Consider the following 72,089-nt stretch of genomic DNA (forward strand, 5'->3'; position numbering starts at 1 on the left):
AGAAATTAATTGATATATGTCTTGTAGTACAGTGAGAACTTCATGTAAACACATTTTGAAGAATAGTCAGAACTTAAAAGATACACACCTTGTAGTGTAGTCAAAGCGTTATGTAAACACACCTTTTATATTGTCAGAAATTAATTTATATATGTCTTGTAGTACAGTCAGAACTTCATGTAAACACACCTTTAATATTGTCAGAAATTAATGGATATATATCTTGTAGTACAGTGAGAACTTCATGTAAACACACCTTTAATATTGTCAGAAATTAATTGATATATATCTTGTAATACAGTGAAAACTTCATGTAAACACACCTTTAATATTGTCAGAAATTAATGGATATATATCTTTTAGTACAGTGAGAACTTCATGTAATCACACTTTTAATATTGTCAGAAATTAATTGATATATGTCTTGTAGTACAGTGAGAATTTCATGTAAACACACCTTTAATATTGTCAGAAATTAATGGATATATATCTCGTAGTACAGTGAGAACTTCATTTAAACACACCTTTTATATTGTCAGAAATTAATTTATATATGTCTTGTAGTACAGTCAGAACTTCATGTAAACACACCTTTAATATTGTCAGAAATTAATGGATATATATCTTGTAGTACAGTGAGAACTTCATGTAAACACACCTTTAATATTGTCATAAATTAATATATATATATCTTGTAGTGCAGTGAGAACTTCATGTAAACACACCTTTAATATTGTCAGAAATTTATGGATATATATCTTGTAGTACAGTGAGAACTTTACGTAAACACACCTTGAAGAATAGTCAGAACTGAAAAGATACACACCTTGTAGTGTAGTCAAAGCGTTATGTAAACACACCTTTTATATTGTCAGAAATTAATTGATATATGTCTTGTAGTACAGTCATAACTTCATGTAAACACACCTTTAATATTGTCAGAAATTAATGGATATATGTCTTGTAGTATAGTCAGAACTTCATGTAAACACACCTTTAAGTATTGTCAGAAATTAATGGATGTAAATTTTATAGAATAATAATATTTGAGCTAACATATCTCAGTCACTCTTAGAAGCGACGAAAACTTTTAATCACTGCTTTTTTGTGTTCGAACTTGGAATTATTCCGACTTCTGATATTTTCTTAAGAAATATTACTGTAATGTGTATCACTGGATAACAACTGTTCGGTACGTGTGACAAACACCATGTTTTGTACAGTTGATAAACAGTTGTTTAACAGTTTTTTTTTTTTCATTTCTCCAACTGTATTGTTCAGATAATTTGTTCTTGAAAGACCATGAAGTTTTTCTTGCTCAAAAATATTTACCTTCTTCTTATCCTAGTGGAAATAAAAGTTATTGTTTTTAATATATATATATTTTATACTTCTAATAATTGTAACGCTGGACAAGTGAACTGCACGAAATTTGACAATACTACATGCTGGATATTTCAGTTCTGCAGGTAGCAGCACTGCAGCAGAAACCGAGAGATAACACAACTTTTGCAACAACATCACTGGGGTATAAAGGTGTGGTCTCAAGATGATTCACATGGGTATTGAAACGTTAAGTAAAAAAAACAAATAGTGTTTTAATACCCATACCAGTCGTCTTGAAAATACATTTTTACTTCAACTTAACAAAGGAATATTCTTTGTATTTATATCTAATGAGCTCTAAGTTAATGTGTATAACCTGTATGTTATTGTATAGCGATATATAACATGTAGTTTGATAGATAACGATACATAACTCTTAGATTATAACATAATGATATATAATCTGTTGTTCATTGAATAACAATATGTAACTTGTAGATTATTGTATAATGATATGTAGCCTGTAGTTAGTAAATAAGGAAATATAACCCGTAGTTTATTAAATAACGATATATAACCCGTAGTTTATTAAATAACGATATATAACTCGTAGTTTATTAGAAAAAGATATAAAACCTGTAAGTTATTAGACAACGATATATAACCTGTAAGTTATTAAACAGTTATACATAACCCGTAACTTATTACACAACCATATATAACCTGTAAGTTATTAGACAACGATATATAACCCGTAACTTATTACACAACCATATATAACCTGTAAGTTATGAGACAACGATATATATAATCTGTAAGTTATTAGACAACGATATATAACCTGTAAGTCATCAGACAACAATACATAACCTGCAAGTTATTAAACAACGATATATAACCCGTAACTTATTACACAACCATATATAACCTGTAAGTTATGAGACAACGATATATAACCTGTAAGTTATTAGATAATGATTTATAACCTGTAAGTTATTAGACAATGATATATATTACCACTGAAAATAGAAGCTTGTTTCTTTGTTTGTTTTTGAATTTCGCACAAAGCTACTCGAGGGCTATCTGTGCTAGCCGTCCCTGATTTAGCAGTTTAAGACTAGAGGGAAGGTAGCTAGTTATCACCACCCACCATTAACTGTTATATTCACGTTCAATATACTACAGTAGATGTTCCTAGAAGAGCAAAATGTTTCTACAGAACACAACAAAGGAAACATTGTTTGCAAATGTGAAACAAGGAGCCATGAACCCTGCTTTTGTTTCTTATCGATTTCCATTCCCACCACGACCCCTATTAATGAAACTCGTATCCTGGCGGCTATTTCTAGCCTAGTCCTCCATAAGAAGCACATGGTTCGGGTGTTGACTTGCAGGAATTTCCTGTGAAAATATGAAGCAGTCACTGCAGTTGATAAGTGAAATAAACCTTAGATTCCCATACAATTGTAATGAAAGTTTCTGCATATCTTGTAGTTATAGCTGAAAATTATAAACCTATCATTAGCTAATGCTTACACTGAGAATACAACAGTTGTTTATCAGAGTAATTCTGATATGAAAAATATACAGTTTAGATATGTTCACATCAACAATCGAAACACTCACGTAGAAACTCAGCAAATAATCTTCAAACATGTATCGTAACGTAACGGACAATTGACTATTTAATATTCACCGAAATCAACACCCACAGAAAAACTAAAACACACCAATCACATCTGTGGATATTGAGAAGATACAAAGTGACGTCACAAGATCATCTTTCTTGTTCATTACGTCAGAAACTGACTAGAAACAGTACGTCGTAAAAAACCGTGGGCACGTGTGTATAAAACGCTTCAGCAAGTGACATTAATTAGTGATCCAATTTTCCCCTGATTTGTATTTGTTGATAGGTGTCCTTCAAGGTCACAACGACGACGCATAATTTTGCGCTAGCCCTCCCTAATTTAGCAATGTTAGACTAGACCAGGCTGGTTTTACTATAAATCGAGCTGACCGTCGCTGGGCCGAGTAGCGGCAGGTAGCGGTGCCATACTGACCATCCACTAGTTTCCTGCTTAAGTAAAATATAACATAAATAACACAGCTAGTAGAAAACGGTACACTTGAAAATATATTATATTAACAACTCACCATTTCGTAACTTCGGAAAACTAGTACCTGAGTCTTTAAAAATAATGTACAGAACCGGTTTTATTTTAGTGATAAAAACACAAAAACGTATTAATAAATTAACGGAAAAAAATAAAATAACCTGACTCACAACATGTGATTTTCTCATGTTCCATACTGGCAACCGTCAACGAACACGTAACAAAAATACCACCATACTTGTGATTACAGAAAAGTGACGTCACTATGAAAACAACCAATTTTTTTTATTTATAAATCTCTCTCGTTCGTTACTCAAAAATCTAAGTTTATATCGTGAGTCTAAAACCATAATTAGTTCTCATTTCGTTCATTTCGGAGCTATGAGAAAAAAAATGTCTTTAATTCATAAGCTTACACTTCAAATTCTCAGAGCCAATCTATGATCCGTCATGTCGATGTTGAACTTTTAGTGTTTTGAACTACTGGACGTTAACTTAGATTCTAGGTTAGAGAAAATTTTGTTTACCATCGCGTTATTGACACCGTAAAGATTAAAATGTCATAACATTTGTTTATTTTTATAAGTTTTACATTTTCTACAAAGAAACACTTTTATGAGATATAATTTAAACTGTTTTGTCAAAATGTAATTTCAGGTTTTTCGTTAACACTAATTTATTTATTTTATTTTATTATAAAATTCAGGTAAAACCGGTTTCGTAAAACATTGTAAAAGTAACTTTCTTCTGTAGTTAGTTAAGTATGTTAAGTCAGGTGAACGTTTGTTTTATTAGGAGAATGAATGAACGTCCAATTAACAGCTGGTATTTGATTGTTCTTTACTGATAAATTTCACGTAAGTTGTATATTGAGGCCTGAGAATTAACATTATTAACAACTGTAGCTCTGTAACGTAAGTTTATTTCACTTTATTAATAACTTCAGTTGAACTATACTCACATGTAAATTATGTTAAGGAACTACAATTCTTTTTTAAATTCAAATCAAACCAGTTCAGTCCATCATCATATAAATGAAAGTTCTAGATTTTTAGAGGTCACTGAAAGCTGGAATGTCACATGAAGGTTGAATGACTGGACAATGTCACTTGTAGAGAAGTTTAATACACATGTTCCCGTAGTAACTTGATACATATTTTGTCTCCGTCAGTTCGAGAGTAACAGACGATAAAGATATATCAAAAATGTTGTTCTGTTATAATGTTACTATTTTTATATAAATCCATTGACGAAGTTTTCTATAGAGTTTTCGAGTCCCTATATCAAGATATTTGAGGTGGAAATGATTCATATCACAAAACTACCAAGGCAAATAACATCTTTAGAATACCCTAACTATAGATATTAACTATATCTAGGCTTTAACTTTTAAACTATAAATAAGAAATATGGAAAAATATGTTAGGTTTTATGTGTGGACTGGATTCTTTGCTGTAAGTGTCTGTGACTTGTTGGTGATAAATTTCAACCATAAATAATCAGCATACACTCCACTTGTTGTAAAATATATTATTAAAACGTGTCAAACATATATACATATGTTCGTTACACTGTTGGTAATCACGGTTGAATCCAGATATTTAAATAATTGTATTATTTTTTCCGTGATAATTCACACAGGCTCGTTTATTTACTTTACAACGGGATAAAGACCATGTCTCACCAGGTTTTGGTCAAAGAGATCTTGAAAGTTTCTTGTTTCAAATTGAGAACTTAGATACGTTAGAAACTTTAATATTAAACTGAGAAGGTAATTTGGTAATTATAACAATTATTTTCAAGATGAAAAATCATATATTGTTCCAAAGATTCTTTGTATGTTTGTTTTTGAATTTCGCGCGAAAGTACTCGAGGACTATCTTCGCTAGCCGTCCGTTAATTTAGCAGCGTCACAATAGAGGGAAGGCAGTTTGTTATCACTACTCACCGCAAACTCTTTAGGTATTCTTTCAACAACGAATAGTGGAATTGACCGTCACATAATAACGCTCCTATGGCTGAAAGAGCGAGCATATTTGATGCGACGGCTATTCGAACTCGCGACCCTCAGATTACGAGTCGAAAGTCTTAACCACCTGGCCGTGCAGAGTCTGTTCGAAACAATTCTGCACTATGTTCATAAAATGTACGTCTTATTAAAAAGAAACGGTTCTATTTCAATAAAACAATGTGAACCACATTTTTCAGTTGAACACAAGAAACAAACATTTTTCAAAAACTGAAGTCCCCAGTGGCACAGTGGTATGTCTTCAAACTTACACACTAAAAACCGCGTTTCGATACCCGTGGTGGGCAGAGCACAGATAGCTCTTGTGTAGCTTTGTGCTTAATTCAAAACAAACAAACAATTCTGACTCATGGTTATAATTTTGCCCGGCATGGCCAAGCGTGTTAAGGCGTGTGACTCGTAATCTGAGGGTCGCGGGTTCGTATCTCCGTCGCGCCAAACATGCTCGCCCTTTTAGCCGTGGGGGCGTTATAATGTGACGGTCAATCCCACTTTTCGTTGGTAAAAGAGTAGCCCAAGAGTTGGCCGTGGGTGGTGATGACTAGCTGCATCCCCTCTATTCTTACACTGCTAAATTAGGAACGGCTAACACAGATAGCCCTCGAGTATCTTTGCGCGAAATTCAAAAATAAAACAAAGAGTGATTAATTATTTTTTTGGGGGAAGAGGTCTCGTGCACCTGACCCTCCTGGGTATTTAAAAATTAACATACCCAAATACCCACACAGAAGAAACGAAATTACTTTGAAAAGTTTTCTGTTTGTTAAGCCTTTCTTGTCATTTCGATAATAACATAGATTACAGTTCATAGATTTTCATTGTGTTACTTACTATCTGTTTAAAAATAATATTAATTAATAATAATTACTGAAAAATGTATTATTAATTCTTTCTTTTTTCCTTTTATCTTCAATATAAATTCTCGAAAGTTAATATTTAATCTCAATAGATGGCAGGACCAAGTACATTAAATTATTTGGATTGGTTAATTCATATATCAAGGTACACAGTGGAATATCTTCAGTGTTTCCATCACCGATATCGAATCTAGAGTTTTAACTTGAAATTCTTTCAAACCTACTTCTGACCCAAGGTTGTTTGTTAACGCTGACTCTATTCTACACTGAAAATCATTCATCTTGTGCTTGTCTTCTCTGATGAACATTTACCCCACCAGTGGGTTATTTACTTTCAGAATAATTTCTTATGGAACGTAATTCTGATTAATTTGGTATTTCACTGGCTTTCTGTTAATTCTCCATATCCTTGATTAATATCTATTTTACTCGGAGATTAGTTTTATTTTAAACACTAAATGTCTGATTATAATTACAGTTTTCAAGCACTACTTATAAACTATGGTTTATTGGATAATTATATCAGGTTAATGTTTGAAATGTAGGCTTCCTGTGTGTATCATAACGAATGACGAGTCGATTAATAAGAATTCATGCCAGACTTGAAATTCGTTTTATTTGCCAGTATTAGGAATACAAAAGAATACATAATACATCATTCTGTGTTATTAATCAATCGAACACAAACATGCTTAGATATATTTGACGATAACATAAAGTATCGTCTTCTTGTCCACGATCTTCAGTTTTTCCCCAAATATTCATCTCTGTCACATTTCTGAAAAAAGAAAATTTATATATTACTGAGGTCTCAGTTTTAGTTATAGTTACCATTTTAGTTACAGATAGATAAATCTGGTCTCATTATTACTTGTGTGAGTTACTTCTTAGAGCCACGTAATTATTCATGGTCAAGAATACCAACCTGGTGGTACCTCACTTGGCATGTTCGACTTTTCACCCTTGAAACAGTTAACGTGACGGTCAACCCAACTATTTGGTTGCAGATGTTCCAGGGCTGTGTTCACAATGACTCATTTCTATCCCTTCTAAACAGGTCACAGCTGGCACAGATTTGAACGAAACTATAAAAACAAACAACACTTGTCTGACAAACGTGGTCAAACTAAATTTTGTTTTTTTCAATATTTCTATGGAAAGACTTTCTTAAGTGGTTAAAATTTTTTTCATGTTAAAATACAATAAGTATATGAATACTTTATTTATTTATAACAATACTTTAAGAATATTCTTAATACCAATGTTCTTAACATCAGTTTAAGAATATTAAATTTTTCCCGGTAATTTAAGGACTTATCAAATACTATAGATTTTTATTACTTTGTTTTACATTCTAGTTTATTATACGAAGAGTTTGTTTGTTTCGAATTTTGCGCAAAGCTACACGAGTACTATCTGCGAGTCGAATGCCTTAACCCATCGCTGTGCGAATATAGTGAATGTACTGAACATGTGTGACAAGTAACTCACATAACAGCAACATTTGAAAATCTCAAACTATCCTGGTTACTATATATTCTGTTAAATGTCTTTCTCTATAGAGACGTAAGGCCCAACATGATCCTGAAATATGAAATTATATATTGGTTAGGGTCGTTTCAATAATGGATGTTAGTATCTGTAAGCTCCAGAAATTGAGAAAATACATTTTAAAATGTTCAAATGTAATAAATATATGTTAAAAAGAAATTCATGTCGTATTCTCCAGGCACTAGATACTAATCGGTTTATGATTTATAAATGAATTCAATAAAAACTACAGTATCACAAAAACAATGTGTGGATTCCAACAAAACCTATGCTTTGTTTAATTGTTGATAAACGTAAGTGGTTATAATAGTAACTCAGTACGTGGTTCTAACAATACTGTATTATAAATACCATTTTTCTACTTGGCAATAAATACAATGTAATATATAGCGTACCGATAATGCGGTATTTTGTGTTAACAACATATGCTACTTAGTGTTAATAATAATACATTACTTGATATTAACAGTAAGGCACTACTTGACGTCGATAATAACACTTTATAACACAAATAACACTATGTAACACAAATTTTGTTCCTGGATAGTGCGTGTTATTTCTCAATTGCTTATGTTGTAAAAATACATAAAATGGCCATTATTCACTTCAAACTTTGCCTTTGTGACCTGTAAAACTGGATAAATTTGCACATTTTCATTTACATAAAATGTGAATGAAACAACATATGAATCAAGGTGTACTTGTACTAAAGTTATACAAAAATGAACAAAATGTTTATAAATGAGTAGTTTTCCAGATTTGTAATACATTTTAAAATATAATATCAGTATTCGACTTTGTTAAACCAAGATCTCTGATCAAGTCATTGAGGCCTCTTTGGTTGGGGTAGTGTGGGTTTCTCTCACCAGCTGCATCTCTGAAATTGTAATGTGGATCTTCAACGTCTACCTCCTCTTGTGATTTGCTGCTCTCTTCTGAGGATGGCTGATTTCTCTCTGACAGAGTGGATACAGGGAGCTCAGAGCAGTGTGGCACTGGGGTGATGGAAGGTCCGGATACATGATAACAGACGCATTCTTGCCAGCCCGACGTTTGAAAGGGTCCCCCATGCAGAAGTAGCAATTGCGTGAGTGGTCAGTGAGTTCACATCAAATTCTTGAAATAGCGAACTTTATAGCTCTCTCTTCCCCTCTGTACCATTTTGCAAAAGAGCAAAAAAAATTGTTATTATGAAAAATAAATGTATTTCATCCACAGCTAATGTATAAGAGGTTCATGCAAGTTATTTTATATGTGATATTTTTCTATACTATTGGACATTAAAAATAAATTAAAATATATTTAAATTTTAAAAGGTCTAAAATTTGTATTAGCTTAGTTATCACCATTAGATTCCATTTAGAAACATAGATCCGCAATCGCTTGCGGATTCTTCAACAACTATTTGAGTGAGTAGGTTGTTAGCCCAATGAACCGAGCCGTCCCTAATTTAGCACTGTAAGACTAGAGGGAAGGCAGATAGTCATCACCACCCATTGCCAACTCTTGGGCTACTCTTTTACCAACGAATCGTGGGTTTGACCGTCACTTTATAACGCCCCCACGGCTGGGAGGGCGAGCATGTTTGGCGCAACGCGGGCGCGAACCCGCGACCCTTGGATTACGAGTCGCACGCCTTACGCGCTGGGCCATGCCAGGCGTAAAATTTGTATCATATAAAATATTACTATTCAAGTAATCAAAACTTGTCCGTCTCACCTTCTAGAGTTTTGTTTTGCAGTGCCTGCGGATAAAATGAAGTCCCCAGGGGTTGTATTGATCCCCGATAAGCATGGCGAAATATGCCTTGTAGGCTTCACACATTTTAGCAGATGCTGTCACAGAGTACTTTTACGCTCTTGTCTTGATATATTGGTCACATACATAGCAGAATATGTCTGGAGAATGCTGGAAGCTTCTTGATGCTATCTCTGATCAAATCAGATAGGTCTATGTGTTCACTTAGGCAGCTAGAACTAAACTAAAGTGGTGAGCCCTGTATGTATATTACTATAGAAAGTTCTAGAAAATTCTAAAAAGTTCGAAAAAATTCTCTATCAGCTCCTCAGCACTGAATCTACTTGAAATGTTCTAGAAAATGGGTAAATTTGAAAATTTCATTACCCAGGTTACAAAGGCAAACTTTGAACAGAAAAATAGGTTTTTTTTTTCTATTTATTTTAGGCATAAGCAATTGGGAAATAACACTTTCTGCCCAGGAACAGCAAAAAGTAAAACTTTTGTTACATAGTGTAATGTATCTCGTCATGTAACAGGAAGAAGTGTAAAATAGTGATTTTACCTGCAAAAGGATTTCAGAACTTCAACAAAACTTAAGTTTGTCATTCATGGAAAAGATATTTTTAACATGTATGACAAACATGCGCATTTGGTATACAACAAGCACTAGAGGATATATGTAGCTATTTCTTGTGTAACTTTTGATCAAGTTTTGAAAAAGAACAAAAGGCCAACAAATAACTTGTGTTTTTTAGTTATAGGTATTTCATACCTTTGTGAATTAAATTTTATATTTACAATCACCATCTTTTTATCATCGTAAGCTGCGATTATAAACTAGTTTGTTTTTACATGTTCTGTTCAATGCGATAAAGTATATTTGAAATAAGTGAGATTCTAAATGTTATTGAAGAAACTAAGTTAAGCCTACTTTTTAAGATCCGAGATGATTCTCATTTCATCAGGTGAAAATATTTAACCACTAGTTACTTATCAAAAATATAAAGTCTGTTAGAAATAATTAAATAAATATAAATTCTTAGATATCTTAACTGGTAAATGATATCGTGTTTCGAACGATATGTTCACAACCTTCAAGCTCACAATACGAGCTCCGATACCTGCAAGAGTGTATCGTCTAATAATGACGGTAGTTTCATGTATTCGGTCGTTGTTATAACTTAAGGGAAATTTCGTTTATCTCAGTGTTTTACTGTATCCTAGTGGTCTGTGCGAGAAACCTCTAGGCTGTTGTTTTCCTTTCCTTTTAGTGACAGAAATAACTGTAGTGATAACAAGTTCATGGCTGTAAACCTGTTTACCAACAAAACTCTGTGTTTTATCAATGATCATAAAACTACTTGAAAAGTGGATAGCAAAGTTCCAGCTCTTCTAAACAGCATTTATTTATTTAATATAAGAACATGGCTAACTGTAACTTAAGGATACTATTTGTTTGTTTAGAATAAAACACGAAGCTTGTTTTGGAATTTCGCACAAAGCTACTCAAGGGCTCTCTGTGCTAGCCGTCCCTAATTTAGCAGTGTAAGACTAGAGGGAAGGCAGCTAGTCATCACCACCCACCGCCAACTCTTGGGCTACTCTTTTACCAACGAATAGTGGGATTGATCGTGACATTATAAAGCCCCCACGGCTGGGTGGGCGAGCATGTTTAGCGTGACGCGGATACGAACCCGCGTCCCTCAGATTACGAGTCGCACAGCACGCCTTAACGCGCTTGGCCATGCCGGGCCAACACGAAGCTACACAACGGGTTATATGTACCCTGCGGTGTGAATCCGCGGACATGCCGCTGTGCCACTAGGAGGCGATTTAAGGAAAACTGTATGTCAATATGTTATTACTTATTTTCGTTGTTACAGCGAACTTAAGAAAATTTTCTTAAACCTTCTATCAAGCAAGCTGACATATAAAGTTCTGTGGTTATGTAATATGGTTACAATAACTTTATTATAATAAGTATGATCTTTGAAGGATGATATCTTGAAGGAAATCGAACCATGTTTCTGAAAGTTTTGTTTTTCATGTGAATATTATAGGGACACTCTTTATAAATTGAATTCATATAAAGGATTGATTTGTTTTTCTTGTTTACCATATCTTATGTCGTGAGATTATAAAATATAGAAGTACATCAAAATATTAAGAGACGGTCACCATAATATTGTTGTGACTTATTTCTATAAAGATAGATAGAGTGATGTAACACAGTATTTAACACATTGTGTTAATGTGTAACAGATGAAACATATTTATATTTTTCAAGGAAACTCATAGAGAACAAATTATTTGTCAAGTAACGGTTATTTGACTGATAAAGAAAGGGTCAGTGTACGGGTCAAAATGAATAGAAAAGAATACAAGAAATCCACACTGGATATATGAAGGTGTTAAACTTGGTACTTATAATTCATGTATATTTTATGTATTGGTTATTTGTAATTATCAAATGTTGTCAATCTGTCGACCTGACAGAGGAAATTAACCCTGGATAAAATTGAAGAACATTGACCAAGTTGTAAGACGATAGATGACACTGTTATTTCTTTACGTGTCTAAACAATTACACCTTCAAGAAGTTAGACTGTGTATAGACATTGGTTGTTATAGTTATAAAGTTATATTTAAATGACAAATATATAAGTTCTAAATGGAAAAGAGGAAGTAATTACTTATAATTTCCTATTTCACCATCAAATACTGAGAATTTCATGAGTGTACATGTAGCTTTCTGTTATTGTATGTAAAGTGTACAAACATATGAATTTATTATACGAACTGTTAGGTTTAATGACAAACAAAATATGTTCATCATTGTTAAACTATGATATATGCAAAACTCTTGTTTCAATATAAATAAATGTAGACATTAAACCTTGTGTCAGTATTGTGTCCTTCTTTGTGAATGTTAGGTGAGATATAACTTAAAATATTATGTGAAAAATAAAATATGTTGTCAGGTTATAAAGTAAAACTAGTGAAAGTTCACTTATTCCATAATATTTAATAAACGTTTCCTTGATGACCCATGTTGAGACACATCGAATAATATATTTGCTTTAGTAATACAATATATATCTGGAACGCCACCTACCTTTGTGAAACATGAGATAAACATATGAAAAATATCTTATATAGAATGAACTATTTTGTCTTGCATATCAAAAATAACAGTCGAAAATCGCTGTAAAAATTACTTGATTTATCATAATAGAGCCAATAATTAAGTTTTAATAATTTCACGATATAATTGTTTTAAGATAATATAAATATAAATATATAGGAAATCCATGGAACTAATACATTAATGATAAGTGTCCTTTTCAGGACCATTTAACTGGTTAGGAGATTTAATACAGTTTTATACAAACTGTATTAATTATTGTCATGTTGAGAGATGATGATAATGACTCGGCATGGCCAAGCGCGTAAGGCGTGCGACTCGTAATCCGAGGGTCGCGGGTTCGCGCCCGCGTCGTGCTAAACATGTTTGCCCTCCTAGCCGTGGGGGCGTATAATGTCACGGTTAATCCCACTATTCGTTGGTAAAAGAGTAGCCCAAGAGTTGGCGGTGGGTGGTGATGACTAGCTGCCTTTCATCTAGTCTTACACTGCTAAATTAGGGACGGCTAGCACAGATAGCCCTCGAGTAGCTTTGTGCGAAATTCCAAAAAACAAACAAAGATGATGATAAATATTATGTTGTTACACTGGAACTATGATGTCATGGCTGTCCAGAAGCACGTGATCTACTTCGTTATCTATTGTCGTATGTTGACACGTAAGTTTATCTAACGGCTATAATCAATCCAGATTATTCTTCATTACTTATGACATTCGTCTTATTTCAATGTCTTCAGACAATAAAACAAACAGAGAAACGTGTTTGTTGTTAGTGTTAGTTCACTATAAACTTGTTGATGTTCTATTACAGTTACATATAAAACTACACACAAAGTATTTATCCACTAATACCTGTACTGGGATCACTTGAGTTTGCATTTAATTAATTATTTATTTTTACTCTATAATTTTGTTACCAAGAATAATTTGAAACATGCTCAGGTACTGATTGTTACTTTTATAACACAACCACATTTGAAAGTATGAAGAATATTTTATGATGCTTGTCTAATTATTAGAGTGAAGAACAAACGTTTCTATTTTGAACAGTGTTACAAACAAATACAAGATAAAACTATAACAAATGTATTATTTTTAATTGAATTAATTACATTAAATTCAGAAATAAGGAAGACAATGTAATTCATATGTCGACAAATGATACGTGGATAGGTTTAGTTTCTCCCAAAATGTTCCTAATAGAATAATTCTGAACGTTATTGTGGCACAACAAATTATTCACGATATTAAATGATATACCAGTAAAACAAAGATTAATTCAGAAATACAGATATTTATTGGTTTCCTTTATATATTTTTATTATAAGAATAGAGAGAAGTGAAGGTATTGAACACGTATATGTAGAAACACACATAACAACAATATTTGAAAATATAAAGTATCGTGGTTATCACAGAGTCCGTGAAGCGTCTTCGTCTAGGGACGTAAGGCCTAACGTGAACCTGAAACATGAAAGTAGATGTTGGTTAGGGTCGTTTCGTTCATGGTTGTCAGTGTTCATATGTAACAAATATATTTATAGAATCTTTATATGATATTATTTAGGTTTTAAATACTAAACAGTTCATATCTTTATAAATTAATTCAATAATACAATACAATAACAAACAAAATTATCTTAACTCAAAATTGTAAACAAACGAACGTTTTTTATTGTTTCACTCAATGAGTTTAACAGTAATGCACCATGTGTTCCTAATAATAATGTAATACTGGTGAAAAACATGTTCTTGATGTTAACTGTAATGCAATACTTTGTGTAACGATGATACATTACTTGGTATTGACAGTAGTGTACTGCACTCTTGGTCAAAATATGTTCATATATTCCAAACTGAGGTTGTTTTTCACATGCTACGAGCTGAGTAAATAACCAAGTAATAACAGCTAAGGTTGTGCATGAATGGACAAACATGTATTAATTGTTATTGTAGTTTGTAACTGTAACGTACAAAGTGTTACTTTGTGGTAAATTTATTATAATACAGTAATCCACCAGTTTGTATTAACAACTTGTACTAAGTATAATTAATAATAATGTACTATCTTTGTATTAACAATAATTTATTTTGTTTTAACCGTAATATACTACTTGATATCATCAGAACTTGGTGTTAACAATCACGTGTTTGTACACTGTTGAGTACGTGTAGTTTATTGTATTAATAAAATACTGTTCACTATTATGAACAATATTTCACGTATTCATCCTTCAACACAGATTATATTTTGATGAACTGTCTACCTTATAATATGAAAACTAATTTTCTATATTATTAATTTAGTCCTAATATAATTCGTGTTCTTCACTTCTAAACTTGGTTTCTAACTTGGTTTAGGAAAGTGATAGAATAATTAATAATAATAATTTTGTATAAATAATCTTAATTACATGATTATTACATTTGTTACTGATTTTCTGTGTATAATTTTAAATTTGAAATAATTAGGATCTTTATTGAAACTTAAATTGTAAGCCTACTTTAGAAACCTGAACAAGCATCCAAACAATCCTGTTCAGATTTGTACCGGTTTCCATTCCCTTTACAACCACCGTATATAAATGGTTCACATTGTTTGGTTCTTGTATTATAATTGTAACGTTTAAATTCTGCACGACATGGACCTGTTACTGGAGGTGATGTACAGTCCAGAAAGGGTCCTTTTGCTACAAAAAGAAAAAATTTATACCTTGATTGTATTTCTCACCACTAGAGGTATATCTAAAGATACTAGTGTTATTTTAATATAAAATATATTTATGTCTTAATGTGAAAAAAAAATATTGTACTGTTTATTGCCCAATAATTACTAGGGTATTTAAATTGTAATAAAAGAAGAAAACATTTCATTTGGGGCATAATGGTTAATCTGTCCCAACGAGATTCACTGTTCTTGGTTCCGAGACACCTTATAACCAAATACGTTTCGCATTTTTAGCTGTTTGTGCGTTATAAATGTTATAGTGAATCCCACTATTTAAGTAATAGCAACACCTTTAGGTGGTTTGCGTGCTCAAATTAAAAAACCCGGCAATGTCAGTAGTTTGCTGTTTAGTTCATTGTGCTCATAAGATGTCTCTTAGCACTCCAAACCAGAAAGTGGCTAAAAATGGAATATTGTAGACAGATAAAGTTACAATGTTTAGAAAACGTTATGTTTACAACAAAAGTATATATTTATTATGTATTTTATGGGTACAGATTTTATTGTTTTCGTTTGAGACTGAAGCATTTTAGTACCTTTTGTGATTACAAATAGAATTACCATAGCGTAATCTTTATAAGATATAATTTTAAAATACAGAAACTAATTAAAAGTAGAGAATTAGTCCGTTAGTATCATGTGAACATGTTAAAGTTACTGTCAAATATAACTTGATATTTCCAATAAACTTCACACTTAAACCTTAGAATTTATTTAATTTTATACTATTTTTTTTACCTTACATCTAACATTATATGTCTTTTTTATCAAATTATACATTAATTTATTTACCCTGATCTATCTAAACGTTAAGATGATATATATAGTACTACTTTCTGAAAGCATGTGTCGTCTTCACACTTGTTTGTTTGTTTTGAATTTCGCACAAAGCTACTTGAGGGCTATCTGCGCTAGCCGTCCCTAATTTAGCAGTGTAAGAAGGTAGCAGTGGAAGGTAGCTAGTCATCACCACCTATCGCCAATTTTCGGCTACTCTTCTACCAATGAATAGTGGGATTGACCGTCACATTATCACGCCCCCATGGCTGAAAGGGCGAGTATGTTTGGTGCTACCGAGATTCGAACCCGCGACCCTCAGATTACGAGTCGCACGCCTTAACTCACCTGGCCATGTCGAGCATAAGACAATAGTAGAGCAGAACAAAATAGTTCCTGTACATGAACAAGCTGATTACCATAAGACAATAGTAGAGCAGAACAAAATAGTTCCTGTACATGAACAAGCTGATTACCGTAAAACAATAGTAGAGCAGAACAAAATAGTTCCTGTACATGAACAAGTTGATTACCATAAGACAATAGTAGAGCAGAACAAAATAGTTCCTGCACATGAACAAGCTGATTACCATAAGACAATAGTAGAGCAGAACAAAATAGTTCCTGCACATGAACAAGCTGATTACCATAAGACAATAGTAGAGCAGAACAAAATAGTTCCTGTACATGAACAAGCTGATTACCATGAGACAATAGTAGAGCAGAACAAAATAGTTCCTGTACATGAACAAGCTGATTACCATAAGACAATAGTAGGGCAGAACAAAATAGTTCCTGTACATGAACAAAATGATTACCGTAAGACAATAGTAGGGCAGAACAAAATAGTTCCTGTACATGAACAAGCTGATTACCATAAGACAATAGTAGGGCAGAACAAAATAGTTCCTGTACATGAACAAGCTGATTACTTTCAATCTTTCTAATTTTTAAAGTATCTGCTTATTGAGTGAAAAGTAGTTATAGTTATAAATGAAAATGATCCGTACTTTAAAACAATTAACTTTTCAAAATGAAACTATACGTGATTGGTAGATATAAAAACCAGTGGATATGGGAGGAAGGATATTACGTAATTTCCGCAGAAAAAGAAGAGATTGGTTCGATTCGAATATTATCTAGATTAACTACTTTGATCTACAGTAAAGATTACGAACTAAAATCGTGACATGATAGAAAGATACATACACACACACAGATATATATATATATATATAAATATATATAATTAGCTTGTTTACATGTTTTCCTAAAGAATTGGAACCTGTCAAGGCCAGGTGCTTGAGACATTCGACTCGTAATATGTAGGTCGTGGGTTCGAATCCCTGTCACACCAAACATGCTCGCTCTGTATGCTGTTGCAACGTTATGATGTGACGGTCAATTCCACTATTCATTGATAAAAGAGTAGCCCAACTTTTGGCGGTTGGTGGTGCTGAGTAGCTGCCCTTCCTTTAGTCTTACGCTTTTAAATTGGCGACGGTCAGCGCAGATAGCCCTCCTGTAGCTTTGCGTGAAATTGAAAACAAATCAGTCCCAAAGAATTACCAAACTTACCTGCAGTAACTGCGACGTACAACAAAATCCCAACAACGAACAACAATACTTTTCGAGACATTTGGATTGTGGATACTTACCCGTGGTGACGTTAACTCTTATATAGGAAGTTTCTCTCCGCTAACAATGTGGTAATTTACCTCACTAGGGAAAAACCCTGCTGTAATCACACTCTGTTTCATGGTCAGACAATACAGAATCCGAAATAGTAAAATGTATTCTCAGTTTTTATTATTTTTAGTTTGTCTGTCTATCTGTTGTACATTTTTCTTTCTTTCTTTTTCTTCCCTTTCTTTAAATATTGAAAACATAAAACCTGAGTCGTGTTCAAAATGTTATCGTGCAGTAATCTGATTTCTGTTACAATTAAACAAAATGTAGTTATGGGAAGTGTTGTTAATCAGTTGTGTAAAATACATTTCAGGGGCATATGGGTAATAGGCAGAATTTCAAGAGTTGGATAAATTCGACTATATAAACGGTTCCTTATTTCTATATGGTTTGTTATGTTGTGAAAAGTTATTTTTTGTTGTCCTTTAGTCTGATGAAAGGTTGGATTACAGGTTTTCCCTTCCACAATTCTCAACATTTCTGTTTATATCGTTTGCAGGTTTCAAGAATTATAAGGTAAAATAATATTTTTACACTTACAATGTGCACAGAATAAATAGCCCATTGTGTAGCTCTGTTCTTGAGTACGAAAAAACAAATACATACTGGTGACCTGATGAGCTTACTGTGTGTCTCGTTTCTCAAGATATTTATATATTACGTTAGGTGGCCTTGACAAGATTCGAACGTGAACCAGAGAGGGAAAATGCTGACGCCAACAAATCCTGTTTAAACATTTGTTTACTTACAAGAAGAAAAGTCGTGATGAATCCAAGGTTAGTTAAGCCTTACCAGCAGAGACAGTTCTCGTGGAATAATTATAAAGTGATTTATTGTTGCAACTAGATTAGTGAACCAGTCAGTTAAGACTGTACAGGCCCGGCATGGCCAAGCGCGTTAAGGCGTGCGACTCGTAATCTGAGGGTCGCGGGTTCGCATCCCCGTCGCGTCAAACATGCTCGCCCTTTCAGCCGTGGGGGCGTTATAATTCTACGGTCAATCCCACTATTCGTTGATAAAAGAGTAGTCCAAGAGTTGGCGGTGGGTGGTGATGATTAGCTGGCTTCCATCTAGTCTTACACTGCTAAATTAGGGACGGCTAGCACAGATAGCTCTCGTGTAGCTTTGCGCGAGATTCAAAAACCAGCAAAACAAGACTGTACATAGAAATCAAATCGATATTCCGAAGTATGAATAAGTTGTTTAATTCTGTTTATTACAACTGTAGTAGTGATTTCTTTTGATTGAAAGAAAAGACTACACAATAATATATCAAGGCAATTCCCACCTTAGGTATCAGAATCCGGTTTCATAATTACATACCTAAGGAGTGATCACTGAGCCACTAGGTGGACAAAACAATAGTTCAATACCATGGAAATTTTATAGCATGAACCACTCCGTTAATTTTATACTATAAACAGTCGGTTAATTCTACACTACAAACCAGTTTCTTCAAAGTAAGATAAAAGGATCATTCGAGTGTTACTGTTACATGAAGGATTGCCCAAATATTCTCTGCACTATTACTTCATCTGTGTTACAGTAAATACAATCACGTGTTACAGTAAATACAATCACAGTCAATAGGTTCTTATGTTATTGTCCCCTAGACCAGATACGTACATTCTTGTCCTATGTATTATTAATATTTCGTCACAATATATTCCTATTTAACGTACAATACGACCATGTACCCACCCATCGTTTTTAGTGTAATCAAATGTCTTCTTATTGTTTTCGACAAACATCTAATCTGGAAGACTCGGATGTCAACTGTTAACCAGAAAATCACCTCCCGAATATATTCCCTGTCAGTTAACAGGAACATCCTGAGGACTAAATTCACCTCTAGTTTTATATACTTAAAGGATTTGCATTTAACCTCGTAACGCATGTAGTCACATAGCGTGTTTCTCTGCTGCTTCCAACTTCCTTCAACAAGAACAAATTCTGGACCGTCAAGCAATTAAACACGTTTCTGATGTCATACCACAGGAAGTAAATACAAGCATTACCTTCTATAGTAGAAATCTTCCATTCTATATTTGTTCAAAACTGGTTTGAAGAGCAGTCTCTTTAGGTATCTTCTAGAACAGGTCTGGACTTTTTATAATAATAGTCCTGTTTATCATGATTTGTATGGACTTAAATATCGCTTTCATTGACACATTTCAGTGAAACCACAGCTCTCGACGAAGAGATTACAGTCCAAAAAGAATCCGTGCCATCATTCAACGGAGTTCGTCCATACAGGACCCAGCTTAGTAACAGTGTATAAAAGTCCCACACGTTCATTCTGTATCCACCCTTATCAACTCACCCAATATAATCATCTTACTGAACCAACCCTGACGTGGCTAGTGGTTTGATTCGCTAGCCCTTATCACTCCACACTTCGTGAATGCACTAGAGGAATTATGATCAATTTTCAGTTCTGGATCAGGCAAGAGTATCTACCTTATTGGCAGTGGGTACTACTGACTAGCTGCCTTCCCTGTAGTTTACTGACTAAGATCTAAGGACCGCAATATTCTCAGACCTATCTCTTTACTTCTAACAATTATTAGTTTCTAAGTTATCTACAGTTCTTACACTGTTTTAAAATACAATGGAAACCTCCTTACACACCAGAGTTTCATTATTGTGTAGAAATATTTCTGTGAACAATGTTAAGAACTTAAGTGGATATACATCTTCTAGTACAGTCAGAACTTAGTGGATATACATCTTCTAGTACAGTCAGAACTTAGTGGATATACATATTCTAGTACAGTCAAAACTTAGTGGATATACATCTTCTAGTACAGTCAGAACTTAGTGGATATACATCTTCTAGTACAGTCAAAACTTAGTGGATATACATCTTCTAGTACAGTCAGAACTTAGTGGATATACATCTTCTAGTACAGTCAGAACTTAGTGGATATACATATTCTAGTACAGTCAAAACTTAGTGGATATACATCTTCTAGTACAGTCAGAACTTAGTGGATATACATCTTCTAGTACAGTCAAAACTTAGTGGATATACATCTTCTAGTACAGTCAAAACTTAGTGGATATACATCTTCTAGTACAGTCAAAACTTAGTGGATATACATCTTCTAGTACAGTCAGAACTTAGTGGATATACATCTTCTAGTACAGTCAGGACTTAGTGGATATACATCTTCTAGTACAGTCAGAACTTAGTTGATATACATCTTCTAGTACAGTCAAAACTTAGTGGATATACATCTTCTAGTACAGTCAGAACTTAGTGGATATACATCTTCTAGTACAGTCAAAACTTAGTGGATATACATCTTCTAGTACAGTCAGAACTTAGTGGATATACATCTTCTAGTACAGTCAGATATTAGTGGATATACTCTTTGTATTATAGTCAGGACGTAGTAAATACAGAAAGTATATTATAATCAGAACATTGTAGGTACACACCTTGTAATATAGTCAGAACTTAATGGATACATAAGTTGTAGTATAGTCAGAACTTAATGGATACATATCTTGTAGTATAGTCAGAACTTAGTAGATACATAACTTGTAGTATAGTTAGAACTCAGTAGGTACACACCTTGTAGTATAGTCAGAACTTAATGGATACATAACTTGTAGTATAGTCAGAACTTAGTGGATACATAAATTGTAGTATAGTCAGAACGTAGTGGATACATAAGTTGTAGTATAGTCAGAACTTAGTTGATACATAACTTGTAGTATAGTCAGAACTTAGTGGATACATAAGTTGTAGTATAGTCAGAACTTAGTGGATACATAAGTTGTAGTATAGTCAGAACTTAGTGGATACATAAGTTGTAGTATAGTCAGAACTTAGTGGATACATAAGTTGTAGTATAGTCAGAACTTAGTGGATACATAAGTTGTAGTATAGTAAGAACTTAGTGGATACATAACTTGTAGTATAGTCAGAACTTAGTGGATACACACCTTGTAGTATAGTCAGAACTTAGTGAAAACATAAGTTGTAGTACAGTCAGAACTTAGTGGATACATAAGTTGTAGTACAGTCAGAACTTAATGGATACATAAGTTGTAGTACAGTCAGAACGTAATGGATACATAAGTTGTAGTACAGTCAGAAAATAATGGAACATAAGTTGTAGTAAAGTCAGAATTTCAGGTATTTTGAAACTTTAACAGTGACGCACAAAACCACTGTTTGCTAGTTTTAGTAAAGTAGGTAGTGAAAACTGCACATTGTTTTGTTAATTATAGTAAAGTAGGTAGTAAAAACTGCACACTGATTTGTTAGTTATAGTAAAGTAGGTAGTGAAAACTGCACACTGATTTGTTAGTTATAGTAAAGTAGGTAGTGAAAACTGCACACTGTTTTGTTAGTTATGGTAAAGTAGGTAGTGAAAACTGCACACTGATTTGTTAGTAAGAGTAAAGTAGGTAGTGAAAACTGCACACTGATTTGTTAGTTATAGTAAAGTAGGTAGTGAAAACTGCACACTGTTTTGTTAGTTATGATAAAATAGGTAGTGAAAACTGCACACTGATTTGTTAGTTATAGTAAAGTAGGTAGTGAAAACTGCACACTGATTTGTTAGTTATAGTAAAATAGGTAGTGAAAACTGCGCACTGATTTGTTAGTTATTGTAAAGTAGGTAGTGAAAACTGCAAACTGTTTTGTTAGTTATGGTAAAGTAGGTAGTGAAAACTGCACACTGTTTTGTTAGTTATGGTAAAGTAGGTAGTGAAAACTGCAAACTAGTTTCCCTCACTTTAATCAGAAGATGAAAACAAGAGATGGTTACGTTTTCAGATTACAGGCCTCTATAATACGATATTATGTCCAGGTAAGATATGTTTTCAACTCTTGATAAACTATTGTTCAACAATGCTTTGTTTTTCCCTCTCTTGAACCACATTGTTCAGATAATTGTTGGGTAAGACTAACAAGTTTTCTTGGAACAAAAGTATTAACTTTCTTTTTTCTTTGGAAAAATACAAATTTTCAACATACACGTGTAATAATTGTGACGTCTGACAAGCACATGTGGGATATTTGAGTTTTGTAGATGGCAGCACAGAAGCAGAAACCATGGGATGTCGCAACCTTTCGAAAAGTTTGTTTTGTTTGTTTGTTTGTTTGGGAATTTCGCACAAAGCTACTCGAGGGCTATCTGTGCTAGCCGTCCCTAATTTAGCAGTGTAAGACTAGAGGGAAGGCAGCTAGTCATCACCACCCACCGCCAACTCTTGGGCTACTCTTTTACCAACGAATAGTGGGATTGACCGTCACATTATACACCCCCACGGCTGAGAGGGCGAGCATATTTAGCGCGACTCGGGCGCGAACCCGCGACCCTCGGATTACGAGTCGCACGCCTTACGCGCTAGGCCATGCCGGGCCCTTTCGAAAAGGAACACTGAAGTATATGAGTGTGAGATATACTGACCTTCAGTGTTGTCCACTAAGTTTGAACCCTAGTAGCATGTTTGTCAAGAGTTATCAAAAACAACACACTTGCTACCCAGTAGATTACAGTAATTGGAGATGTGTATTGTAGTTCACAGAATACAATTCAGAATGTGGTACACACGGTTATGTGAACATATTCAACATACCATTTGCAGTACCAAGTCTCTGTTATATGTTGTATATAGCCTTTCTATTTATGTTCAAGAGCATTGTATCAACACATTAACCGTTAATATTATATGTTATCTAGCTGTGTGTAAAAAGTTAATTTTCCAGGTTTACTTGCTACAAAATATTCTAGGCTCTTAATGTACCACAAACATGTTTAAGGGTCTCTGTCTCCATGAACAAGGTACAAGCCGTTATTGTGATATTAATCAAATATTAGTTTTGTTAAGTAGGTAGGTTTACAGTTTGTAACATTCCTGACGTACTGTAGATTATACGATAATAATTTATAACCTGTAGTTTACCGGAAAATGACATATAAACAGTAGGTTATTGGATAATGACATAGATTTTTTTTAGAAAACAATATATAAATTGTAGTTTATTTTATAACAACATGTAACCCACAGGTTATTGCATAATGTTGTATAACCTACAAATTATTGGACCGTTATATAACCTGCAGGTTATTTAATAATGATGTATAACGTGAAATATATCTGATAATAACATGTAACCTGTAATTTATTGGATAATGACATATAACTTGTAGTTTATCGGATAAAAATATATAAATTGTGGTTTCATAGATAACAATGTGTAACATTTAGGTTACTAAATGTGGATGTATAACAATTTTATAACCTGTTATATCCAAAAAGATATATAATCTGTAGCTTACTGGATAACAAAATATAATATGTAGCTTACTGGATAACAAATATAATCTGTAGCTTACTGGATAACAAATATAATGAGTAGCTTACTGGATAACAAATATAATGTGTAGCTTACTGGATAACAAATATAATGTGTAGCTTACTGGATAACAAATATAATCTGTAGATTACTGGATAACAAATATAATCTGTAGCTTAATGGATAACAACTATAATGTGTAGCTTACCGAGTAACAAATATAATCTGTAGCTTACTGGATAACAAATATAACGTGTAGCTTACTGGATAACAAATATAACGTGTAGCTTACTGAGTAACAAATATAATGTGTAGCTTACTAGGTAACAAATATAATCTGTAGCATACTGGATAACAAATATAATCTGTAGCTTACTGGATAACAAGTATAATGTGTAGCTTACTGAGTAACAAATATAATGTGTAGCTTACTGAGTAACAAATATAATGCGTAGCTTACTGGATAACAAAATATAATGTGTAGCTTACTGGATAACAAATATAATCTGTAGCTTACTGAGTAACAAATATGTAGCTTACTGGATAACAAAAATAATGTGTAGCTTACTGAGTAACAAATATAATGTGTAGCATACTGGATAACAAATATAATGTGTAGCTTACTGAGTAACAAATATAATGTGTAGCTTACTGAGTAACAAAAATAATCTGTAGCATACTGGATAACAAATATAATCTGTAGCTTACTGGATAACAAATATAATGTGTAGCTTACTGAGTAACAAATATAATGTGTAGCTTACTGGATAACAAATATAATGTGTAGCTTACTGGATAACAAATATAATGTGTAGCTTACTGGATCACAAATATAATCTGTAGCTTACTGGATAACAAATATAATCTGTAGCTTACTGGATAACAAATATAATCTGTAGCTTACTGGATAACAAATATAATGTGTAGCTTACTGAGTAACAAATATAATCTATGGCTTACTGGATAACAAATATAATCTGTAGCTTACTGGATAACAAATATAATTTGTAGCTTACTGGATAACAAATATAATCTGTAGCTTACTGGATAACAAAATATAATCTGTAGCATACTGAACAATAAAAAATAATCTGTAGCTTAATGGATAAGAAAATACAATCTATGACTTAATGGATAACAAAATATAATCTGTAGCTTATTGGATAACAAAATATAATCTGTAGCTTATTGGATAACAAAATATAATCTGTGGCTTATTGGATAACAAAATATAATCTGTAGCTTACTGGATAACAAAATATAATCTGTAGCATACTGGACACCAAATATAATCTGTAGCTTAATGGATAACAAAATATAATCTGTAGCATACTAGATAACAAATATAATCTGTAGCTTACTAGATAACAAATATAATCTGTAGCTTACTGGATAACAAAATATAATCTGTAGCTTACTGAATAACAAATATAATATGTAGCTTACTGGATAACAAATATAATCTCTAGCTTACTGGATAACAAATATAATCTGTAGCTTACTGGATAACAAAATATAATCTGTAGCTTACTGAATAACAAAATATAATCTGTAGCATACTGGACAACAAAATATAATCTGCAGGTTACTGAATAACAAAATATAATGTGCAGCTTACTGAATAACAAAATATAATCTGTAGCTTGTTGGATAACAAAATATAATCTGTAGCATACTGGACAACAAAATATAATATGTAGCTTATTGGATAACAAAATATAATCTGTAGCTTAATGGATAACAAAATATAATCTGTAGCTTACTGGATAACAATATATAATCTGTAGCTTATTGGATAACAAAATATAATCTGTAGCATACTAAACAATAAAATATAATCTGTAGCTTAATGGATAACAAAATATAATCTGTAGCTTAATGGATAACAAAATATAATCTGTAGCTTAAGGGATAACAAAATATAATCTATGGCTTAATGGATAACAAAATATAATCTGTACCATACTGGACAACAAAATATAATCTGCAGCTTACTGAATAACAAAATATAATCTGTAGCTTATTGGATAACAAAATATAATCTGTAGCTTATTGGATAACAAAATATAATCTGTAGCTTAATGGATAACAAAATATAATCTGTAGCATACTGGATAACAAATATAATCTGTAGCTTAATGGATAACAAAATATAATCTGTAGCATACTGGATAACAAATATAATCTGTAGCTTACTGAATAACAAATATAATATGTAGCTTACTAGATAGCAAATATAATCTGTAGCTTACTGGATAACAAAATATAATCTGTAGCATACTGGATAACAAATATAATCTGTAGCTTAATGGATAACAAAATATAATCTGTAGCATACTGGATAACAAATATAATCTGTAGCTTACTGAATAACAAATATAATCTGTAGCTTACTAGATAACAAATATAATCTGTAGCTTACTGGATAACAAAATATAATCTGTAGCATACTGGATAACAAATATAATCTGTAGCTTAATGGATAACAAAATATAATCTGTAGCATACTGGATAACAAATATAATCTGTAGCTTACTGAATAACAAATATAATATGTAGCTTACTAGATAACAAATATAATCTGTATCTTACTAGATAACAAATATAATCTGTAGCTTACTGGATAACAAAATATAATCTGTAGCTTACTGAATAACAAATATAATATGTAGCTTACTGGATAACAAATATAATCTGTAGCTTACTGGATAACAAATATAATCTGTAGCTTACTGAATAACAAAATATAATCTGTAGCTTGTTGGATAACAAAATATAATCTGTAGCATACTGGACAACAAAATATAATATGTAGCTTATTGGATAACAAAATATAATCTGTAGCTTAATGGATAACAAAATATAATCTGTAGCACTCTAGATAACAAAATATAATCTGTAGCTTATTGAATAACAAAATATAATCTGCAGCTTACTGAATAACAAAATACAATCTGTAGCTTATTGGATAACAAAATATAATCTGTAGCATACTGGACAACAAAATATAATATATAGCATACTGAACAATAAAATATAATCTGTAGCTTACTGGATAACAAAATATAATCTGTAGCATACTGAACAATAAAATATAATCTGTAGCTTAATGGATAACAAAATACAATCTATGGCTTAATGGATAACAAAATATAATCTGTAGCATACTGGACAACAAAATATAATCTGCAGCTTACTGAATAACAAAATAGAATCTGTAGCTTATTGGATAACAAAATATAATCTGTAGCTTATTGTATAACAAAATATAATCTGTAGCTTTTTGGATAACAAAATATAATCTGTAGCTTTTTGGATAACAAAATATAATCTGTAGCTTAATGGATAACAAAATATAAACTGTAGCATACTGGAGAACAAATATAATCTGTAGCTTAATGGATAACAAAATATAATCTGTAGCATACTGGATAACAAATATAATCTGTAGCTTACTGAATAACAAATATAATATGTAGCTTACTAGATAACAAATATAATCTGTAGCTTACTGGATAACAAAATATAATCTGTAGCATACTGGATAACAAATATAATCTGTAGCTTAATGGATAACAAAATATAATCTGTAGCATACTGGATAACAAATATAATCTGTAGCTTACTGAATAACAAATATAACGTGTAGCTTACTGAGTAACAAATATAATGTGTAGCTTACTAGGTAACAAATATAATCTGTAGCATACTGGATAACAAATATAATCTGTAGCTTACTGGATAACAAGTATAATGTGTAGCTTACTGGATAACAAATATAATCTGTAGCTTACTGGATAACAAATATAATCTGTAGCTTACTGGATAACAAAATATAATCTGTAGCTTACTGAATAACAAAATATAATCTGCAGCATACTGGACAACAAAATATAATCTGCAGCTTACTGAATAACAAAATATAAGCTGTAGCTTGTTGGATAACAAAATATAATCTGTAGCATACTGGACAACAAAATATAATATGTAGCTTATTGGATAACAAAATATAATCTGTAGCTTAATGGATAACAAAATATAATCTGTAGCTTACTGGATAACAATATATAATCTGTAGCTTATTGGATAACAAAATATAATCTGTAGCATACTGAACAATAAAGTATAATCTGTAGCATACTGAACAATAAAATATAATCTGTAGCTTACTGGATAACAATATATAATCTGTAGCTTATTGGATAACAAAATATAATCTGTAGCACACTGAACAATAAAATATAATCTGTAGCTTAATGGATAACAAAATACAATCTATGGCTTAATGGATAACAAAATATAATCTGTAGCATACTGGACAACAAAATATAATCTGCAGCTTACTGAATAACAAAATATAATCTGTAGCTTATTGGATAACAAAATATAATCTGTAGCTTATTGGATAACAAAATATAATCTGTAGCTTAATGGATAACAAAATATAATCTGTAGCATACTGGATAACAAATATAATCTGTAGCTTAATGGATAACAAATATAATATGTAGCTTACTAGATAACAAATATAATCTGTAGCTTACTAGATAACAAATTTCATCTGTAGCTTACTGGATAACAAAATATAATCTGTAGCTTACTGAATAACAAATATAATATGTAGCTTACTGGATAACAAATATAATCTGTAGCTTACTGGATAACAAATATAATCTGTAGCTTACTGGATAACAAAATATAATCTGTAGCTTACTGAATAACAAAATATAATCTGTAGCATACTGGACAATAAAATATAATCTGCAGGTTACTGAATAACAAAATATAATCTGCAGCTTACTGAATAACAAAATATAATCTGTAGCTTGTTGGATAACAAAATATAATCTGTAGCATAGTGGACAACAAAATATAATATGTAGCTTATTGGATAACAAAATATAATCTGTAACTTAATGGATAACAAAATATAATCTGTAGCTTACTGGATAACAATATATAATCTGTAGCTTATTGGATAACAAAATATAATCTGTTGCATACTGAACAATAAAGTATAATCTTTAGCATACTGAACAATAAAATATAATCTGTAGCTTACGGGATAACAATATATAATCTGTAGCTTATTGGATAACAAAATATAATATGTAGCATACTGAACAATAAAATATAATCTTTAGCTTTATGGATAACAAAATACAATCTATGGCTTAATGGATAACAAAATATAATCTGTAGCATACTGGAGAACAAAATATAATCTGCAGCTTACTGAATAACAAAATAGAAGCTGTAGCATACTGGAGAACAAAATATAATCTGCAGCTTATTGGATAACAAAATATAATCTGTAGCTTACTGGATAACAAAATATAATCTGTAGTATACTGGATAACAAATATAACCTGTAGCTTAATGGATAACAAAATATAATCTGTAGCATACTGGATAAGAAATATAATCTGTAGCTTACTGAATAACAAATATAATATGTAGCATACTAGATAACAAATATAATCTGTAGCTTACTAGATAACAAATATAATCTGTAGCTTACTAGATAACAAATATAATCTGTAGCTTACTGGATAACAAAATATAATCTGTAGCTTACTGAATAACAAATATAATCTGTAGCTTACTGGATAACAAATATAATCTGTAGCTTACTGGATAACAAATATAATCTGTAGCTTACTGGATAACAAAATATAATCTGCAGGTTACTGAATAACAAAATATAATCTGCAGCTAACTGAATAACAAAATATAATCTGTAGCTTGTTGGATAACAAAATATAATCTGTAGCATACTAGATAACAAAATATAATCTGCAGCTTACTGAATAACAAAATATAATCCGTAGCTTATTGGATAACAAAATATAATCTGTAGCATACTGGACAACAAAATATAATTTGTAGCTTATTGGATAACAAAATATAATCTGTAGCTTAATGGATAACAAAATATAATCTGTAGCATACTAGATAACAAAATATAATCTGCAGCTTACTGAATAACAAAATATAATCCGTAGCTTATTGGACAACAAAATATAATATGTAGCTTATTGGATAACAACATATAATCTGTAGCTTAATGGATAACAAAATATAATCTGTAGCATACTAGATAACAAAATATAATCTGTAGCTTACTAGATAACAAAATATAATCTGTAGCTTATTGGATAACAAAACATAATCTGTAGTTTACCGAATAACGGTATATAATGTGGTTTACTGGATAGCTGTATATCACCCGTGGCTCACTGGATAATTATACATATATTGTCGATTATCGGATAACGATATATAACCTGTAGGTTATTAGATAATAAAATATAACATCTAGGTTATTAGATAACGATATATAAGCTCTAGTTTATTAGAAAATGATATATAACCTATAGTTTATTGACTAACAACATATCACTTGTAGGTTATTAGACAACTAAGTTTGTCACTGCCTGTTACTTCTTTTATTCCCAAGACAAACGATGTAATATAAAAAAATAAATAAACTCTAAGTTAGTTTCATATTGTCTACTATTAGAAATCTAAAATAATCTATCAAAAGGAATGATATGTTCCTTTATAAATCTACTGAACACGTGTTTGTTTAGATACATCAAATAAGGAAATTAGACAGAACAATGTATCAGCTTTTTGTAGTGCATCATGTTACGTATTTCCGGGAAACTTCCATCTTCCGTGTTACAGAATCAATATGTATATTATTGGTATTCCAACTACATGAATGTACCTAGAGTTGTTGGTCTGATGTTAGTGTTATAAATATACATGTTGTGTACGTTGAACGTTTTTAAGTTTCCACAGTTTTAGCAAGTAGTGTTTTAGTAACTGTAATATATATATATTCACGTTCAATATACTACAGTATAAATACCTCGAAATGCAAAATGTTTATACAGAACAAAATGAAAGGAAACTGTATTAAACAAACCTGAACAAGCGGTCAAGCAGTCTGCTATTGTTTTGTATCGGTTTCTATTCCCGCCACAACCACCATAAATAAATATCCTGCACTGGTGGCTGTATGTATCATGGTAATACCTAGGTAAATAGGCCTTACAACGTCCTGAATCAGGTGGAGATTTGCAGTCTTTACCACGATCTGTGACGGTATCAAGCAATCTCTGTTATTACTGTATAGATTACGTTTGATAAACTTTAGGTGGGCAGTCACTTAGTATAATAATTGTTTCATGACAAGCATTTGTACTTATGACACTTAACCCTAATATTGATTAATGTTTTCAAATTTCACATTTCGGAAATCCTGGAATACAGTTATTTTTCAGTGTTATTCAAGAGTATGAAACTTTAAAATAATTAATAATTGTATTGTTTTACGGTTATAACAGAAATGAATCTTACAGAAGACGTAACAAAAGAGAACTATACCTGTGGCTAGTGAGAAGCTAAGTGACGTCAACAAAAGAAACAAAATCACCTTTCCAAACATTTTTGTTCGTTTGTCTCAACTGATGGACATGAAATAGCTGTTTATTCTTGGTGGCTGTCTTTTGTATTAAATTTATCAGTAACGAACACGATGCTTCCCAGAAACACCTTGATAACAAATAGAAAGTAACAGTCACGTGACCTTATGAGGTTACTTATCGTCTGAAGAAAGCAGGACTTCCATTTTTACAAGTTTTACTGACTGGTTTCACTTAAGCTATTGAGTTATAGACAATAGAAGTTACAAAGTTAATTTTATCACGTGTTTTAGGCCTCTCTTGTTTTTATATTTATTTAAACGCTTTCTTTAAGAAAATGTAGAACTAATGAGATAAGTAAACATAATTTTTATTCGTCATGACAACACAAAATAGAACTGAGTTAGAATGAATTTTCCTTTAATAACAATTTATATATATTGTAAAAATAAAGGTATTGATTTATTTTGTTGTGGTTGTTACTAGAATAAGATAGTTACAGTTGTTAATGTAACACGTAACAAGGTTGAAATAAACTCAGATAAATCAGTCAGTTAGTCATCTATTCATTCAGCGATATATTCAGCGTGAGGTCTTATAACTGTAAAATTCATGGTTTGATGCCTGTTAATACTAAAGTACACAGAGGCCATTATGTAATATTCCGCCTAAAGAAAGAAAGAAATGAAATCGTTTATAAATCATAAGAAATTATTGTTTTATATATTCGTGAAGGTTTCTTTCTCTGCACGAAATTCAAAACAAACAAAACTGTATGAGGAATATTTCGAGTAAGACACGTAAAATGCATTTCGCATCATTTTCGATTGATAATAAATATATGAAAACAATATTTTCTTAGCGTTATTAATCTAATATAATGTTCCTAAAATTTGTTGTGGAAATACTTTGACTTAAATAACACGATGTAACACACATTTTGTTCCTGGATAGTATGTGTTATTTCTTAACTGTTTGTGTTGTAAAAGTACAGAAAATGACCATTATTCCCTTCAAACTTTGCTTTTGTGACCTGGATAATGAAATTTAGAAATTAACCTATTTTATATGTAAAAACGGGCAAACTTGCACATTTTTATTTACATCAAGTCTGAATAAAACAACGTATGAATCAAGATTTACATGTATTTATACTAAAGTTATACAAAAATGTTTAGAAGTGAGTAGTTTTTCGAGATTTGCGACTGTAATGTAAATCACTTTCACATATCAGCCCCCAAATTTCATCTCCCATCATGTTTTCGTTATACGCTCCTTGGTAGCGGCGTTAAAAGTCCAGTATATCTTGGTGAAAGCGCCCGCCTTGCTCCTCTGAGTATGCTCCCATGTTCTCCTTGAATTTATCAAGATGAACGTCAAGGATATGGACTTTCAGGGACATCCTGCAGCCCATTTTATCGTAGTTCTTCACCATAGCCTCAACCAGTTCCACATAATTTTTGGCCTTATGGTTGCCCAAGAAGTCCCAAACCAGTGCGACAAAGCTGCCCCATTCTTTTTTTTCCTCCCTACTGAGCATTTTGGGAAATTCTGTGCACTCCAGGATCTTCTTTATTTGTGGTCCAACGAAGACACCAGCTTTGACCTTTGTCTCAGATAGCTCAGGGAAGAAGTATCGAAGATACATGAAGGCTGTGACAAATTGTTTCATGAGACCTAATTTTATGTGCAGTGGTAAAAACAACACCTTCTGGAGGTCCACTAGTGGATCACAGTTGACACTGGGCCTCCCCACAGAGAATTCGGTCTATTTTGACCAGTGCTTCATGTTGTAATGTGCTGTGGTGTCCCTGCTGTCCCAAAGGCCAAGATAACAAGGAACCTTGGTAAAGACTCCTTGGAGACCCATCAGGAATGCCAACATTCTGAAGACTCTGATAACCTTCCAACCATACTCATCATACTTCTAGCAAGGTCTTGATGCTGTTGTATTCCTCTCTGAGGTGCACTGAATGATCCAGGGGAAGAGACGGACACTTATTCCCATTATGGAGCTTTGAGGTTTCTATAACATTCTAGAAAGTTCTTGAAGATTCTTGTAAGTTCGAGTAAATTCTCTAAATGTACCTGGAATGTTCTGGTAAATTTACAAATTTCATTACCCAGATCACTAAAGCAAAGTTTCAAGAAAAAAGTAGGTCTTTTAAATGTACTTTAGACATAAGCAATTGGGAAATAACACTTTCTGTCCAGGAACAAGAAAAAGTAAAACTTTTGTTACATGGTGTAATATTCTACTTCATATCAACAACAATGTATTACTTGATGTCAACAATAATGTATTACTTGATATCAACAATAATGTGTTACTTGATATCAACAATAATGTATTACTTCATATCAACAATAATGTATCACTTGGTATCAACAATAATGTACTACTTCATATCAACAATAATGTATTACTTCATATCAACAATAATGTATCACTTGGTATCAACAATAAAGTACTACTTGATGTCAACAATAATGTGTTACTTGATATCAACAATAATGTATTACTTCATATCAACAATAATGTATTACTTCATATCAACAATAATGTACTACTTCATGTCAACAATAACGTATTACTTGATGTCAACAATAATGTATTACTTGATATCAACAATAATGTGTTACTTGATATCAACAATAATGTATTACTTGATGTCAACAATAATGTATTACTTGATATCAACAATAATGTATTACTTGAGATCAACAATAATGTATTACTTCATATCAACAATAATGTATTACTTCATATCAACAATAATGTATTACTTCATATCAACAATAATGTATCACTTGGTATCAACAATAAAGTACTACTTCATGTCAACAATAATGTATTACTTGCGATCAACAATAATGTATTACTTGATATCAACAATAATGTACTACTTTATATCAACAATAAAGTACTACTTCATATCGACAATAATGTATTACTTGAGATCAACAATAATGTATTACTTGATATCAACAATAATGTACTTCTTCATATCAACAATAAAGTACTACTTTATATCAACAATAAAGGAGCACTTCATATCAACAATAATGTGTTACTTGATGTCAACAATAATGTACTACTTCATATCAACAATAATATACTTCTTGATATCAACAATAATATACTTCTTGATATCAACAATAATATACTATTTGATATCAAACTAATCTATACAAATTATCCATGGTTAATTACAAATTATTCTGTCTCAGTCAGTTCTAGGGTAACGAAGGAGAAAGATTTATCAAAAACTGATGTCGTTACTTCTGGTAACGTCACTTGGTTAATTTGTTTATAAAGAACATCACAAAATCTCTTATTATTGGTATTACACCACTGCTTTTAGATTGTTTGCTAAATAGAAGTCTGGAATTTTTATGTCAAGTTATACAAATGGTCTATGTCAGCGAATTACCCTAAAGACAACTGTGTTTTATAACACCTCAGCTGTAAGAATCAATTAACGCTAGGTTAATAATTTTTTTGCTATAATTACAACACATGAAACTATTTTCATACCGTATGTTTGGTCTTTCAAGGTTTGTTAAATTTACCATATACAGTTTTAAAATCACATTGACCGAATCATAGTTTTACAGGGCATGATTGCACGTCTCCACCTGAGATTATAAAGGAAACTTCCCCGTGTATTCCTACTATCTAGGCCAGGGGTTCTTAACCAGGGGTGCCCGCACCCCTAGGGGGTGCGAAGATGATTCCCAAGGGGTGCGAGGATGCCCATGAATAATTAAAGCAAATCTATATTTTTACATAAGAGTATGCTTTATATTTCTCCTAAGAAGAAACATTTTTGCTTCAGCAGTGTTCCGAGACAAAGTTAAACCTAAACCTGATTTCCTAATGAAGTGGTAAAGTTGCATCAGATTCCAATACAGGGTAAACAAACGGGTATGTGATTTGGATAGACGAGGAAGGGACGCGTACAGGACACGTGCGCAACACGGAGAGAGAGGGAGGTTATCATCACGTCTCAGTCCACACCACCCATCCGTGCCATCAACACGTGAGTTATGGTCTCCCTGTTTCAATGTTATTTTTTTCTGATGCATAACAGTAGGGTGGAAGATTGGTTATGTATTATTTCAGATTTTGCTTTCTACACATTTATTTAAATGAGCGATGGGTTGTTTACATAACATACATCATCACTGTAGCAGTGTAGCCGTTACAATATTTTCATAGAATGTATTGTCATGCCTACAAATCTACTGATTAAACCAGGTATTTCAGTCTCTCCTTCACATAATTTAGAGATAATTCATAAAAAAAAGAAAACACCTACAAATGAATGTGTTTCTTTTCCAGATTTGTCTGCAGTATGTCGAAGAAACGAAAGTGGAATGACGAATATGTCAAGTTTGGTTTCACCTGTACTACAGAGAAGGATGGGACACAACGTCCACAGTGTATCCTGTGCAGCACACTCTTCTCCAATGCGAACTTGAAGCCATCAAAGCTTGATGAACATTTCAAAACAAACATGGTGGCAGGGATGCAGGAAATGACATTGTGACATTAAGGGTCAAAAGAGCTAGGTTTGATCAGGTTGGCACATTGCCGACTTATGGATTTTCGCCAACAGAGAAACCTTTACTGCGTGCTTCTTATGAAGTTGCATACCAGATTGCTAAATCAAATAAACCCCATACAATTGGTGAGGAACTGATCAAGCCATGTGCCCTTGAAATGGCAAAGATTGTTCTCGGCAAGGAAGCTGAGAAGAAACTCCAACAAGTGTCTTTGTCAAATGATGTAATCCATAACCGAATCATCGACATGAGTGTTGACATCCTGGAACAAGTTGTAGCTGACATCAAGGCTAGTCCAGTTAAGATTAGCCTACAAGTGGATGAATCAACAGATGTATCCAACTGTTGTCAGCTATTGGCAGTAGTTCGTTACGTGAAGGAGAAAAAAGTGGAAGAAAGTTTCCTTTCTGTCAGTCCTTAAAGACAACTGCACAAGCTATAGATGTGCTTAACAAAATACAAGAATTTTTCTTAAGAAACGAACTTCACCTTGACAAAATTGGTTCAATATGTACAGATGGTGCACCAGCAATGCTGGGCAATCGTTCTAGGTTTGCTGCATTAATGAGGAAAGAAGTTCCTAATCTGAAAATCACTCACTGCTTTCTTCATCGTCACTCTCTTGCAGCAAAGACATTGCCCCCAGATCTCAAGAAAACTCTGGATATTTATGTCAAGGTTGTAAACTTTATTCGCAGCCGAGCTTTGAACCATCGATTGTTTCAGTCACTTTGTGAGGAAATGGGTCAGGAACACACTGTTCTTTTGTACCACACTGAAGTGAGGTGGTTGTCACGTGGTCGTGTGCTGTTTCGTGTGTTTGAACTGAGAGGAGAAATTCATCAGTTTCTCCGTGAAAGGGTACAAGAACTGGCTATATATTTCAAAGAACCTAGTTTTGTTCAGATGCTTGCCTATTTGGCTGATGTGTTTTTAGCTATCAATGAACTCAATCTCTCTCTGCAAGGAAGGGGACTCAACATTGTGACTGCAAGCGCGAAATTGGCTGCATTCAAAGAAAAACTTGTCTTGTGGATAAAGCGTGTGAAGATGGGGAATTTGGCAAATTTCCCCTGCCTGGAAGAGAAAGTCACATAAAATTCTACACTGCATCCAGACTTTGTTGCAAAAGTTGTTGAACATATGCAGATGCTGCGTACTTCATTTGAGGGTTACTTCTCGTGTGGAGAGCTGCAAACCTGTGACAACTGGATCCTGAATCCTTTCATGCAGAATTTGGAAGATGTCAGCGGCATCAAGGAAGATCTCATCGACCTTAGACACAATCGTGAAATCCAAATGGAGTTCACCAATAGTCAGCTGGAACACTTCTGGGCTTCTCAGCTGGAAGCATACCCTGCATTAGCGAAGAAAGCTCTTGAAGTGCTGGTACCATTTGCAACTACTTACTTGTGTGAACAAGGATTTTCTTGTCTACTTCACATCCAAACAAAATGCAGAAATCGGCTGAATTCTGAACATGACATGCGAGTGGCACTCAGTACAAAGACGCCAAGATTTGATGCCATCATAGAGAAAAAACAGCAGCAACGAAGTCACTAAGTTTACTGTGCATTACAGGCTAAATAAAAACATCATTAACAAAATTGAAATTAATTTTTCATTATGTACCCTGAATTTTTGTCTTGAAAAAAGGTATGCTGTATGTATGAAGATTAAAAAAAAATTTTTGATTACATCAACTTTGTATTTTTAGCTTTTTTTATATTTAAGTTTCCAGGGGATGCGAGAAATGATTACTGATTTGAAAGGGGTGCAAACACTGAAAAAGGTTAAAAACTACTGATCTAGGCAGTCTCAGATGTATTTACGGGTGTTGTAGCGGGAATGGAAACAGATACAAAACAACAGCACACTGTTTAGCTGTTTCTTCAGGTTTGTGAACAAGGTTTCCTGTGGTGTTGTTCTGTATAAGCTTTGTGAATTATAGGTAGTAACATAAATAACGTAAAGTTCTGTATTATATTTACTGACAAGTTAATTGTTAGAAATATTTGAAACAGACAAACCTTAATAACGTTCAGTGTACACTACGTGTATTTATTGTATATTTATATTATTTACATTAGACCAAACAAATCTAAATACAGTTAGAAAGATGGGATTTCAATAATATATAAATATTCGTTTCTTCAGGAACGGCCCGACATGGCCAAGCGTGTTAAGGTGTGCGACTCGTAATCTGAGAGTTACGGGTTCGCATCCCCGTCTCGCCAAACATATTCGCCCTTTCAGCCGTGGGGGCGTTATAATGTTACGGGCAATACCACTATTCGTTGGTAAAGAGTAGCCGAAGATTTGGCGGTGGGTGGTGATGACTAGCTCCCTTCCCTCTAGTCTTACACTGCTAAATTAGGGACGGTTAGCACAGATAGCCCTCGAGTAGCTTTGTGCAAAATTCAAAACAAACAATAATTACTACTTGATATCAACAACAATGTATTTCTTGATATCAACAATAATATACTACTTCATATCAACAATAATGTATTACTTGATACCAACAATAATGTACCACTTGGTATCAACAAAAATGTACTTCTTCATATCAACAATAATGATTTACTTCATATAAACAATAATGATTTACTTCATATCAACAATAATGTGCTACTTGATATCAACAATAATGTGTTACTTGATGACAACAATAATGTATTACTTGATATCAAAAATAATGTATTACTTTATATCAACAATAATGTATCACTTGGTATCAACAATAAAGTACTACTTGATGTCAACAATAATGTATTACTTGATATCAACAATAATGTACTACTTGATATCAACAATAATCTACTACTTCATATCAACAATAATGTATTACTTGATGTCAACAATAATGTACTACTTGATATCAACAATAACGTACTATTTCATATCAACAATAATGTACCACTTGATGTCAACAATAATGTACTACTTGATATCAACAATAATGTATTACTTCATATCAACAATAATGTATTACTTGATATCAGCAATAATGTACTACTTCGTATCAACAATAATCTACTACTTCATATCAACAATAATGTATTACTTGATGTCAACAATAATGTACTACTTGATATCAACAATAACGTACTATTTCATATCAACAATAATGTACCACTTGATATCAACAATAACGTACCACTTGGTATCAAAAATAATGTACTACTTCATATCAACAATAATGTATTACTTGATATCAACAATAATGTATTACTTGATGTCAACAATAATGCACTACTTCATATCAACAATAAAGTACTACTTCATATCAACAATAATGTATTACTTGTTATCAACAATAAAGTACTACTTCATATGAACAATAATGTATTACTTGATATCAACAATAACGTACCACTTGGTATCAACAATAATGTATTACTTGATGACAAGAATAATGTATTACTTGATATCAAAAATAAAGTACTACTTTATATGAACAATAATGTACTACTTGATATCAACAATAAAGTACTACTTCATATCAACAATAATGTATCACTTCATATCAACAATAATGTATTACCTGATGTCAACAATAAAGTACTACTTCATATCAACAATAATGTATCACTTCATATCAACAATAATGTATTACCTGATGTCAACAATAATGTACTACTTCATATCAACAATAATGTACTACTTCATATCAACAATAATGTACTACTTGATATCAACAATAATGTATTACTTGATATCAACAATAATATACTTTTTGATATCAACAATAATATACTACTTGATATCAAACTAATCTATACAAATTGTCCATGGTTAATTACAAATTATTCTGTCTCAGTCAGTTCTAGGGTAACGAAGGAGAAAGATTTAACAAAAACTGATGTCGTAACTTCTGGTGACGTCACTTGGTTAATTTGTTTATAAAGAACATTACAAAAATCTCTTATTATTGGTATTACACCACTGTTTTTTAGATTGTTTGCTAAATAGAAGTCTGGAATTTTTATGTCAAGTTATACAAATGGTTCATGTCAGCGAATTACCCTAAAGACAACTGTGTTTTATAACACCTCAGCTGTAAGAATCAATTAACGCTAGGTTAATAATTTTTTTGCTATAATTACAACACATGAAACTATTTTCATACCGTAAGTTTGGTCTTTCAAGGTTTGTTAAATTTACCATATACAGTTTTAAAATCACATTGACCGAATCATAGTTTTACAGGGCATGATTGCACGTCTCCACCTGAGGTTATAAAGGAAACTTCCCCGTATATTCCTACTATCTAGGCAGTCTCAGATGTATTTACGGGTGTTGTAGCGGGAATGGAAACAGATACAAAACAACAGCACACTGTTTAGCTGTTTGTTCAGGTTTGTAAACAAGGTTTCTTGTGGTGTTGTTCTGTATAAACTTTGTGAATTATAGGTAGTAACATAAATAACGTGAAGCTCTATATTACACTGGTTTACAAAGAAATTGAGGCAAGCACGAAAATAGCTGTTTTAACCTAATTTGGGGGTGCTGAATTCAGATTTTAAATCCGTTTTTACTCATCACCTCTAGTTTTTTAGATATGCATACTGTACATTTTGTACACATACTGTACATAAAGGCCTATATGCATTCAGGGTTAATTTCTAATATTGTGTGACTTATGTCTTGTTTTTTAGTTATTATGCAATAAATGTAAGTGATAACATTACATTATATATATATATAGCTATATATCAAGACGGATTTTGGCAGTTAAGCGTAGCCAACACGTCTCAATCAACAGCCAGTAGTGCACTGGCAGTCAGCGCAGGAGGTTGGTGTCCCTCGACAATTGTGTTACACAATCTTTTGGGTATATATTTGTATTACAATTTCCAACGACGCACATAATTATTATTGCCTTACATATGATTTAATTTTACTTTGTTTTTTTTCAGATTCTCCAATGGCTTCAAGCTCGTCAAAACACCGAGGATGCCTCAACAAGGCCAATTCTTTCTGCTACGTGTGTGGGGACTCCACGACAGTTGCACAGCGTCGAACCATCACTTCCCTCCTCAGAACTGCCTACTTTCATTATTTTGACCGTAAAATTGGTGATCAGGACAAATCTTGGGCTCCACACATCTGTTGTAAACCCTGCGACAATGAACCAACTGCTTGGTTTAATGGCAAGAAAGCGGCTTTCAACTTTGCAGTCCCGATGGTTTGGAGAGAGCCACGAAGCCATGCAGATGATTGTTATTTTTGTCTAACAAATATAACTGGTTTCAATGGATCTTCTAGAAAAAAGAACAAATATCCCAACCTTCCATCTGCTATGAGACCCGTTCCTCTTTCAGATGATCTTCCTGTCCCAACACATCCAGTAAATAAGGATCTTCTTTCCTCATCAGATGAAGAAATGCCTCCAAGGGAAGATTCTGCCAAGTCAATCTCTTCCGAAGATATTGACTCTTCTTATTCAGGAACAAGTGGCAACGAGCCACACTGGATCACGCAAGAAGACCTGAATGACCTTGCTCGTGATTTGTATCTGTCAAAACAGCAGTCAGAGCTCTTGGCTTCTCGGTTTAAACAGTGGAACCTAGTCCAGGAAGATGTAAGGATCACCAGTTTCAGGAATCGGAACAAAGACCTTGCTTCATTTTTCGACATGGAAAACAAGTTGTGCTACTGTACAAATGTACCTGGCTTGTTCACTTTCCTTGGTTTGCCACATAATCCTTCAGACTGGCGTCTTTTCATAGACTCTTCCAAGCGAAGTCTCAAGGCTGTGCTACTGCACAAATGTACCTGGCTTGTTCACTTTCCTTGGTTTGTCACATAATCCTTCAGACTGGCGTCTTATCATAGACTCTTCCAAGCGAAGTCTCAAGGCTGTGCTTCTGCACAACGGGAATAAATATCCCAGCATTCCCACTGCACACTCTGTCCATCTAAAGGAGTCCTATGACAATATGGAGCTTCTTTTAGAAGCTGTTAAGTACAACCAGTACCAGTGGAGTCTGTGTGGGGACCTCAAGGTCATTGGTCTTCTTATGGGTATGCAAGCGGGCTTCACAAAGTACTGTTGCTTTCTCTGTCTCTGGGATAGTCGAGCTGTATCCCAGCATTACAAGCAGAAAGACTGGGGGTCTAGAAGCACTTTCGTTCCTGGCGAACACAGCGTCAAGGAGAATCTTCTGGTTGACATGAAGAAGGTGCTTCTTCCTCCTCTTCACATCAAGCTGGGTTTGATGAAGAATTTCGTGAAGGCCATGAACAAAAATGGTGCTGCCTTCCAACACTTGTCTACTGTGTTCCCAGGTCTCAGTGCTGCTAAGCTCAAAGAGGGCATCTTTGTCGGACCTCAAATCCGAGAAGTGCTGAAGGATACTGATTTTGAGGAGCTTCTTACCTTAAAGGAACTGAGAGTATGGGAAGCATTTAAGTCAGTCTGTAGTGTCATCCAAGTATATTTATTCCGTCAATGTTCTTTATCTATCCTGTTTTATCTGTAATAAGCTGCTGCAACTGTTGAAATAAGCACGTATATACTCTGTATATACTAAAATGAGACTATTTAAAAGCCAGAAAACTAGAGGTGATAGAGCAAAACTGTTTATAAATTTGAATTCAGCACACCCAAATTAGTAAAAAAACACCTATTCACATTCTTGCCTCAGACAAAAAAATTTTTTGTAAACCAGTGTTATATTTACTAACAAGTTAATTGTTAGAAATATTTGAAACAGACAAACCTTAATAACGTTCAGTGTACACTACGTGTATTTACTGTATATTTATATTATTTACATCAGACCAAACAAATCTAAATACAGTTACAAAGATGGGATTTCAATAATATATAAATATTCGTTTCTTCAGGAACGGCCCGGCATGGCCAAGCGTGTTCAGGTGTGCGACTCGTAATCTGAGAGTTACAAGTTCGCATCCCCGTCGCGCCAAACATACTCGCCCTTTCAGCCGTGGGGGAGTTATAATGTTATGGGCAATCCCAATATTCGTTGGTAAAAGAGTAGCCCAAGAGTTGGCGGTGGGTGGTGATGACTAGCTCCCTTCCCTCTAGTCTTACACTGCTAAATTAGGGACGGCTAGCACAGATAGCCCTCGAGTAGCTTTGTGCGAAATTCAAAACAAACAAACAAACAATAATGTACTACTTGATATCAACAACAATGTATTTCTTGATATCAACAATAATGTGCTACTTGATATCAACAATAATGTATTACTTGGTATCAACAATAATGTACTACTTCATATCAACAATAATGTATTACTTGATATCAACAATAATATACTACTTCATATCAACAATAATGTATTACTTGATATCAACAATAATGCACTACTTGATATCAACAATAATGCATTACTTGATATCAACAATAATGCATTACTTGATATCAACAATAATGTATTACTTGATATCAACAATAATATACTACTTCATATCAACAATAATGTATTACTTGATATCAACAATAATGCATTACTTGATATCAACAATAATGTATCACTTGATATCAACAATAATGCATTACTTCATATCAACAATAATTAATTACTTGATATCAACAATAATGTACTACTTCATATCAACAATAATGTACAGCATATTGGATATTGACAATAATATATTACTTTAAATCAAGAATAATATATTAATTTATTTCAACAATAATATATTACTTCATATCAACAATAACGAACCAACTGGTGCTAACAGTAATGTGGAGCTTGGTGTTAAGATACACGTGTCAGTGTGGTGTTGAATATGAATAGCGTACTGTTAATATAAATTACTATTCAATATTATGAACATATGAATTACATTTTGATGAACCGGCTATTTTTCGTTGCTTAATCTAAATTATGTTGTACATAATTCATTTTTTAAGATCTAAATTTGAGTTTCAAATTATTTTAGGAAGGTTATAGAATAATCAGTAAGAACAATTGTATATAATTAATCGATATTACATGATCAAAATATTTATACTGATTTGCTATGCGTATTTTATGTTAAAATTATTGTGGAAACTATAATTATGAGCCTACTTTAGAAACCTGAACAAGCATCGAAACAATCCCATTCAGTTATGTATCGGTTCCTGACCATTTTGTAATACCCTCCATCGGTTCCTGACCCTTTTGTAAAACCCTCCATCGATTCCTGACCCTTTTGTAATACCCTCCATCGGTTCCTGACCCTTTTGTAAAACTCTCCATCGGTTTCTGACCCTTTTGTAAAACCCTCCATCGGTTCCTGACCCTTTTGTAATACCCTCCATCGGTTCCTGACCTTTTTGTAATACCCTTCATCGATTCCTGACCCTTTTCTAATACCCTCCATCGGTTCCTGACCCTTTTGTAATTCCTTTCCGGTTCACCAAAGAGCAGGCCTGTTTTTGAGTGCACTGTTAAATCGATCCAGTTGGTGACAGAATCTCTCAGCAGTGATTGTCTAGTTTGGTTGTAAGAACTCAAAATGTATTACATCACCTTTATCCAACCAAACACGAAGCAAAACCTTCCTATGGTACAGGTTCTCTTTTGGCTGTGGTGTCGCTGGTTCTCCAGCACTAACCCACTGTTGGTGGTGCTTAACATTTTGATAGAATACTAATTTCTCATCTCCAGTTACTAGGCAGTTCAAAAACGAAGTTTGAAGTTCATGATAGTGAAGACATGTACAGATGTCTGCTTGTTCTCTTAGATTATCAGCTGACAACTCACGTGGTACACAGTTTCCAAACTTTGAAACTCTACCAAGTTGTTACAAATGTTGATGAACAGAGGATGGAGATGACCCGAGTTTCTGGGCTAATTCTTCAACAGTTACAACACAATCCTCCTTAAGTGTTGTTAGAAGCAGGTCATTATCAAACTGAGTAGGGAATTCAGTGTGAGGCGTATCTGTCAAACACCAGTTCTAAACTTATTGAACCATCTTTGACACTTCCTGACATTCAGAATATCGTTGCTGGACACTTCTTGAATGCTGCACATAGTTTCAGTAACACTTTTCTCTTTTCTGAACTTGTAAAACATTATATATCTTATGTGTTCCTCTGCCATCACGATAATTAGGGCTTCTAAAATAAATAAAACAAAAACTCGCAAGGAAATGAACTAGCTTACATTTAATGCTATCAAATCATAACATATAACTTGTACGACTTTGAGAATAACTTCATTTAGCCAAGAAATATACATTTAAAATATCCACCATATCCTAAAAAAAACGTTATTGTCTATGGGATGACCTGATACATTCTTCTAATTATTTAAGTTCTCGAAATGTCTAAGGATGACCACTTAGTTTAATGAAACTACGCCATCTAGTAATCAGTATTTTACGAAATTAGACATGATAATCCTGGATTCGAGCCTTCTCACTTAAGGCAGGCCTCAGTATGTCTGTTATTAAAACTAATAATAAACAACCGAGCTCATACAAATGAAGTAACAGTAGTGCTGTTATCTGTTGTAATCATACTATTTAATGTGCTAAATTACAATTCAATCATTAGGTACAGATCTCAGAAATAATCAGAAATAAAGAACAAAACAAGGGAGTATTCGATTTAGTATTGGTCTGGCTTTATTACTGTAGTGTAATTTAATGTGGTTTTACATTCTAAAGATACCTCAATGATAAGTTCATAGACTTACAAAGTTAAAATGTCCGGGGCTCAGTTCCTCTTGTTAGACAAGTGCAGACAGTTCACTATATAACTTTGTGCTAATACATAAAACACAGGAAATGAATGGTGTTGAAACGTTGTTATTTTACTGGGCAAGTTCTTTTAAATTATTTAGTGTAAGTAAAGTCCGCGAAACTATAACAAATCAGTTTCTTTCTTCCTCAACATGTTTACATTTCACTTGAGCATTGTTCAAACTTGTAGGCCTAAATTTATAAATCTAAATATTTTTCTAACTGTACTATGAGCAAAGTGAAAATAAACTTATAATTTAGCAGCTAACACATTAAGTAACTAAATATACACAACAACTAACACTAATTCAAATACCTAAACTAAATACCTTACCAACACTTTATCACTGAAAATAAAACTGACTGATTTAGCCCTAATTTACCAACTTACTGAACCACTCGTATTTATAACTAATCCTTGTTCCAGATATCTTACAAAGTATTTTGATAATCATTACAAACTAGCGGCAAATCCTGAAGTTTGTAGCAGATTTTAGCTTTTAAATATTTAAGATTTCTGATGATTATTTTTGAAACTTGTTTATACAATAATTATATTTTATAAACTTGTAAATTTTATCTTTCTTTGGATTCAAAGAGCTCTGCACAAACTTTGATTGCACTTGCAATCACTGGCGTGTAATAAAAATTGTACTTTAATATAATCATAACCAAGAAGTCATTTTAAACTATTGTTTATCGTATCCTTTTGTTTAACATATGTAAAAAGTTTTAAACCTGTTTTATATTAATTTATGTTTGTTTTTTTACAGATATTATCGATTATTGTATTCTACCTCTCAAGCACTTAATTAGGCTCATAAGGCCTAAGGCAAAGTCGAACACACAGGTCTTTTCGACAAAATTAAACTTCAACGAGCGAGTAAAAAATTATCTAAACCTATTTTCTCTTGTTCTATTAAAAACTGTTTTCCAATCGAACTACAACACAATTACAAGAAAATATAAAAATAAAAATGAACACAACATCAACAAACGATGATTTTATGTCTGTTAAGTTGTTAACAAATTTTCTTCAGTCTAGGCTATTGTCACTTTCTTTCATTCTGGGTGCGATTCTCTTTGGGACTTGGGACTTTAATCCAATTATACAATTCAAAAGTGTGTTTCTGTGTTTTCTTATATTTGGCTATCTGCTGTGTTCACCGAAAGGAACTGAATCCCTGATTTTAGTGTTGTATTATTCGTTTAGAATTTTCTGCAAAGTTACACGAGGGCTATCTGCGCTAGCCGTCCCTAATTTAGTAATTTAAACTAGAAGGAAGGCAGCTAGTCATCACCACCCACCGCCAACTATTGGGCTGCTCTTTTACCAGTGAATAGTGTGATTGGCTGTACCTTATAACGCCCTCACGGCTGAAAGGACGAGTATGTATGTTGTGACAGGGATTCGAACCCGGGACCCTCAGGTATTATTATTCGAGCACATTAACCACCTGGCTATGCCGGGCCTTAGTGTTGTAAATCCCTAGATTTACTGCTGTCCCAGCGGTGAACCAGTTGAAAATAACAGGAAAAAAAAAAGAACTTTCGTTATGTTTTATTCAGTTAATATGATTACATTACACAATGGCGATCGATATTGGCACTGGTCACATATGGCCAGCTCGAGTTTAGGAATAAATTTTTCAATCATTTATTTTTATCGCATATTTGGTAATTAGCGACTGCACTGCCTCAAGTCATTGATAATGTCGCGCTTCATCATTGCCACAGACTCCGCCCATTTTGTCACGTCAGTCTAGTTTAAATGTTTGTTATCGAGTGTGCGTTGTTTTGCATGTGCTTTCAAACTATTTTTATTGTGCAACTTTCAAGTGTTTAAATATATTTTATTTTTAATCCCATAATATGGATAAGTGGATAATTCGAAAACAAAATAATCCACATGATGGTGAACATTCAAAAATAAAGACAGTTTAATTGATTCTGGCGTTACTGACGAAAAGAGAATGTCACGTGACTAGAAGAACGTGAAACAAGAAATTAATGAAAGTTGTAAGTTGAAATTTGCAGTGATTGAAGCAAATAATAAACCAGTGTGTGTTTTGTGTAACAAAGTTTTTAGTAATAATAAAGTTTACAACCTTCAGCAACACTTTAACAATTTTCACAACGAATTTGATGTAAAATTTCCAGTCGAGAGCAAAAATCGCATGAATGAAATTATCCGTCGAAAGCACAACTTCATGAACAAAAGGGAGGCTTAAATAGATTTTTATCGTCGATAAAACTAGTTACGTTAGCTAGCTATAAAATAGCTTGGATTCTAGCTATAAAAAAGAAATCATTTTCTGATGCTGAACTAATAAAAGAAATATTGATTGTAGTCATTCAAATTCTGCTGGGGAATTATGATTCAAAAATAAAATATGATATTCTTCAAATAATTTGCAATTAAGTCGAAGAACAATTGTCTGCAGAATTCTGAAGTTAGTAAAAGACATAGAAAATCAGTTGCTTGAACAACTAAAGGACTGTTTGTATTTTTCTTTAGCACCAGATGAGCCAACAGATGTTAGTGACACTGCGCAGTTGATATTTTGGGTTCGACATGTAACTTCAGATCTTCAAGTGAGGGAAAAAATATTTTGCCTTTGTGGATTACGAGATCGAACATGTGAACACGATATTTTTGAAAAATTTATTGAAATGTCAAAAAAATTCAATCTGGATTTAAAAAAATGGTTTCTGTCACAACAGATGGCGCTCCCCAAGGACTGCGGTGAAATTAGGATTTGTTTTTCTTTGAAGCAGCATTTAATTGCACATAATGTGAAGTCCACGCTACCGTCTTTCCATTGAATTTTGCATTAGAAACATTATTGTATTTAGATGTCTGAAAGTGATGAACCGAAAAATTTGATGGACATTTTTGTAAAAAATGTGAATTATATTAGAAGCGGAAGCTCTCTCATCCATCAACAGTTTGTTGAGTATTTAAAGAAAAGCAGTGACTGTACATATGATGATCTTACTGATTTTGCAAATGTAAGATGGTTAAATAGAGATAATGTCTTAGAACGATTTATTTCATTATTTCTTCAAATAAAGTAGAATCTTATTAGAAAAAGTAAGATTGAAAACCTTCCTGAAATTAGAACTTTGTCATGGCATCGTGATTTGCACTTTCTGTAGGACATGATGGCTCATTTGAATAATTTGAATACGAAGCTTCAGGAAGAGGTAAAATAATAAGCGAGCAATCACAGTCTGTTCATGAATTTCAGTTAAAGCTAAACTTCTTTGCGGAACAATACAAAAGAATGATTTGACACATTTTGCAAATTTGAATAGTTTTCTACAAGTAAGGGCCATGATTTCGCTGATGCTAAAGATGGTCTCCATGTAAATGGATCAAAAATCTGCCTCAAAAATTTGAATCATGTTTTCCGAATTTAAAATTTGAAATTGATATTGGAATTTTTGAACGATCAATTTCAATTTGACTCAGGAAGTTTCAGTAGGGAAATTACATCTTTTTTTGTCTTTGTATAAGTGTGTATTTGAAGATGAAATACTTACCCTACAAAGTGTAGAACACGTAAAAGGTAAACAAAAATGTTCTATCATAAACATGTTACTATTCTGACAAATGAGAGTCTTCCAAATTTAAAGATAGCAATTTCAATATTATTTCCCATGTTTGGATCCACATGGGCGTGTCAGTCAACATTTTTTTCGCTAGATTTTCTCAAGTCTAGATACAGATCTCTCTGACATAAATTTAGAGGCAGAGCTAAGATGTTCATTGAACATAGATATTAACCCAACTTTCATGAAACTTGTTGATGAAAACCCCAATCAATGTTCACATCGAAGGTTAGTTGAAATACAATTATTTTCATTAAACTAGCATCTTTCTTTTCTTTGGTTTTTGATTAGTGTGGCCAACATTAGCCACAGTTGTAGCTACTATGAAAACTCAGTTGCCCACCCATGCCTAAGACTATCTCCAACAAGACAGTTACAGAACTGAGTTATGAATAAGGACTATATAAACCATCTAACTTACAACCAAACCTTTACGAAGGGAGGACGTTGTAAGACAGGAACATTGAATTTAACACAAGTTTTGTAAAACAAATTAACTTATGTTTATACAAGTAAGAGACTTAAGTATTCTTTAGTCAGTAACAAACGTTCAGAGACATTACTTATGTTCTATAGAGAAGGACTGTCATACTAAATGAATTTGGTCAAATTCTCAACAACGCCTCTGGAAGAGCTATCACAAATAACAGCTGGTAGGGCGACTTTTCTGCTAGTATATTTATCAATATATTGGTTTAATTAGTGTTGTTTATGAAGGTAAAGACGGTGAATTTAGATTTGGAAAACTATGTCTTAGATCAGTTTTAACTTAATATAAGAATTAAATGTTAAGTAATTACTAAAATGTTTTGAACTTCTACGTATAACCTGCAGCTTATTGGATAACAATATGTAACCTGTAGGTTATTGGATAACAATATGTAACCTGTAGGTTATTGCATTACAATATGTAACCTATAGGTTATTAAACAATGATGTATAACTTATAGGTTATTGGATAACAATGTATAACCTGTAGCTTATTGGATAACAATATGTAACCTGTAGCTTATTGGAGAAAAATATGTAACCTGTAGGTTATTAAACAATGATGTATAGCTTATAGGTTATTGGATAACAATGTATAACCTGTAGCTTATTGGATAACAATATGTAACCTGTAGCTTATTGGAGTACAATATGTAACCTGTAGGTTATTAAACAATGATGTATAACTTATAGGTTATTGGATAACAATGTATAACCTGTAGCTTATTGGATAACAATATGTAACCTGTAGCTTATTGGAGAACAATATGTAACCTGTAGCTTATTGAACAATGATGTAAAACTTATGGGTTATTGGATAACAATTTATAACCTGTAAAGTATGGGATATCAATACATAACACATTGAATGACAATGTCTAAAGTGTAGATCATTGAATAACAGTGTTTAACCTGTAGGATAAGAATATATTACATCCAGGTTGTTGGATATCAATGTACAAGCTATAGGTTATTACATAACAAGGCTCTATTATGTAACTATGCACAATGTTGTTATAATAACGTATAATGAAATAATTAACTAGACTTTATTTCACTCCAAAAATCAATCTTATTTGTCAATATTAGAAGTCTAGAGTAATCCATAAATCAATCTACTGATCACATACATAGCGAGATACATCTAATAATATGGACAATCAGTCGTTAGAAATGTATTACTTTTTCACAAATCTTTAGTGTCAGTTATTCTAGGCAAAGATACTTCAATATGAATATTTCTGACAAGTACCACTGACTGGTAAAACCAGTCTTTAACACGTTAACCACATATCTCAAGAAAAGTAATTTTCGTGCGTAACGTCAAAAGAAACCAGTACTTGTTGTTTTAATAAAGTTGTATTACGTCGGTTTTATTTGAATTGTTTAAAACAAATAATGTAAATAATATAACAGTTAACGTTTATTAAAGATCAGACATGAAATTAACTTTTACAGATAGGAAGATTTTAGTATCAAACGAAACTGTTTCTTAGATAACACATAAAACGTAATATATTAGTTGAAATAGAGAATATTGTAGACTTCGTCATAAATTGTGTGACTGTTACGTAGTATTTCGTATAGTAACATAATGTTATACAATGAACATAATGTTATACAATGACAGTACACATCAATAAAAGTTTTATTTAACTTCCAGAACTGGAGCTCATAATTCGAGGAAACTAGAAACAGTAGACTGTTAACACATCTACTGGTACTAGTAGCTGGGGTTAACTCAGGAGATAAAGTTTTTACAGTCTCGAGTCGCCACTGTGACTGAAGTGTCCCAACAGGAAGACTTAGATTATGTCTACTTTAGTCCAAACTGACTCTATCATGTTTTACCGAATGTTTTCTACTATAGTTTTGACTGTATATTTACAACTATTACATTGTATATTCTATTACGCTCTGACTTCAGGTTACAACTGTTATTTGACCGACTGTTTTACACCTTGGTCTCTAATTTCTGGTTCCTGTTACAATTTTAATTATCTGTTGTTATCTTTTGTAGTATTGACTGATTACTTCTGTTGTCTTGACCAACTGTTTGTTTAATATACTATTGACTATCGTGTTACTACCGTTATATTGACTGTGTTCTACCATAGTATTGACTATCTTGTTACTACCGTTATATTGACTGTTTTCTACCATACTATTGACTATCTTGTTACTACCGTTATATTGACTGTTTGTTTAATATACTATTGACTATCGTGTTACTACCGTTATATTGACTGTTTGTTTAATATACTATTGACTATCGTGTTACTACCGTTATATTGACTGTGTTCTACCATAGTATTGACTATCTTGTTACTACTGTTATATTGACTGTTTGTTTAATATACTATTGACTATCGTGTTACTACCGTTATATTGACTGTTTTCTACCATACTATTGACGATCTTGTTACTACCGTTATATTGACTGTTTGTTTAATATACTATTGACTATCGTGTTACTACCGTTATATTGACTGTGTTCTACCATAGTATTGACTATCTTGTTACTACCGTTATATTGACTGTTTGTTTAATATACTATTGACTATCGTGTTACTACCGTTATATTGACTGTGTTCTACCATAGTATTGACTATCTTGTTACTACCGTTATATTGACTGTTTTCTACCATACTATTGACTATCTTGTTACTACCGTTATATTGACTGTTTTCTACCATACTATTGACTATCTTGTTACTACCGTTATATTGACTGTTTGTTTAATATACTATTGACTATCGTGTTACTACCGTTATATTGACTGTTTGTTTAATATACTATTGACTATCTTGTTACTACCGTTATATTGACTGTTTTCTACCATACTATTGACTATCTTGTTACTACCGTTATATTGACTGTTTGTTTAATATACTATTGACTATCGTGTTACTACCGTTATATTGACTGTGTTCTACTATAGTATTGACTATCTTGTTACTACCGTTATATTGACTGTTTGTTTAATATACTATTGACTATCGTGTTACTACCGTTATATTGACTGTGTTCTACCATAGTATTGACTATCTTGTTACTACTGTTATATTGACTGTTTGTTTAATATACTATTGACTATCGTGTTACTACCGTTATATTGATTGTTTTCTACCATACTATTGACTATCTTGTTACTACCGTTATATTGACTGTTTTCTACCATAGTATTGACTATCTTGTTACTACCGTTATATTGACTGTTTGTTTAATATACTATTGACTATCTTGTTACTACCGTTATATTGACTGTTTTCTATCATACTATTGACTATCTTGTTACTACCGTTATATTGACTGTTTTCTACCATAGTATTGACTATCTTGTTACTACCGTTATATTGACTGTTTTCTACCATAGTATTGACTATCTTGTTACTACCGTTATATTGACTGTTTTCTACCATAGTATTGACTATCTTGTTACTACCGTTATATTGACTGTTTTCTACCATAGTATTGACTATCTTGTTACTACCGTTATATTGACTGTTTTCTACCATAGTATTGACTATCCTGTTATGGCGCCATACTGTCCGACTGTTTTTTACCTGATTGGTTATCCCATTATTTTGAGTAATTAATTACTAGGACTCTTCTCAAGATCAATTCCCATTATAATAGTAACTGAGTCAACAATATTTATCATAATTATAGAGATTACTGCTATTACAGTGAGGGTATTATTATTTATAGAGTGTTCTGTAAAAATAACAATACATATAAACGTTACGTAGAAAGTACCATTCTATTGTACTATGTGTGATCGAATAAAATGCATTTTATCTCTGACTGAAGCAAATTATAAAACATTATAATTCAAATACATAGTTTTTAATCAAATTAAAAATATTTGTAACGAAGTTGTATAGTTAAAACTATTAATAAACTCTAAAATAAAAGATATACACAGCTCATTTCATAGGTCTCTCAGTTTACAAAACGTTTGTAGTACATGTAAACAACACAGACTGTTCTATTCTTACAGCTCCAGTAAAGCTACACGACAACTATTTGCTCAAGAAATCCGGAATTTAAGTGACAAACTAGATAAATAGCTGCTAGTTCATAACACCCACCGCCAACTGTTGGGTAACATGTAAAATCAATTAGTTGGATTTGTCCGTTACTCTTATAACTCATCCACAGAACTTCAGATAAATTGTTCAACACCCTGACCACCAAGGTTCACTCGGTTCACTTTTCTTCAACAAGTTTCTCTATGTAATTTGAAGTCAAATATTTATCATTATTGTAAAGTAACGTACATATTTATGAAATTATTAATAAATAGAATGTTATTGAAGACTACAGACAAAAAAATACTCGTGTATTTGGAGATGTGTGAGACTTACTTGTGGCTAGTGTTAAGGAATATAGCTTAAACACAAAACGTATCTGTGTAAACACATAAACCAGTTCATCACTAGTACATTCTAGGTCATACGAGAAGCCTATCTAAATATTATGAAACATTAACATGGCGATTTGAGTTTTTAATGTAACAATGTTGTCTGTTATAAGTTACGTTACCCTGTGGACATCATTGGAGTGGTAATATAACAATTAACGTCTTGAGACTTGTTACTGTTAAAATATAAACTACACACTTTAATACGGTTATGGACAGATATCCGTTTAAAAGAAACCCTCTTGAACGTATATATATATATATATATAACAATTGTTTCTTCTTATTCATACAGTAAGTTTTCTTTCTTTAAGTGTAATATTATATAACGGTCTATGTGTACTTTACTATTTACAAGCATCTAACCTTGTATTTCAGTTATAAGACCTCACGTATACCGTTAAATCAAATCTCAAGAACTTTGTTTTTATTTGTGGTTTATTCACATAAGGTTATATCAACAACTTTATCTCTGTAATTTTGTTTATATTAATGCCTTCGTCTATATATCTTGTTCATATGAACATGACGACCGAATCTACTTTTAACTCAGTAAACGTGACACTATTAGTACATTATATAGATGTACCATCCTAAAAGTAGGAACACTTTGTAAAACATAGGAGAAACAACGTTCCGTCTTGTAACCTGAATATCTGTTCTTGTTTTTACAGGGTTAACACTTCACTGACAAATATGAGAAAAAGAGAGAGGCCTAAAACTCGTTGTAAAATTAACTTTCTCACATCTATTGTCTATAACTCAATAGTAAAACCAGTCAGTAACACTTGTAAAAACGGGAGCCCTACTTTCTTCTGACGATAAGTAATCTTATAAGTCACGTGACTGTCACTGTTACTTTCTATTGGTTATCCAGGTGTTTCCGGGAAGCATCGTATCTGTTTCCTGATAAATTTGATACAAAAGACAGCCACCAAGAATAGACAGCTATTTCATGTCCATCAGTTGAGACAAACGAACAAAAATGTTTGGAAAGGTGATTTTGTTTCTTTTGTTGACGTCACTTTGTAGCTTCTCGCTAGCCACAGGTATAGTTCTCTTTTGTTACGTCTCTGTAAGATTCATTTCTGTTCTAACCGTGAAACAACACTATTAATTCGTAATGGTAGTAGTTATAACTGGTTTAAAGTTTCTACGTACAAGTTTGAAATCTTGTTTTCACCATATCTAACACAGAAATGTTTCCATAGTGTTCAATTACACTGTGAGATAAATGTGTTGCAGAATTCTCTGAGTGTAAAATTTAAAACCATTAACCAATGTTAGGTTTAAGTGTTATAAGTACAAGTATTGGTCGTGAAACAGCTATTATATTAAGTGATAACCTACCAATATTTTTTCAAACCTAGCGTATACAGTGGTAGCAGTGGCTGCTTGATATAGCAGACTGCTTGACCGCTTGTTCAGGTTTGTTTAATAAAGTTTCCTTTCATTTTGTTCTGTACAAACATATTGCATTTCGAGGTATTTATAGTGTAGTATATTGAACGTGAATATATATATATTACAGTTACTAAAACACTACTTGCTAAAACTGTGGAAACTTAAAAACGTTCAGCGTACACAACAAGTATATTTATAACACTAACATGAGACCAACAACTCTAGGTACATTCATGTAGTTGGAATACCAATAATATACATATTGATTCTGTAACTCGGAAGATGGAAGTTTCCCGGAAATACGTAACATGATGCACTACAAAAAGCTGATACATTGTTCTGTCTAATTTCCTTATTTGATGTATCTAAACAAACACGTGTTCAGTAGATTTATAAAGGAACATAACATTCCTTTTGATAGATTAGTTTAGATTTCTAATAGTAGACAATATGAAACTAACTTAGAGTTTATTTATTTTTTTATATTACATCGTTTCTCTTGAGAATAAAAGAAGTAACAGGCAGTGACAAACTTAGTTGTCTAATAACCTACAAGTGATATGTTGTTAGTCAATAATCTAGAGGTTATATATCATTTTCTAATAAATTACAGCTTATATATAGTTTTCTAATTACCTAGATGTTATATTTTGTTATCGAATAACCTACAGGTTATATATCGTTATTGAATAAAGCACATGTTATATATCGTTATTGAATAAAGTACATGTTAGATATCGTTATCCGATAATCTGCATTATATGTATTATTCTCCAGTGAGCTACAAGTGACATATCGTTATTCAATAAACCACACGTTATATAACGTTATCCAGTATGCTACATATTATATTTTGTTATCCAGTAAGCTGCAGATTTTATATCTTTTTCGAAAAACCTAAAACCGGTACACATCCTTATCCAGTAACCTAAAGGTTATACGTCTTTATCCATCAAACCACAATTTACATATCTCTATCCGATAAACCAAAGTTATATGTAATTGCCCGTTAAATTACATTTAATTATCAGATGCCCTTTACCTTATACATCTTTATCAAATAATTTGTAGGTTATATAACGCTCTGCATGGTTGTGTAGGTTACACATCATTATCCAATAACCTGAGGTTATATCTTATTATCAAATAAACTACAAGTCATATATTGTTTTCCAAAAAAAACTATATGTTTTTATTCAGTAACCTACTGTTTACATGTAATTTCCGGTAAACTACAAAGTATACATCATTATCATTTCTGGTTAACAGTTGACATCCGAGTCTTTCAGATTAGATGTTTGTCGAAAATAATAAGAAGACATTTAGTTAAACGAAAAAAGATGGATGGGTACATGGTCGTATTGTACATTAAATATGAATGGATTGTGACGAAATATTAATAATACGTAGGACAAGAATGTGCGTATCTGGTCTAAGGGACAGTAATATAAGAACCTATTGACTGTGATTGTATTTACTCTAACACGTGATTATATTTACTGTAACACAGATGAAGTAATAGTACAGAGAATATTTGGGCAATCCTTCATGTAACAGTAACACTCGAATGATCCTTTTATCTTACTTTTAAGAAACTGGTTTATAGTGTAGAATTAACCGACTGGTTTATAGTCTAGAATTCCATGATATTGAACTATTGTTTTGTCCACCTAATGGATCACTCTGAAGGTATGTGATTATGAAATGGGATTTCTCTACCTAAGGTGGGTATAGCCGTGATATCTTATTGTGTAGTTTATTCTTTAAAAAATAAATCACTTCTACAGTTGTAATAAACAGCCTAACAGAATTAACTGGATCATTAATCTAGTTGTAACAATAAATCACTTTATAATTATTCCACGAGAACTGTATCTGCTGGTAAGGCTTAGCTAACCCTGGATTCATCACGACTTTTCTTCTTCTAAGTAAACAAATATTTAAACAGGATTTGCTTGCGTCACGTTCGAATTTTGTCAAGGTCATCTAACGTAATATAGAACTATCATCAAAAGCGAGACACACTTTAAGTTCATCAGGTGACCAGTAGGTATTTGTTTTCTTGTACTTAAGAACAGATCTACACAATGGGCTATTTATTCTGTGTACATTGTAAGTGTAAAAATTAGAAATGTTGAGAATTGTGGAAGGGAAAACCTGTAATCCAACCTTTCGTCAGACTAAAGGACAAAAAATATATCCTTTCACAATATAACAAACCATATAGAAATGGTAAAATAAGGGATCGTTTATATAGTCGAATTTATCCAACCGTTGAAAACTAACAACACATTTGGCAGACATATTGGGATTTTTTAATGATCAAAGAAAGCGTAAACCAATCAATTCTCAGGGACAATATTACTGGTCGACAATCAGTTTGGTGACAATCCATTTGCCGACAGTATTATCACTTGCCGTCACACCCATTGACACACCAATATTTCGAATGTACCAGTATTATTTCAAATAGTAATCTAGATGAGTGTTTATGGCTGTCGAAGAAAATTAATTAGCTCCACTTTTCAGCAAGATTGTATTTTTTGTAATATATAAATCATAATTACGTCATTTTTAGTTTTTGCTGTAACACATCTGTAACACTTTGAATTTAAATATCTTTTACACACTTTGCTATTTCGGTTCAATTTTCGAAGAATTCATACAATAATCCTCACGAACTTGTTTCGTCATTGTAATTTGTATTTATCTATTGAAAATTCAACAAATAACTCATACGCTTCGAAAACCTGATCCCTGTATATATAAACATGCACGTATTCCACTGAATAAACGTATATATAACAACAAATCCATCTCATTACACAATTGTCCACAACCTTCTATCGACAAGATGTGTTTACATAACTTGTCTAGTTAACGACCGTCTTTGGACATAATTTATTGACGCCCAAACAGCAGATATCCAACCTGCCTATTTATCCAACTCTTGAAATCCTGCCTATTACCCATACGAATTTATCCAACTCTTGAAATCCTGCTTATTACCCATACGAATTTATCCAATTCTTGAAATCCTGCCTACTACCCATACGAATTTATCCAACTCATGAAATCCTGCCTATTACCCATACGAAATGTATTTTTACAGAACTCATTAAGAACACTTCCACATAACTACATTTTGTTTAATTGTTACAGAAATCAGATTACTGCACGATTACATTTTGAACACGACTCAGGTTTGATGTTGTTAATATTTAAAGAAAGGGAAGAAAAAGATAGAAAGAAAAATGTACAACAGATAGACAGACAGACTAAAAATAATAAAAACTGTGAATACATTTTACTATTTCGGATTCTGTATTGTCTGACCATGAAACAGAGTGTGATTACAGCAGGGTTTTTCCCTAGTGAGGTAAATTACCACATTGTTAGCGGAGATAAACTTCCTATATAAGAGTTAACGTCACCACGGGTAAATATCCACAATCCAAATGTCTCGAAAAGTATTGTTGTTCGTTGTTGGGATTTTGTTGTACGTCGCAGTTACTGCAGGTAAGTTTGGTAATTCTTTGGGACTGATTTGTGTTGAATTTCACGCAAAGCTACAGGAGGGCTATCTGCGCTGACCGTCACCAATTTAACAGCGTAAGACTAAAGGAAGGGCAGCTACTCAGCACCACCAACCGCCAACAGTTGGGCTACTCTTTTATCAACGAATAGTGGGATTGACCGTCACATCATAACGTTGCAACAGTATACAGAGCGAGCATGTTTGGTGTGACAGGGATTCGAACCCAAGACCTACATACGACGAGTCGAATGTCTCAAGCACCTGGCCTTGACAGGTCACAATTCTTAAGGAAAGCATGTAAACAAACTAATTATAAATATATGTATCTTTCTATCATGCCACGATTTTAGTTCGTAATCTTTACTGTAGATCAAAGTAGTTAATCTGGACAATATTAAAAGTAGTTAATCTGGATAATATTAAAAGTAGTTAATCTAGATAATATTCGAATCGAACCAACCTCTTCTTTTTCTGCGGAAATTACGTAACATCCTTCCTCCCATATCCTCTGGTTACGTAAGGCATTTCTGTTTATATCTACCAATCACGTAAAGTTTCATTTTGAAAAGTTAATTGTTTTAAAGTACGGATCATTTTCATTTATAACTATAACTACTTTTCACTCAATAAGCAGATACTTTAAAAATTAGAAAGATTGAAAGTAATCAGCTTGTTCATGTACAGGAACTATTTTGTTCTGCTCTACTATTGTCTTATGGTAATCAGCTTGTTCATGTACAGGAACTATTTTGTTCTGCCCTACTATTATCTTACGGTAATCAGCTTGTTCATGTACAGGAACTATTTTGATCTGCTCTACTATTGTCTTATGGTAATCAGCTTGTTCATGTACAGGAACTATTTTGTTCTGCTCTACTATTGTCTTATGGTAATCAGCTTGTTCATGTACAGGAACTATTTTGTTCTGCTCTACTATTGTCTTATGGTAATCAGCTTGTTCATGTACAGGAACTATTTTGTTCTGCCCTACTATTATCTTACGGTAATCAGCTTGTTCATGTACAGGAACTATTTTGATCTGCTCTACTATTGTCTTATGGTAATCAGCTTGTTCATGTACAGGAACTATTTTGTTCTGCTCTACTATTGTCTTATGGTAATCAGCTTGTTCATGTACAGGAACTATTTTGTTCTGCTCTACTATTGTCTTATGGTAATCAGCTTGTTCATGTACAGGAACTATTTTGTTCTGCTCTTTATATGCAAAACTTGTCGTTTGGGCTGAGAAAACACTTTACATGAAAAGCGAACAACGTTTCGACCTTCTTCGAAACCTGACGATGACCGAAGAAGGTCGAAACGTTGTTCGCTCTTCTATGTAAAGTGTTTTCTCAGCCCAAACGAGCCGTTTTTGCATATAAATTTCTCAACAAGTGGGTTTCTCGTCATCACTGATTATTTGTCCTGCTCTATTATTGTCTTATGGTAATCAGCTTGTTCATGTACAGGAACTATTTTGTTCTGCTCTACTATTGTCTTATGGTAATCAGCTTGTTCATGCACAGGAACTATTTTGTTCTGCTCTACTATTGTCTTACGGTAATCAGCTTGTTCATGTACAGGAACTATTTTGTTCTGCCTTACTATTGTCTTACGGTAATCAGGCTTGTTCATGTACAGGAACTATTTTGTTCTGCCCTACTATTGTCTTACGGTAATCAGCTTGTTCATGTACAGGAACTATTTTGTTCTGCCCTACTATTGTCTTACGGTAATCAGCTTGTTCATGTACAGGAACTATTTTGTTCTGCCCTACTATTGTCTCACGGTAATCAGCTTGTTCATGTACAGGAACTATTTTGTTCTGCTCTACTATTGTCTTATGCTTGACATGGCCAGGTGGGTTAAGGCGTGTGACTCGTAATCTGAGGGTCACGGGTTCGAATCTCGGTGGCATCAAACATACTCGCTCTTTCAGCCATAGGGGCGTGATAATGTTACGGTCAATCCCACTATTCGTTGGTAAAAGAGTAGCCGAAGAGTTGGCGGTTGGTGGTGATGACTAGCTACCTTCCACTGCTACCTTCTTACACTGCTAAATCAGGGACGGCTAGCGCAGATAGCCCTCAAGTAGCTTTGTGCGAAATTCAAAAGAAACAAACAAGTGTGAAGACGACACATGCTTTCAGAAAGTAGTACTATATATATCATCTTAACGTTTAGATAGATCAGGGTAAATAAATTAATGTATAATTTGATAACAAAGACATATAATTTTAGATGTAAGATCAAAAAACTAGTATAAAATTAAATAACTTCCAAGGTTTAAGTGTGAAGTTTATTGGAAATATCAAGTTATATCTGACAGTAACTTTAACATGTTCACATGTTACTAACGGACTAATTCTCTACATTTAATTAGTTTCCGTATTTTAAAATTATGTCTTATAAAGATTATGCTATGGTAATTTTATTTGTAATCACAAACGGTACAAAAATACTTTAGTCTCAAACGAAAACAATAAAAACTGTACCCATAAAATACATAATAAATAAATACTTCTGTTTTGAACATAAAGTTTTCTAAACATTGTAACTTTATCTGTCTACAATATTCCATTTTTAGCCACTTTCTGGTTTGGAGTGCCAAGAGACATCTTATGAGCACAATGAACTAAACAGCAGACTACTGACATTGCCGGGTTTTTTAATTTGAGCACGCAAACCACCTAAAGGTGTTGCTATTACTTAAATAGTGGGATCTACTATAACACTTATAACGCACCAACAGCTAAAATGCGAAACGTATTTGATTATAAGGTGTCTCTAAACCAAGAACCGTGAATCTCGTTGGGACAGATTAACCATTATGCCCCAAATGAAGTGTTTTCTTCTTTTATTACAATTTAAATACCCCAGTAATTATTGGGCAATAAACAGTACAATATTTTTTCACATTAAGACATAAATATATTTTATATAAAAATAGCAAAGTTATTATCTTTAGATATACCTGTAGTGGTGAAAAATACAATCAAGATAATTTCATTTTGTCTTTACAGAAAGAGGCTTTCTGGACTGTACATCACCTCCAGTAACAGGTCCATGTCGTGCAGGATTTAAACGTTACAATTACAATACAAGAACCAAACAATGTGAACCATTTAAATACGGTGGTTGTAAAGGGAATGGAAACCGGTACAAATCTGAACAGGATTGTTTGGATGCTTGTTCAGGTTTCTAAAGTAGGCTTACACTTTCAGGTTCAATAAAGACCTTAATTATTTCAAATTTAAAATTATACACAGAAAATCAGTAACAAATGTAATGATCATGTAATTAAGATTATTTATACAAAATTATTATTATTAATCATTCTATCACTTTCCTAAACCAAGTTAGAAACCAAGTTTAGAAGTGAAGAACACGAATTATATCAGGACTAAATTAATAATATAGAAAATTAGTTTTCATATTATAAGGTAGACAGTTCATCAAAATATAATCTGTGTTGAAGGACGAATACGTGAAATATTGTTCATAATAGTGAACAGTATTTTATTAATACAATAAACTATATGTACTCAACAGTGTACAAACACGTGATTGTTAACAGCAAGTTCTGATGATATCAAGTAGTATATTACTGTTAAAACAAAATAAATTATTGTTAATACAAAGATAGTACATTATTATTAATTATACTTAGTACACGTTGTTAACACAAACTGGTGTATTACTGTATTATAATAAATTTACCACAAAGTCACACTTTGTACGTTACAGTTACAAACTACAATAACAATTAATACATGTTTGTCCAATCATGCACAACCTTAGCTGTTATTACTTGGTTATTTACTCAGCTCGTAGCATGTAAAAAATAACCTCAGTTTGGAATATATGAACATATCTTGACCAAGAGTGCAGTACACTACTGTCAATACCAAGTAATGTGTTGTCGTTACACAAAGTATTGCATTACAGTTAACATCAAGAACATGTTTTTCACCAGTATTACATTATTATTAGGAACACATGGTGCATTACTGTTAAACCCATTGAGTGAAACAATAAAAAACGTTCGTTTGTTTACAATTTTGAGTTAAGATAATTTTGTTTGTTATTGTATTGTATTATTGAATTAATTTATAAAGGTATGAACTGTTTAGTATTTAAAACCTAAATAATATCATATAAAGATTCTATAAATATATTTGTTACATATGAACACTGACAACCATGAACGAAACGACCCTAATCAACATCTACTTTCATGTTTCAGGTTCACGTTAAGCCTTACGTCCCTAGACGAAGCGCTTCACGGACTCTGTAATAACCACGATACTTTATATTTTCAAATATTGTTGTTATGTGTGTTTCTACATATACGTGTTCAATACCTTCACTTCTCTCTATTCTTATAATAAAAATATATAAAGGAAACCAATAAATATCTGTATTTCTGAATTAATCTTTGTTTTACTGGTATATCATTTAATATCGTGAATAATTTGTTGTGCCACAATAACGTTCAGAATTATTCTATTAGGAACATTTTGGGAGAAACTAAACCTATCCACGTATCATTTGTCGACATGTGAATTACTTTGTCTTCCTTATTTCTGAATTTAATGTAACTAATTTAATTAAAAATAATACATTTGTTATAGTTTTTATCTTGTATTTGTTTGTAACACTGTTCAAAATAGAAACGTTTGTTCTTTACTCTAATAATTAGACAAGCATCATAAAATATTCTTCATACTTTCAAATGTGGTTGTGTTATAAAAGTAACAATCAGTACCTGAGCATGTTTCAAATTATTCTTGATAACAAAATTATAGAGTAAAAATAAATAATTAATTAAATGCAAACTCAAGTGATCCCAGTACAGGTATTAGTGGACAAGTGCTTTGTGTGTAGTTTTATATGTAACTGTAATAGAACATCAACAAGTTTATAGAGAACTAACATCAACAACAAACACGTTTCTCTGTTTGTTTTATTGTCTGAAGACATTGAAATAAGACGAATGTCATAAGTAATGAAGAATAATCTGGATTAATTATAGCCGTTAAATAAACTTACGTGTCAACATACGACAATAGATAACGAAGTAGATCACGTGCTTCTAGACAGCCATGACGTCATAGTTCCAGTGTAACAACATAATATTTATCATCATATCTCAACATGACAATAATTAATACAGTTGGTATAAAACAGTAACTCGTTAGTTACTTAAATCTCCTAACCTGTTAAATGGTCCTGAAAAGGACACTAATCGTTAATGTATTAGTTCCATGGATTTCCTATCAATTTATATTATCTTAAAACAATTATATCGTGAAATTATTAAACTTAATTATTGACTCTATAATGATAAATCAAGTAATTTTTACAGAGATTTTCGACTGTTATTTTTTATATGCAAGACAAAATAGTTCATTCTATATAAGATATTTTTTCATATGTTTATCTCATGTTTTACAAAGGTAGGTGGCGTTCCAGATATATATTGTATTACTAAAGCAAATATATTATTCGATGTGTCTCAACATGGGTCATCAAGGAAACGTTTATTTAATATTATGGAATAAGTGAACTTTCACTAGTTTTACTTTATAACCTGACAACATATTTTATTTTTCACATAATATTTTAAGTTATATCTCACCTAACATTCACAAAGAAGGACACAATACTGACACAAAGGTTTAATGTCTACATTTATTTATATTGAAACAAGAGTTTTGCATATTTTAACATCTGAACTTTTACAGTTTGAAACAACTGTTAAGTAATAAACAAATAATTTGTTGTTCAGTTAGTATTAAAGTTCAAAATTGTATTGAACTTTGACCTTGCCACAACTTCAAACTTTTTTAGGCCCACAAAATTGGTGAAAAATATGGATTTCATTTCTAAACTTTCACATAGATTATTTCAGATAATGTTTTATATAATTTTAATGTTAACAATACTTTAACTGTAGTTTTTGTATGTAAACTTCCCGACAAATGGCCAGACTGTGTCAGAATGTTTAGAATATTTTCAAGTACAATTTATGATTTTTACACAGAATGTAAGATATATAAGATTTTATTATACAATACAACATATTATGTAAACTAATGGTGTAAGAATTATTTGTTCATGATTAGTGTTTGTAATCACAGTTTCCACTTCAGACATATTCTAGTTTTAAATATATGTCTAAAACAAACTGTCTAAAGGTCAGTCAAATCTGGGTCAGTTTTTAAATACAAATATCCTGTACCTTTCACTACTAGTAACCAGACCTAATGTAGTTCTGTTACATGGAATAAAGAATGATGAACCAGCTTTTAAATGTAAGTATATCATTACAGACGTTTCTTAACTTATAAATGTAATTTATGTGTTTGTTTAACATCGTGATGACTACTTTCAATTATGTTCTTTATAATATTATGTGATTTTAATAATCATATATTATGTTATATTTTAATCCATTGGAAAAAAAACCCAACAAATTCTGTTGTCTGTAACGAGCGATGAAAAACCAGCAAGTCATAAAACAAAAACAATTAGGTTCCTCTACCATTATACAAGGTGAACAAACACCTGATTCATCTCTTGTTCATTTTACTGGGAATAACAGTTACTTCATTCTAGAAACTTGCGGGAAAAAAATTGAATGTTTATATTCGAGAATTCGAGGACTTTGGAAATAGAAACCAATATGAAACCAAGGAAGGTATCATTTTTCTTCAACAGAATAAAATGAATTTAAACAGTGGATATCAAACAATAGTATAGCTGTACAGAGAAAAACTAAACATTTTTATTTTCTAGAAGGACGGAACCGTGTTGCATTGTTAATGTTTTTTATCTTTTGTTTATATATTGATTTAATTATAATGGTATTGATATGTTATCTAATAAGGTTTTATTTGTTTTATCAAATTCAGAATGTCTGAATTTACGTGCACTGAGGTCTCGTATTAATATTTACTTTAATTTAAAATTATTGAGAAAACAGGTTAACTCCAATATTATTAACATATATATATCCTAAGCAAGTGTACCATATTTTACAACTGGTGTAGAAAGAACAGAGTGAAACCAATTATCTTAGTTAAATTCATCTTTATTGTACCACGTGAGTTCGTGATAAATATATAAAGTTATAATTCAAATCAATATTGTAAAAAGTAATTATAAATCTTTTTTAATCTGTATTTAATAAATTACTAACATTTATCAGGTTCTGATGAATACTCTAGTGAAAGACACTTTATCCAGGAGTTATTAAATATAATATACTTACGTTCTACCTTTGAAGATTTTAAAAATAAACGAAATTCGTAAAATAATATTTACAAATTATCTACAGAATATTTCAAGTTATTCTTTCTTACGGGAAAAAACAATAAAAAACAAATATTTTATTTAACATTTTATAAATCTAACATGTTTACTGTATATCATAACCTACTTTATAACAATATGTATATTCATCATACTTTAACAATGATGAACATATTTTGTTTGTCATTAAACCTAACAGTTCGTATAATAAATTCATATGTTTGTACACTTTACATACAATAACAGAAAGCTACATGTACACTCATGAAATTCTCAGTATTTGATGGTGAAATAGGAAATTATTTTCTTCTAAGAAATTACTTCCTCTTTTCCATTTAGAACTTATATATTTGTCATTTAAATATAACTTTATAACTATAACAACCAATGTCTATGCACAGTCTAACTTCATGAAGGTGTAATTGTTTAGACATGTAAATAAATAACAGTGTCATCTATCGTCTTACAACTTGGTCAATGTTCTTCAACTTTATCCATGGTTAATTTCCTCAGTCAGGTCGACAGAATGACAACATTTGATAATTACAAATTACGAAACTGAAATATAGATGAATTATAAGTACCAAGTTTAACACCTTCACTATATCCAGTGTGGATTTCTTGTATTCTTTTCTATTCATTTTGACCCGTATACTGACCATTCTTTATCAGTCAAATAACCGTTACTTGACAAATAATTTGTTCTCTATGAGTTGCCGTAAACAAATATAAATATGTTTCATCTGTTACACATTAACACAATGTGTTAAATACTGTGTTACATCACTCTATCTATCTTTATAGAAATAAGTCACAACAATATTATAGTGACCGTCTCTTAATATTTTGATGTACTTCTATATTTTATAATCTCACGACATAAGATATGGTAAACAAGAGAAATAGACAAAATTAAAATAGCGCAGCTTTGTAAACCAATAACTACAATGTGAAAAAAGTTAAAACACTGTTTAGCAATATAAAAAAATACTTATAAATGTAGAAGAAAACAAGTGAGGTAGTAATGCCTTTGTTATAGAACTTCATCCTATATTCAGTGTGAATTTGGTATTTTTGTATGTTTGAAGTAGTGATTTAACATGAACGTAATAACGTAAATTCTTAGTTTAGATATTCCTTCAACAGATAGCAGCACACATGAATACAGAACTTCCGTTTATGTTCGTTCTTTTTGAATCTCGCGCAAAGCCAAACAAGGATTATCTGCGCTAGTAAATTAGTAGCCCCAAAATTGGCGGTCGGTGTGATGACTAGATGCCTTTCCTCTACTCTTTTACTAACGAATACATCATTTTGTAACAACGCTAAAAGGGCGAGAATGTTTGGTGTGATGGCGATTCGAACACCCAACTCTCCTTGGCCTAACAGAGCATTAAAACTACTCATAGAATTGAATTATATCATATAGAAAACGTCATTTCATGAGGTAATAAAGTGAAGTAAAATAACAATATTTATAATTAACGTTTTATCACTAAACTTACGGTATTTTTGTTACGTAATGTAAGAAAATCATAATACAAACGAGCAGGTATAAAGCCTTACATTTGTTGGTACAACCATACTACAAGCGATATTATAAAACAGACCGTCATTAAAAACTTTATATAAAATTTCTAGATGGCGCCAGCACTGCGTATAATCTCAAGCTGCGTTTACAGAGAATTGCGAATAGACCAGAACTACTAAGAAATGTGCCAGAGAATCCAGGAAGAAACTACAGTAGAAACACGAACACTTACACATTTACAAGAACTGATGTATAAAACCTTATGCCGTTTCCTACGTCTTTATTTGACACAAAAGTTATGATATTTTGTGTTTTATTACTTTAAATAAAATGTGACTTTTCTCTGTTCTTTTTTTTTCCTTTCACCGTGAGAGCGTGCGTCACGTTACATGTATGTGGGAGTCTTTCAGCTTATTGGTGAAAAAAACGGTTTATTTTGAGCGAAATTGAGGGCAGATATAGGATATACATTTTTTACGTGTATTGCAGTGTAACGTTACTTGATTTTCTATACATATATTACAACAATTTTGTTGTTGTTCTTGTCTTAAACGTGCACTACCGTCACTGGCCAACCGTCTCTGGAGCCAATTTATGTTTTGGGCTGCCTGAACAATAATAAACAGTTCCGTACACTATTCTGGTATAGAATGGGTAGATCATGATATTCACCCAGGAAGTTTCTACACATGAGTTCTCTATATCAAAGAATAGATTAGTTTCGAGTCCACCCTTTTTCAGGACACATCTTCACCCCAATCTGTATTTATACTTCTGACATTTAATACCTTGATTTGATGACAATAACCAACAAACAAAATCTGTTTGTTTGGATTAAGAACATTCTTGTTGTAGGTTTGTTGTTGTCTGTGGGGAAAAATAAAATTTAAAGAAAAAAATCATTAACATCGGAGAATGTTGTCACTAAACTACAGCTACGTTAGACATGAGTGGACACAAGATGTGTTGGTATAACCACACTAAACAGCCACAGTGTGGCTCAGTGGCTTCGAGGTTTTCGGATGGTTAAGAGTTCGAGACTAGCTCTCATCGTTTTGATATGTCTTTAAACACTCTATCCAGTTGTATGATGGATATCAACTGACGACTTCCGGTTAACGTGGGTTACACTAGCATCCTATCCATTAACAGTGTGTCATCTTTATAATCCGTAGAAGTTCAGCATCAGTTCCTGATGGAAGTTTCAGCATGGAAAACGCCTATGATTATTATTGAAAACGTTTCATTTTGGCTTTCCAAATTTTCTTTCTTGTAACGTCTCAAGAAAATGAGTACATTTTAATCCCTTTTTCTGATTGGTTTGTGTAGCCCCATGTCCAAAAACCAGTCATTTTGACAAAAGTAAAAAGTGGGGAGGTTGGTATATTAGGTTTACAGAATCTGTTTACGTACATTCAGTTGGGATGTTTAGGAAAAGCCCTAAAACGAAATGGCGTCCGTGAACCATGTGACTTAGTACTCCGGGAAACCTGTACAACTGGGTGTTTAATTTTACATCTTAAATAAGGATCTCTATGTTTAAAAACAACAAACCTAAACAAACTAGTTGGTCAGTTTGTTATTTTAGAACAAAGAAACATTTAGCTATCTATATATATGTAAAAACGGCTGGTATGGATAGAGAAAACTCTATTTAGAGGAGCGAACAGTTAGCCGTTTTTACATATATATTTTTCTTTGCAAGTGGGTTTTCTCGTCATCAAGAATTATTTAAACAATCTGCGCTGCAATAAATCGCCACGTTAATTTGAAATATGTAGGGTATCTGCTGCGTATATCTTGAGGAATCAAACTCAGTATTTTAGTGTTGTAAGTCCATGTCGTCTTCGCTATACCACCGGGGTGACCTTCAACAATCTGCATCTCAGAACGGCTGGAACGGGTATCAACACTTTTATTAATAAGCAGAGAACAACATTAAATCTTTGTTGACTTGAAGATGACCTAGGAAGGTCGAAACACTCATATCAGCCGTGCTGAGATACATTTTTATTTCAAGTGGGTTTCTTGTCATCAAGAATTATTTAAACAATCTGCGCTGCAATAAATCGTTAATTTGAAATATGTAAGGTATGATAAAATTTGAACACCATAAGTAATTTTCCTAACGTAAATTTACCACGGTTTGTTATTTTTTGCACCACAAAGCTGTGTTATAGGTTATCACCTCCGTGAACATCTCAGGTATCAAACCCTGAATTATATCGTTATAATCATTTGACCTTATCCCTTAAGCAGTGGAGATGGATTACAGTTATTGTTTATTATTGTTCATGAATTCAACACAAAGTCGTACAGTGGGCTTTCTGTGCTTAGCCTACAACAGGTATCGAAACCCTGTTTATAGGGTTGTGAATCCATAAACATACTGCTGTACCACTGTGGGCCGCAGTTTAAGGTTTGTTCGTTTTGAATTTCACGCAAAGCTAATAAGGGCTATCTGCGCTAGCCGTCCCTAATTTGACAGTGTAGGACTAAAGGGAAGACAGCCAGTCATCACCACCCACCACCAGCACCTAAGTTAATCTTTTACCAACAAACAGTGGGATTTTACCGTACTATTATGTCGCCCCCACATCTGGGAGCGTCAGTATGTTTGGTATAACGGGATTCGAACCCACGATTGCTAGTCGAACACCATAACCACCTGGCCATGCCAGCCCACAGTAATATGGACAATAATACCATTTAGCGGCCTCACAACTGACAAACAATAGCACTTATAGCGAGTTCAAAAATATGTGGATAAACAACAACTGTTAAAAATATAAACTAAAATCTACGTTCGAAACACACGATCTTCGGTGAAGGTCGTTTAGAGAAACATTTCTACAATATTTTAATTCTTGAAATATTAATACAATTCCACAAAACTACATTTTTTTGTCGTTTAATTTTAAAAAGGTGTTTGTAAGTATTTTTATTCTAATATTTATCTGTTATGATCGTATCTGGAGAAACGTTATACTACAAACAGAATAAAAGCCCGGACTAATAATTTGCCCGGAAACTCCACAAAACTATTTGTACTAAAATTGAAACTTATTTTTAAGTTGTATATATATATTTCAGACATTTTCTAAGTTTTCAGCATATTAAGCTCGTTGTTACGTGTAGAAGAAACAACAGTAAAAAAATAAAAGAAGGAAATATTGTTTTAAATCTTCATTAATAGATGGCAGCAGCGGGCCATATAAGAAATTCAAATACCCAATGAGGCAACACCATTGTGAGGTGATTCAATTTTTCATGCAACGAAAGGAGTTAGTGGATAAGAAAGGTTCGATTTTTACCTTTTACAACTTCTAGATATTTAAGATACACCTGCACTTAGCATGAGCCAGCGTTTTCACACACTACAAAATCGTCAATAGTTATTATTTGGAAAACATTTTAAGCAAGACATGGATAACTCAAAGCATCTAAGGATAGTAACGTATCTCTGGATTAGTTCGCTAACAATAAATATAGAGACTCATGAAGCCGTCCTTGAATATCAGAATATAAACTAGACATTTGTTGTCTTTTCTTATTATACTCATTTAGTCGGTGAGTTGTCTCAATAAGTTTTTGTCACACAATAAGGTAACAGTATTCGCATATTAACTTAAACAATTATGTAATTATTGGCCACTTATATGACGAGATATCTACGACTCAAAAACTGGTATTTATCGGTTGCTTATATGGTTAGATACTTACAACAGCAACAAAACTGATGTTTATTGGTCACTTAGATGGTGAGATACCT

The 72,089-nt window shown here is 32.5% G+C and overlaps 3 protein-coding genes across 8 annotated transcripts; 2 read left to right on the forward strand and 1 right to left on the reverse strand.

Moving 5' to 3' along the window:
* Positions 1-14,038: 14,038 nt before the first annotated feature.
* On the reverse strand, positions 14,039-31,922 carry LOC143226830 (proteinase inhibitor-like). Of its 4 annotated transcripts, none has more exons than XR_013014762.1 (4): positions 31,725-31,739; positions 31,215-31,385; positions 15,269-15,454; positions 14,039-14,228 (listed from the first exon to the last, which is right to left on the reverse strand). XR_013014762.1 is itself a non-coding variant. In XM_076458303.1 (4 exons), the coding sequence occupies exons 1-4, from the start codon at positions 31,734-31,736 to the stop codon at positions 14,218-14,220; spliced, it is 420 nt and encodes a 139-aa protein (XP_076314418.1). In that variant the 5' UTR covers positions 31,737-31,922; the 3' UTR covers positions 14,039-14,217. The 4 variants fall into 4 exon arrangements, 3 of the variants coding, with proteins under 3 accessions (XP_076314418.1, XP_076314419.1, XP_076314420.1); XM_076458303.1 differs by having other exon boundaries at positions 15,278-15,454; positions 31,676-31,922; XM_076458304.1 differs by having other exon boundaries at positions 31,676-31,828.
* A 3,332-nt stretch (positions 31,923-35,254) lies between these two features.
* On the forward strand, positions 35,255-37,380 carry LOC143227554 (protein FAM200C-like). The gene is made up of 3 exons (XM_076458986.1): positions 35,255-35,271; positions 36,244-36,616; positions 36,706-37,380. Exons 1-3 carry the CDS (start codon positions 35,255-35,257, stop codon positions 37,378-37,380), a joined length of 1,065 nt encoding a protein of 354 aa, XP_076315101.1.
* An 18,011-nt stretch (positions 37,381-55,391) lies between these two features.
* LOC143226831 (proteinase inhibitor) lies at positions 55,392-63,904 on the forward strand. 3 transcript variants are annotated; one of them, XR_013014764.1, is made up of 3 exons: positions 55,392-55,576; positions 62,493-62,693; positions 63,716-63,904. XR_013014764.1 is itself a non-coding variant. In XM_076458306.1 (3 exons), exons 1-2 carry the CDS (start codon positions 59,390-59,392, stop codon positions 62,672-62,674), a joined length of 243 nt encoding a protein of 80 aa, XP_076314421.1. In that variant the 5' UTR covers positions 59,293-59,389; the 3' UTR covers position 62,675; positions 63,716-63,904. The 3 variants fall into 3 exon arrangements, 1 of the variants encoding a protein (XP_076314421.1); XR_013014763.1 differs by having other exon boundaries at positions 62,493-62,675; XM_076458306.1 differs by lacking the exon at positions 55,392-55,576 and adding an exon at positions 59,293-59,450 and having other exon boundaries at positions 62,493-62,675.
* The last annotated feature ends 8,185 nt before the right edge of the window (positions 63,905-72,089 follow it).

Source organism: Tachypleus tridentatus, chromosome 9 (assembly GCF_004210375.1).
Source record: "Tachypleus tridentatus isolate NWPU-2018 chromosome 9, ASM421037v1, whole genome shotgun sequence".
NCBI classification, from domain to species: domain Eukaryota; kingdom Metazoa; phylum Arthropoda; class Merostomata; order Xiphosura; family Limulidae; genus Tachypleus; species Tachypleus tridentatus.

What these genes read in the sequence shown, in the direction of transcription:
- LOC143227554 (XM_076458986.1), top strand. An exon ending in AAGTGGATGAATCAACAGAT is followed by an intron (nt 36,617 to 36,705) that starts GTATCCAACTGT and finishes CAGTCCTTAAAG; the next exon opens with ACAACTGCACAAGCTATAGA.
- LOC143226830 (XM_076458303.1), bottom strand. Translation starts at nt 31,736, where the DNA reads ATGTTTGGAAAGGTGATTTTGTTTCTTTTGTTGACGTCACTTAGCTTC. An exon ending in TAGCTTCTCACTAGCCACAG is followed by an intron (nt 31,386 to 31,675) that starts GTATAGTTCTCT and finishes ATACCGTCACAG; the next exon opens with ATCGTGGTAAAGACTGCAAA. An exon ending in CTGCTTGACCGCTTGTTCAG is followed by an intron (nt 15,455 to 31,214) that starts GTTTGTTTAATA and finishes TTCTTTTTGTAG; the next exon opens with CAAAAGGACCCTTTCTGGAC.
- LOC143226831 (XM_076458306.1), top strand. Translation starts at nt 59,390, where the DNA reads ATGTCTCGAAAAGTATTGTTGTTCGTTGTTGGGATTTTGTTGTACGTC. An exon ending in GTACGTCGCAGTTACTGCAG is followed by an intron (nt 59,451 to 62,492) that starts GTAAGTTTGGTA and finishes TTGTCTTTACAG; the next exon opens with AAAGAGGCTTTCTGGACTGT.